The sequence below is a fragment of the Oncorhynchus gorbuscha genome, unplaced genomic scaffold, assembly GCF_021184085.1.
Source record: "Oncorhynchus gorbuscha isolate QuinsamMale2020 ecotype Even-year unplaced genomic scaffold, OgorEven_v1.0 Un_scaffold_639, whole genome shotgun sequence".
In the NCBI taxonomy this organism is placed as follows: domain Eukaryota; kingdom Metazoa; phylum Chordata; class Actinopteri; order Salmoniformes; family Salmonidae; genus Oncorhynchus; species Oncorhynchus gorbuscha.
Window position 1 is genome coordinate 287,290 of NW_025745748.1, and position 72,089 is coordinate 359,378.

Genomic DNA, 72,089 nt, shown 5'->3' on the forward strand with positions numbered 1-72,089 from the left:
GGATACCCCCCACCCTAGAGCTGGATACCCCCACCCTAGAGCTGGATACCCCACCCTAGAGCTGGAGCTGGACCCACCCTAGAGCTGGATACCCACCCTAGAGCTGGACTCTCCCCCCACTGTACCCTAGAGCTGGACTCCCCACCACTGTACCCTAGAGCTGGACTCCCCACCACTGTACCCTAGAGCTGGACTCCCCACCACTGTACCCTAGAGCTGGACTCCCCACCACTGTACCCTAGAGCTGGACTCCCCACCACTGTACCCTAGAGCTGGACTCCCCACCACTGTACCCTAGAGCTGACTCCCCACCACTGTACCCTAGACTCCCCACCACTGTACCCTAGAGCTGGACTCCCCACCACTGTACCCTAGAGCTGGACTCTAGAGCTGGACTCCCCACCACTGTACCCTAGAGCTGGACTCCCCACCACTGTACCCTAGAGCTGACTCCCACCACTGTACCCTAGAGCTGGACTGTACCCTAGAGCTGGACTCCCACCACTGTACCCTAGAGCTGGACTCCCCACCACTGTACCCTAGAGCTGGACTCCCCACCACTGTACCCTAGAGCTGGACTCCCCACCACTGTACCCTAGAGCTGGACTCCCACCACTGTACCCTAGAGCTGGACTCCCACCACTGTACCCTAGAGCTGGACTCCCCACCACTGTACCCTAGAGCTGGACTCCCCACCACTGTACCCTAGAGCTGGACTCCCCACCACTGTACCCTAGAGCTGGACTCCCCACCACTGTACCCTAGAGCTGGACTCCCCACCACTGTACCCTAGAGCTGGACTCCCCACCACTGTACCCTAGAGCTGGACTCCCCACCACTGTACCCTAGAGCTGGACTCCCCACCACTGTACCCTAGAGCTGGACTCCCCACCACTGTACCCTAGAGCTGGACTCCCCACCACTGTACCCTAGAGCTGGACTCCCCCCCCACCCTAGAGCTGACTCCCCACCCCCTAGAGCTGGACTCCCCACCACTGTACCCTAGAGCTGGACTCCCCACCACTGTACCCTAGAGCTGGACTCCCCACCACTGTACCCTAGAGCTGGACTCCCCACCACTGTACCCTAGAGCTGGACTCCCTAGAGCTGGACCACTGTACCCTAGAGCTGGACTCCCCACCACTGTACCCTAGAGCTGGACTCCCCACCACTGTACCCTAGAGCTGGACTCCCCCCACTGTTCCTAAACCAGTTAACCCACCGTTCCTAAACCAGTTAACCCACCGTTCCTAAACCAGTTAACCCACCGTTCCTAAACCAGTTAACCCACCGTTCCTAAACCAGTTAACCCACCGTTCCTAAACCAGTTAACCCTAAACCAGTTCCTAAACCAGTTAACCCACCGTTCCTAAACCAGTTAACCCACCGTTCCTAAACCAGTTAACCCACCGTTCCTAAACCAGTTAACCCACCGTTCCTAAACCAGTTAACACACCGTTGCTAAACCAGTTAACCCACCGTTCCTAAACCAGTTAACCCACCGTTCCCCAGGAGGCAGTCATTGTAAATAATAATTTGTTCTTAACTGACTTGCCTAGTTAAATAAAATAAAAGGTATAAAAATCAAATAGAACTCACTCACCTTTCTGAGACAGGTAGTTGACCTGGTGTCTCCTGGTGTGTTTCTCCTGTAGTTCCTGGAGAAAGCTGGATCCAGTATTACTGCGGCAGAACAGCTCAGAGCTGGACGCCTCGGTACTGCTATCCGGGCTGTCAACACTGAGCCGAGCGCTGCTGTAGGTGTCATAGATCTCCACCAACAGACAGTCCACTATGGAGGAGCGGGGGGCTCGGAGATCCTGACCCTGGAGCTCGCCAAGGGTCACACGATCACCGGCTCCAGACCCCAGGCCGTTCTGGGGATACAGACTCGGGGATGATGTTTCTCTCGGTCTCTTTGAGACAGAGTCTGTGTTGTTGTGGCCTGAAGAGGAACGAGAACTAGGTCCGGTCCACTGCTGAAACGCCGAGAAGCCGTCTAAGAATGACGCACCTGTACCTGAGTTGATGAACACTCCGCTCTCCCCTCCGAGCAGATGTCACCGTCACATATGTCTATTTCTAAAAGTTCCGCCACGTTCTCCGCCTGGGACGACATTACAACACGCTGTCCAGTTCGCTACTGTTATTCTTGTGCTTGTCAAGTTGCCATCGCTTCAAACATGAACGTTTCATGGGAACAGGTGCAACTACTTTCTTAATTCAACACTCGTCTTCAAGAGGAAGTGAGTTCCGGGTGCATTCCATTCCACTAGTCAGGAGGCAGGGCTGTGACCGGGAGCTACTAGTTTCCTTCCTGAAAGTTCGCAATCTGCCGCCCCTCCGGGGTGAATAGTCCAGCCCACTGGAAACTTCTTCTGTCCATGCTATCCGATATCTTTGGGACGTGCCTCCCATTGAATTTGATGGTTAAATTGTTAGGTAGAGGGGGTTAAGGTTAGGGACGTCCCAAGGGTTTCGCAAAGCACTTATCAACTTTATTCAGTCGCAACCGCCACAGTTCCCCAGTGCTGCGGCGCTCCTCCACATCAACACCCCCTGACCACTCAGAGAGGAGCCGAACTGACCGGTCATCTCAGCAGAGCGGTGGACGGTGACAATGTAGAATTACGGCGCAGATAATAACCGTCTATTGATGAGGATTTAGAGGATTCTTAAAGCCTAGTCCTCATGTTACAATGAAGTCATTAATATGGCAGTAAGACAATATCAAGCGGTTTTCTCCCTCGTTTGTAGCCCTGTGATATAGACATCTGTTTAAACGGTATATTTCCGTTACTATAGCCATGTTTTCATCCAATTGGAGATGGATTTTCATGTGAATATTCAACATTCTGGATTATGAAACGTTTTCCCTCCACCAGTGCGAGTAGGCTAGTCTACATGATGAGATTGTTATGGATAATAGCGAGAATATTTGTATTTGTCAATCGGCAGTGAAGCATTGATCATCATGTCACCAGAATGAGACCCAGTATATGTGTCGGAAAAGACCATCAAGCTCATCACCATGACTTTCACCACCCTGTGAAGTTGATCATATAATTCATTTCACCTGTAGCCTGATAAACCGCACCGTTTCCCGAGTCGTAGTGGGAGACAACATGTCATCGCGTCGCTCCAAGTTTACTTTGATACAGTATGACGGTTATTATATCAATATGTTAAACATAAAGTCGTTTCCACCGCCATTTCTCACATAATATATGTTACCATCACAAAACGATTCCACCATGTTGAACGAATAAATTATCTGTCAACATGTATACAATTGAACCGAAACTTCCTGTTTTCATCACAGCTGTCATTATGTTATTTTTTAATATGGTGTGACTTTACTCGCATAAAAAAGGTAGATGGAAACGTGGATTGTGACACAAAAATATTAAACTATACAGTCCAAATAAAGAACATTTTATAGAAATACCTCAATGTAGGTTATAAAATAGACCTATCAACAAGTTCCAATGAAACATTTATTTTTGCATTAACATGTTTTTTAAATGCAAAAAGTACATGGGGGAGCACAAGAGTATATATAAAGAATATAGAAAGGACATAGGCTAGGGGCTGGGGGCGGGGATGGGGGCGGGGCTTGGGGCGGGGCTAGTGGGTACAATATCACATTACACAAGGCCCTTAAGGGAAATAAACACATTTATCATCTAACAGAGTATTCCATCGTCTTAGACTATAGTTCAATTTATTTTTGTAAGGTAAGGTATGAAATTTTGCCAAAATAATTGATTAAATGAATTACATAAAATTGTTTCAAATGATTTCTATCATAGGTAAAGAGTCCAAGCACTACATCTCTCCATAATAGTGTAAAATCTTCATAAATGTGTTCAATTATAAATCTACTGATGTCTTGCCACAGAACCCTTACATGAACACAATGCAACACTGTATTGCACGCCCAATTTTTCAGTTTTACATTTGTTAAAAAAGTTTGAAATATCCAATAAATGTCGTTCCACTTCATGATTGTGTCCCACTTGTTGTTGATTCTTCACAAAAACAATACAGTTTTATATCTTTATGTTTAAAGCCTAAAATGTGGCAAAAGGTCGCAAAGTTCAAGGGGGCCGAATACTTTCGCAAGGGACTGTATAATCAACATCCTGTTGAAACAAGGTTCCTACAGTTCTATTGTTGTTGAATGGACCAACATGACATGAGGTATAGAATCAACATCCTGTTGAAACAAGGTTCCTATAGTTCTATTGTTGTTGAATGGACCAACATGAGGTATAGAATCAACATCCTGTTGAAACAAGGTTCCTATAGTTCTATTGTTGTTGAATGGACCAACATGAGGTATAGAATCAACATCCTGTTGAAACAAGGTTCCTATAGTTCTATTGTTGTTGAATGGACCAACATGAGGTATAGAATCAACATCCTGTTGAAACAAGGTTCCTATAGTTCTATTGTTGTTGAATGGACCAACATGACATGAGGTATAGAATCAACATCCTGTTGAAACAAGGTTCCTATAGTTCTATTGTTGTTGAATGGACCAACATGAGGTATAGAATCAACATCCTGTTGAAACAAGGTTCCTATAGTTCTATTGTTGTTGAATGGACCAACATGAGGTATAGAATCAACATCCTGTTGAAACAAGGCTCCTATAGTTCTATTGTTGTTGAATGGACCAACATGACATGAGGTATAGAATCAACATCCTGTTGAAACAAGGCTCCTATAGTTCTATTGTTGTTGAATGGACCAACATGACATGAGGTATAGAATCAACATCCTGTTGAAACAAGGTTCCTATAGTTCTATTGTTGTTGAATGGACCAACATGAGGTATAGAATCAACATCCTGTTGAAACAAGGTTCCTATAGTTCTATTGTTGTTGAATGGACCAACATGACATGAGGTATAGAATCAACATCCTGTTGAAACAAGGTTCCTATAGTTCTATTGTTGTTGAATGGACCAACATGACATGAGGTATAGAATCAACATCCTGTTGAAACAAGGTTCCTATAGTTCTATTGTTGTTGAATGGACCAACATGAGGTATAGAATCAACATCCTGTTGAAACAAGGTTCCTATAGTTCTATTGTTGTTGAATGGACCAACATGACATGAGGTATAGAATCAACATCCTGTTGAAACAAGGTTCCTATAGTTCTATTGTTGTTGAATGGACCAACATGACATGAGGTATAGAATCAACATCCTGTTGAAACAAGGTTCCTATAGTTCTATTGTTGTTGAATGGACCAACATGAGGTATAGAATCAACATCCTGTTGAAACAAGGTTCCTATAGTTCTATTGTTGTTGAATGGACCAACATGAGGTATAGAATCAACATCCTGTTGAAACAAGGTTCCTATAGTTCTATTGTTGTTGAATGGACCAACATGACATGAGGTATAGAATCAACATCCTGTTGAAACAAGGTTCCTATAGTTCTATTGTTGTTGAATGGACCAACATGAGGTATAGAATCAACATCCTGTTGAAACAAGGTTCCTATAGTTCTATTGTTGTTGAATGGACCAACATGAGGTATAGAATCAACATCCTGTTGAAACAAGGTTCCTATAGTTCTATTGTTGTTGAATGGACCAACATGACATGAGGTATAGAATCAACATCCTGTTGAAACAAGGTTCCTATAGTTCTATTGTTGTTGAATGGACCAACATGAGGTATAGAATCAACATCCTGTTGAAACAAGGTTCCTATAGTTCTATTGTTGTTGAATGGACCAACATGAGGTATAGAATCAACATCCTGTTGAAACAAGGTTCCTATAGTTCTATTGTTGTTGAATGGACAAACATGAGGTATAGAATCAACATCCTGTTGAAACAAGGTTCCTATAGCTCTATTGTTGTTGAATGGACCAACATGAGGTATAGAATCAACATCCTGTTGAAACAAGGTTCCTATAGCTCTATTGTTGTTGAATGGACCAACATGAGGTATAGAATCAACATCCTGTTGAAACAAGGTTCCTATAGTTCTATTGTTGTTGAATGGACCAACATGACATGAGGTATAGAATCAACATCCTGTTGAAACAAGGTTCCTATAGTTCTATTGTTGTTGAATGGACCAACATGAGGTATAGAATCAACATCCTGTTGAAACAAGGTTCCTATAGTTCTATTGTTGTTGAATGGACCAACATGACATGAGGTATAGATACAACATCCTGTTGAAACAAGGCTCCTATAGTTCTATTGTTGTTGAATGGACAAACATGACATGAGGTATAGATACAACATCCTGTTGAAACAAGGTTCCTATAGCTCTATTGTTGTTGAATGGACCAACATGAGGTATAGAATCAACATCCTGTTGAAACAAGGTTCCTATAGTTCTATTGTTGTTGAATGGACCAACATGAGGTATAGAATCAACATCCTGTTGAAACAAGGTTCCTATAGTTCTATTGTTGTTGAATGGACCAACATGAGGTATAGAATCAACATCCTGTTGAAACAAGGTTCCTATAGTTCTATTGTTGTTGAATGGACCAACATGAGGTATAGAATCAACATCCTGTTGAAACAAGGTTCCTATAGTTCTATTGTTGTTGAATGGACCAACATGAGGTATAGAATCAACATCCTGTTGAAACAAGGTTCCTATAGTTCTATTGTTGTTGAATGGACCAACATGAGGTATAGAATCAACATCCTGTTGAAACAAGGTTCCTATAGTTCTATTGTTGTTGAATGGACCAACATGACATGAGGTATAGAATCAACATCCTGTTGAAACAAGGTTCCTATAGTTCTATTGTTGTTGAATGGACCAACATGAGGTATAGAATCAACATCCTGTTGAAACAAGGTTCCTATAGTTCTATTGTTGTTGAATGGACCAACATGAGGTATAGAATCAACATCCTGTTGAAACAAGGTTCCTATAGTTCTATTGTTGTTGAATGGACCAACATGACATGAGGTATAGAATCAACATCCTGTTGAAACAAGGTTCCTATAGTTCTATTGTTGTTGAATGGACCAACATGAGGTATAGAATCAACATCCTGTTGAAACAAGGTTCCTATAGTTCTATTGTTGTTGAATGGACCAACATGAGGTATAGAATCAACATCCTGTTGAAACAAGGTTCCTATAGTTCTATTGTTGTTGAATGGACCAACATGACATGAGGTATAGAATCAACATCCTGTTGAAACAAGGTTCCTATAGTTCTATTGTTGTTGAATGGACCAACATGAGGTATAGAATCAACATCCTGTTGAAACAAGGTTCCTATAGTTCTATTGTTGTTGAATGGACCAACATGAGGTATAGAATCAACATCCTGTTGAAACAAGGTTCCTATAGTTCTATTGTTGTTGAATGGACCAACATGAGGTATAGAATCAACATCCTGTTGAAACAAGGCTCCTATAGTTCTATTGTTGTTGAATGGACCAACATGAGGTATAGAATCAACATCCTGTTGAAACAAGGTTCCTATAGTTCTATTGTTGTTGAATGGACCAACATGAGGTATAGAATCAACATCCTGTTGAAACAAGGTTCCTATAGTTCTATTGTTGTTGAATGGACCAACATGACATGAGGTATAGAATCAACATCCTGTTGAAACAAGGTTCCTATAGTTCTATTGTTGTTGAATGGACCAACATGACATGAGGTATAGAATCAACATCCTGTTGAAACAAGGTTCCTATAGTTCTATTGTTGTTGAATGGACCAACATGACATGAGGTATAGAATCAACATCCTGTTGAAACAAGGCTCCTATAGTTCTATTGTTGTTGAATGGACCAACATGAGGTATAGAATCAACATCCTGTTGAAACAAGGTTCCTATAGTTCTATTGTTGTTGAATGGACCAACATGAGGTATAGAATCAACATCCTGTTGAAACAAGGTTCCTATAGTTCTATTGTTGTTGAATGGACCAACATGAGGTATAGAATCAACATCCTGTTGAAACAAGGTTCCTATAGTTCTATTGTTGTTGAATGGACCAACATGAGGTATAGAATCAACATCCTGTTGAAACAAGGCTCCTATAGTTCTATTGTTGTTGAATGGACCAACATGACATGAGGTATAGAATCAACATCCTGTTGAAACAAGGTTCCTATAGTTCTATTGTTGTTGAATGGACCAACATGACATGAGGTATAGAATCAACATCCTGTTGAAACAAGGTTCCTATAGTTCTATTGTTGTTGAATGGACCAACATGACATGAGGTATAGAATCAACATCCTGTTGAAACAAGGTTCCTATAGTTCTATTGTTGTTGAATGGACCAACATGAGGTATAGAATCAACATCCTGTTGAAACAAGGTTCCTATAGTTCTATTGTTGTTGAATGGACCAACATGAGGTATAGAATCAACATCCTGTTGAAACAAGGTTCCTATAGTTCTATTGTTGTTGAATGGACCAACATGAGGTATAGATACAACATCCTGTTGAAACAAGGTTCCTATAGTTCTATTGTTGTTGAATGGACCAACATGAGGTATAGAATCAACATCCTGTTGAAACAAGGTTCCTATAGTTCTATTGTTGTTGAATGGACCAACATGACATGAGGTATAGAATCAACATCCTGTTGAAACAAGGTTCCTATAGTTCTATTGTTGTTGAATGGACCAACATGAGGTATAGAATCAACATCCTGTTGAAACAAGGTTCCTATAGTTCTATTGTTGTTGAATGGACCAACATGAGGTATAGAATCAACATCCTGTTGAAACAAGGTTCCTATAGTTCTATTGTTGTTGAATGGACCAACATGAGGTATAGAATCAACATCCTGTTGAAACAAGGTTCCTATAGTTCTATTGTTGTTGAATGGACCAACATGACATGAGGTATAGAATCAACATCCTGTTGAAACAAGGCTCCTATAGTTCTATTGTTGTTGAATGGACCAACATGACATGAGGTATAGAATCAACATCCTGTTGAAACAAGGTTCCTATAGTTCTATTGTTGTTGAATGGACCAACATGAGGTATAGAATCAACATCCTGTTGAAACAAGGTTCCTATAGTTCTATTGTTGTTGAATGGACCAACATGAGGTATAGAATCAACATCCTGTTGAAACAAGGTTCCTATAGTTCTATTGTTGTTGAATGGACCAACATGAGGTATAGAATCAACATCCTGTTGAAACAAGGTTCCTATAGTTCTATTGTTGTTGAATGGACCAACATGACATGAGGTATAGAATCAACATCCTGTTGAAACAAGGTTCCTATAGTTCTATTGTTGTTGAATGGACCAACATGACATGAGGTATAGAATCAACATCCTGTTGAAACAAGGTTCCTATAGTTCTATTGTTGTTGAATGGACCAACATGAGGTATAGATACAACATCCTGTTGAAACAAGGTTCCTATAGTTCTATTGTTGTTGAATGGACCAACATGACATGAGGTATAGAATCAACATCCTGTTGAAACAAGGTTCCTATAGTTCTATTGTTGTTGAATGGACCAACATGACATGAGGTATAGAATCAACATCCTGTTGAAACAAGGTTCCTATAGTTCTATTGTTGTTGAATGGACCGAAATAAAAACAAATATTTCCTACTGATGAGTCAACAGGGTCAATAGAAGGTAGGCTCTGAGGGTCAGGTCTTTCCTACTGATGAGTCAACAGGGTCAATAGAAGGTAGGCTCTGAGGGTCAGGTCTTTCCTACTGATGAGTCAACAGGGTCAATAGAAGGTAGGCTCTGAGGGTCAGGTCTTTCCTACTGATGAGTCAACAGGGTCAATAGAAGGTAGGCTCTGAGGGTCAGGTCTTTCCTACTGTTGAGTCAATAGAAGGTCAACATGAAGGTAGGCTCTGAGGGTCAGGTCTTTCCTACTGATTCAAAGGGTCAATAGAAGGTAGGCTCTGAGGGTCAGGTCTTTCCTACTGGTGAGTCAACAGGGTCAATAGAAGGTAGGCTCTGAGGGTCAGGTCTTTCCTACTGATGAGTCAACAGGGTCAACAGAAGGTCAACAGAAGGTCAATAGAAGGTAGGCTCTGAGGGTCAGGTCTTTCCTACTGATGAGTCAACAGGGTCAACAGAAGGTAGGCTCTGAGGGTCAGGTCTTTCCTACTGATGAGTCAACAGGGTCAATAGAAGGTAGGCTCTGAGGGTCAGGTCTTTCCTACTGATGAGTCAACAGGGTCAATAGAAGGTAGGCTCTGAGGGTCAGGTCTTTCCTACTGATGAGTCAACAGGGTCAATGGAAGGTAGGCTCTGAGGGTCAGGTCTTTCCTACTGATGAGTCAACAGGGTCAATAGAAGGTAGGCTCTGAGGGTCAGGTCTTTCCTACTGATGAGTCAACAGGGTCAACAGAAGGTAGGCTCTGAGGGTCAGGTCTTTCCTACTGATGAGTCAACAGGGTCAATAGAAGGTAGGCTCTGAGGGTCACGTTCCTGAATATTAAAGCAACCCCTGAGGGAATGGCGTCTAAAACAATGACAACATCTTTAGGTGTTATAGGGACCTTGTAAAGTGCTAATTCTTTATAACTGAGTAAAAGAGCCTCTGCATTTACCAGTTGGCACCAATAGGATATTATTTCAGAACCAATATTCTAAAAACAAAGAAGTATTTTTATACAGTATGTCCCGATTATTCCATATATAATATCTGTGTAGAGAAAAACGAAGGAACATGATAATGAAACCTGCCAACTATATTGACATGTTTTTAATTATTTATTTATTATATTGACATGTTTTTATTTATTTATTTATTATATTGACATGTTTTTATTTATTTATTTATTATATTGACATGTTTTTATTTATTTATTTATTATATTGACATGTTTTTATTTATTTATTTATTATATTGACATGTTTTTATTTATTTATTTATTTATTATATTGACATGTTTTTATTTATTTATTTATTATATTGACATGTTTTTATTTATTTATTTATTATATTGACATGTTTTTATTTATTTATTTATTATATTGACATGTTATTTATTTATTCATTTATTATATTGACATGTTATTTATTTATTTATTTATTATATTGACATGTTTTTATTTATTTATTTATTTATTTATTATATTGACATGTTTTTATTTATTTATTTATTTATTATATTGACATGTTATTTATTTATTTATTTATTATATTGACATGTTATTTATTTATTTATTTATTATATTGACATGTTTTTATTTATTTATTTATTTATTATATTGACATGTTATTTATTTATTTATTTTATATATTGACATGTTATTATTTATTTATTTTATATATTGACATGTTATTTATTTATTTATTTTATATATTGACATGTTATTTATTTATTTATTTTATATATTGACATGTTATTATTTATTTATTTTATATATTGACATGTTATTTATTTATTTATTTTATATATTGACATGTTTTTATTTATTTATTTAATATATTGACATGTTTTTATTTATTTATTTAATATATTGACATGTTTTTATTTATTTATTTTATATATTGACATGTTTTTATTTATTTATTTATTTATTATATTGACATGTTTTTATTTATTTATTTTATATATTGACATGTTTTTATTTATTTATTTTATATATTGACATGTTTTTATTTATTTATTTTATATATTGACATGTTCAAATGAACGTTTTCCTCATTTTGACGTCATACCCCAAGTCGTGCGGGTGCACATGGTAGATCAGCTGATCCGTTGTCAGGCAGCACATGACCACCGAGCAGCAAATGAACCATTATCCTTCAAAATAAAAGTCTCGAACTGACGATTGTAAAAAATAATACAAATGGTCGAAATGTGGTACATTTTATGAGGAAATGTTACCAGAGATTTTGTTAACCAATATAAAAAAGGAAAATAGATAACAGCCTTAATAAATAATATTATAGCATTTACCATATTGACAAGAGCATTGACAGTATTAACAATAGCATTGGCACTTCAGTCTCCGTTTCTACCTAATTTAACACCTGGTTTACTTAAAAGGCACATCTCATAAGGTGGTCCAGGTAAGTCCAGTCAAGCACAAGTGTCGGGAGGGAGGGGGAGGGAGGAGGGGGGGGGAGGGGGGGATTGAGGGGAGGGGGGGCCTTTAGTTCTCTGTTGCTCCTCTGTTGTTCGTCAAGTAACAGAGGAGCCCAATGACATCATGGACTCCCATCAGACCAACCAGTGGTGTAAAGTACTACTCCCATCAGACCAACCAGTGGTGTAAAGTACTACTCCCATCAGACCAACCAGTGGTGTAAAGTACTACTCCCATCAGACCAACCAGTGGTGTAAAGTACTACTCCCATCAGACCAACCAGTGGTGTAAAGTACTACTCCCATCAGACCAACCAGTGGTGTAAAGTACTACTCCCATCAGACCAACCAGTGGTGTAAAGTACTACTCCCATCAGACCAACCAGTGGTGTAAAGTACTACTCCCATCAGACCAACCAGTGGTTTAAAGTACTACTCCCATCAGACCAACCAGTGGTGTAAAGTACTACTCCCATCAGACCAACCAGTGGTGTAAAGTACTACTCCCATCAGACCAACCAGTGGTGTAAAGTACTACTCCCATCAGACCAACCAGTGGTCAGACCAACCAGTGGTGTTAGTACTCCCATCAAGTACTACTACCCATCAGACCAACCAGTGGTTTAAAGTACTACTTAAGTACTGTGCTTTACTATACTATTTACTTTACACTTATCAAGAGAACATCCCTGGTCGTCCCTACTGCCTCTGATCTGGAGGACTCACTAAACAGAGAACATACCTGGTCCTCCCTACTGCCTCTGATCTGGCGGACTCACTAAACAGAGAACATCCCTGGTCGTCCCTACTGCCTCTGATCTGGAGGACTCACTAAACAGAGAACATCCCTGGTCATCCCTACTGCCTCTGATCTGGAGGACTCACTAAACAGAGAACATCCCTGGTCATCCCTACTGCCTCTGATCTGGAGGACTCACTAAACAGAGAACATCCCTGGTCGTCCCTACTGCCTCTGATCTGGAGGACTCACTAAACAGAGAACATCCCTGGTCGTCCCTACTGCCTCTGATCTGGAGGACTCACGAAACAGAATATCCCCGGTCGTCCCTACTGCCTCTGATCTGGAGGACTCACAGAAACAGAATATCCCAGGTCATCCCTACTGCCTCTGATCTGGAGGACTCACTAAACAGAGAACATCCCTGGTCATCCCTACTGTCTCTGATCTGGAGGACTCACTAAACAGAGAACATCCCTGGTCATCCCTACTGCCTCTGATCTGGAGGACTCACTAAACAGAGAACATCCCTGGTCGCCCCTACTGCCTCTGATCTGGAGGACTCACTAAACAGAGAACATCCCTGGTCGTCCCTACTGCCTCTGATCTGGTGGACTCACTAAACAGAGAACATCCCTGGTCATCCCTACTGCCTCTGATCTGGAGGACTCACTAAACAGAGAACATCCCTGGTCCCTACTGCCCCTGGCTATCCTAGCATGCCCCTGGCTATCTGTAATGATGTCTGAGTTTTGGAGCATGCCCCTGGCTATCTGTAATGATGTCTGAGTGTTGGAGTGTGTCCCTGGCTATCTATCTGTAATGATGTCTGAGTGTTGGAGCATGCCCCTGGCTATCTGTAATGATGTCTGAGTGATGGAGTGTGTCCCTGGCTATCTATCTGTAATGATGTCTGAGTGATGGAGCGTGTCCCTGGCTATCTGTAATGATGTCTGAGTGTTGGAGCGTGTCCCTGGCTATCTGTAATGATGTCTGAGTGTTGGAGCGTGTCCCTGGCTATCTGTAATGATGTCTGAGTGATGGAGTGTGTCCCTGGCTATATATCTGTAATGATGTCTGAGTGTTCGGTTTTGGCCGGGTTAACCAGCGAGAAAAGTGATTTATTCTCAGGATGGACCATTTGTAAAATACCGGGAAAATATTCAACCCTGATTTAGACAGATATGATTGAAGCCTGGGCTGTAATAGTTTACAAAGTTAATTGCTGTTTGAAACCCCAGCATGCTGTTGGAAATGTTGATTTAAATGTGTAAAAGGCTTTTCTAACCATCAATATGATGATCTAGTTAATTAGAAGGGAAAGGGGAAGAGGATACCTAGTCAGTTGAACAACTGAATGAACTCAACCGAAAAGAGTTTTGCATTTAACCCTGCGACATCCGCAAGTCACCTTGTCAATATATAATAATAATATATGCCATTTGTCCTAGAGATTTACACTGTTATCAAAACAGACATTATTTTACATGTTTCTAAAATCTCTTATGGGAAAAATGAATGATGGAAAAATGACTGGAACTATTTCCTTGTTTGACCACTAGGTTTTATGGGTAATATGACTCATACTATGGTACTCCACTGCGTTGCATTCTGTCTGAAATGTGCTGTATAAATAAAGCTCGATTTGACTCTTATTCTGAAGGTCTATACAAATCCGTGACCCGAAAGCGCTTACTTATTCGTGCGTACTTTACAACGGAGTCATTCTAACCCCCCCGGTCACAGGAGCATTTTCCTAACTACGTTTCACGCTTTTATCAATTTAGGAGTCGCAGCGAGAAGACGCCGTCTTTAATTTCACGGTGAAAAATGACCTCGATTCGGTTAAATCTGCCAACGTTATTGAATCGTCTCTTAATCTGCGTCACCTTGCTGTTGAATAACCGCTGCTGTGTCGTTGCCGAGTGCTATCACAGACCCAACGTTGTTTTGATCCTCACCGATGACCTGGACGTCGTTATTGGGGGCATGGTAAATCCGTTTAAAACATTAGTTTAATATATTGGGGGCATGGTAAATCAGTTTAAAACAGTAGTTTAATATATTGGGGGCATGGTAAATCAGTTTAAAACAGTAGTTTAATATATTGGGGGCATGGTAAATCAGTTTAAAACAGTAGTTTAATATATTGGGGGCATGGTAAATCAGTTTAAAACAGTAGTTTAATATATTGGGGGCATGGTAAATCAGTTTAAAACAGTAGTTTAATATATTGGGGGCATGGTAAATCAGTTTAAAACAGTAGTTTAATATATTGGGGGCATGGTAAATCAGTTTAAAACAGTAGTTTAATATATTGGGGGCATGGTAAATCAGTTTAAAACAGTAGTTTAATATATTGGGGGCATGGTAAATCAGTTTAAAACAGTAGTTTAATATATTGGGGGCATGGTAAATCAGTTTAAAACAGTAGTTTAATATATTGGGGGCATGGTAAATCAGTTTAAAACAGTAGTTTAATATATTGGGGGCATGGTAAATCAGTTTAAAACAGTAGTTTAATATATTGGGGGCATGGTAAATCAGTTTAAAACAGTAGTTTAATATATTGGGGGCATGGTAAATCAGTTTAAAACAGTAGTTTAATATATTGGGGGCATGGTAAATCAGTTTAAAACAGTAGTTTAATATATTGGGGGCATGGTAAATCAGTTTAAAACAGTAGTTTAATATATTGGGGGCATGGTAAATCAGTTTAAAACAGTAGTTTAATATATTGGGGGCATGGTAAATCAGTTTAAAACAGTAGTTTAATATATTGGGGGCATGGTAAATCAGTTTAAAACAGTAGTTTAATATATTGGGGGCATGGTAAATCAGTTTAAAACAGTAGTTTAATATATTGGGGGCATGGTAAATCAGTTTAAAACAGTAGTTTAATATATTGGGGGCATGGTAAATCAGTTTAAAACAGTAGTTTAATATATTGGTGGTGTGTTTGAAAACAGTAGTTTAATATATTGGGGTTGTAAACAGTTTAAAACAGTAGTTTAATATATTGGGGGCATGGTAAATCAGTTTTAGTTTAATATATTAGGGGGCATGGTAAATCAGTTAGAAAAGTAGTTTAATATATTGGGGGCATGGTAAATCAGTTTATAGCCCAATATGTTGAGGGTATATTGTTGGGCATGGTAAATTTTAAAAAGTTAATATATTGGGGCATGGTAAATCAGTTCAAAACAGTAGTTTAATATATTGTCCCCGATCTAAATCAGTTTAAAACAGTAGTTTAATATATTGGGGGCATGGTCAAATCAGTTTAAAACAGTAGTTTAATATATTCTAGGTAAATCAGTTTAAACAGTAGTTTAATATATTGGGGGCATGGTAAATCAGTTTAAAACAGTAGTTTAATATACGTGGGGGGCATGGTAAATCAGTTTAAAACAGTAGTTTTATATTAATGGCATGGTAAATCAGTTTAAAACAGTAGTTTAATATATGGGGGGGGAACATGTAAATCCCTAATATATTGGGGGCATGGTAATCCAACAGTAGTTTAATATATGGGGCATGGTAAATCTTAAAACAGTAGTTTAATATATTGGGGGCATGGATGGGGAAATCAGTTTAAAACATAGTTCTTTAATATATTACATGGACGGGGGGGCATGGTAAATCAGTTTAGTAGTTTAATATATTAATGGAAATCAGTTTAAACATAGTTTAATATATTGGGGGAACATGATAAATCAGTGTTAAAACAGTAGTTTAATATATTGGGGGACATGGTAAATCAGTTTAAATGTTTGAATATATTGGTGGTGTGTTTGAAGAATAACGTTAGGTTGGAACTGGGGCTGGGACCAGGGTTGACCTTTTAGTTAAGGGTTATGGAGTTAGATAAATAAATAAATGGATAATATTAGCTATGTTGAGGGTATGTTGTTGTTTTGCAAAAGTTGATCATGACCTGCTAGGTTATCTATGCCTGCCTAATCATGTCCCGATCTCACCATACAGAACTATTATGTGTCATGGACATGGGGGGATCAGTTTAGATGTTCTTCCATAATGGATCCCTGATCTGATCAGTTTAGATGTTCTTCCATAATGGATAATATTACATGGACGGGGGGGAACCTGATCCCTGATCAGTTTATGTGTTCTTCCATAATGGATAATATTACATGGACAGGGGGGAACCTGATCCCTGATCAGTTTATGTGTTCTTCCATAATGGATAATATTACATGGACGGGGGGGACCTGATCCCTGATCAGTTTATGTGTTCTTCCATAATGGATAATATTACATGGACGGGGGGGACCTGATCCCTGATCAGTTTATGTGTTCTTCCATAATGGATAATATTACATGGACGGGGGAACCTGATCCCTGATCAGTTTTATGTGTTCTTCCATAATGGATAATATTACATGGACGGGGGGGGAACCTGATCCCTGATCAGTTTAGATGTTCTTCCATAATGGATAATATTACATGGACGGGGGGGAACCTGATCCCTGATCAGTTTGTGTTCTTCCATAATGGATAATATTACATGGACGGGGGGGGGACCTGATCCCTGATCAGTTTATGTTCTTCCATAATGGATAATATTACATGGACAGGGGGGAACCTGATCCCTGATCAGTTTAGATGTTCTTCCATAATGGATAATATTACATGGACCTGATCCCTGATCAGCAATCCTACTTCTGAGAGTCTTGATTACATACGACTACAGCAATAGCTAAAGCTGATGGACTGGGCCCTTCATAAACCCGTGATCAGTTCCTCCTCTCTAAACTAGCCTAAATCCCAAGGCAGACATGTTTTCAGTAGGTTCTATTCTCACCTTATTATTTAGCAGAACCCTGCTCTCACAGTCCAGGTAATTGGCAGCCAGTCTGAACTAGTTCAGTATGCTCAGTAGGTAAACTAGAAGTCTGGCCAGGAGAATCTTATGATGCTGTAATCCAGGTACATTTTTCAGATGTTATTATTGTAAAGTTTAGAACCGCCAGATGTTGATGACAGATCAGTGTGAAATAAGTTACCAGAACAGGTGTGTCTGTGAGCTGAGGTTGATGACAGATCAGTGTGAAATAAGGTACCAGAACAGGTGTGTCTGTGAGCTGAGGTTGATGACAGATCAGTGTGAAATAAGGTACCAGAACAGGTGTGTCTGTGAGCTGAGGTTGATGACAGATCAGTGTGAAATAAGGTACCAGAACAGGTGTGTCTGTGAGCTGAGGTTGATGACAGATCAGTGTGAAATAAGGTACCAGAACAGGTGTGTCTGTGAGCTGAGGTTGATGACAGATCAGTGTGAAATAAGGTACCAGAACAGGTGTGTCTGTGAGCTGAGGTTGATGACAGATCAGTGTGAAATAAGGTACCAGAACAGGTGTGTCTGTGAGCTGAGGTTGATGACAGATGGGACATCCATTCTAAAACCCGCATTGTGTTTCTTCAGACCCCACTGAGCAAGACCAAGAAACTGATTGGTGAAGCAGGGATCACCTTTACCAACGCTGTGAGTATCCTGGTCAGGGTTAGGGGTTAGGGGTTAGGGGTTGGTCTCCAACGCTGTGAGTATCCTGTTAGGGGTTAGGGGTTGGTCTCCAACGCTGTGAGTATCCTGTTAGGGGTTAGGGGTTGGTCTCCAACGCTGTGAGTATCCTGTTAGGGGTTAGGGGTTGGTCTCCACCGCTGTAAGTATCCTGTTAGGGGTTAGGGGTTAGGGGTTGGTCTCCAACGCTGTGAGTATCCTGTTAGGGGTTAGGGGTTGGTCTCCAACGCTGTGAGTATCCTGTTAGGGGTTAGGGGTTGGTCTCCAACGCTGTGAGTATCCTGTTAGGGGTTAGGGGTTGGTCTCCAACGCTGTGAGTATCCTGTTAGGGGTTAGGGGTTGGTCTCCAACGCTGTGACTATCCTGTTAGGGGTTAGGGGTTGGTCTCCAATGCTGTGAGTATCCTGTTAGGGGTTGGTCTCCAACGCTGTGAGTATCCTGTTAGGGGTTAGGGGTTGGTCTCCAACGCTGTGAGTATCCTGTTAGGGGTTAGGGGTTGGTCTCCAACGCTGTGAGTATCCTGTTAGGGGTTGGTTCTCCAATGCTGTGAGTATCCTGTTAGGGGGGGTTGGTCTCCAATGCTGTGAGTATCCTGTAGGGGTTGGTCTCCAACGCTGTGAGTATCCTGTTAGGGGTTAGGGGTTGGTCTCCAACGCTGTGAGTATCCTGTTAGGGGTTAGGGGTTGGTCTCCAACGCTGTGAGTATCCTGTTAGGGGTTAGGGGTTGGTCTCCAACGCTGTGAGTATCCTGTTAGGGGTTAGGGGTTGGTCTCCAACACTGTGAGTATCCTGTTAGGGGTTGGTCTCCAACGCTGTGAGTATCCTGTTAGGGGTTAGGGGTTGGTCTCCAATGCTGTGAGTATCCTGTTCAGGGTTAGGGGTTGGTCTCCAACGCTGTGAGTATCCTGTTAGGGTTAGGGGTTGGTCTCCAACGCTGTGAGTATCCTGTTAGGGGTTAGGGTTGGTCTCCAACGCTGTGAGTATCCTGTTAGGGGTTAGGGGTTGGTCTCCAATGCTGTGAGTATCCTGTTAGGGGTTGGTCTCCAACGCTGTGAGTATCCTGTTAGGGGTTAGTGTTGGTCTCCAACGCTGTGAGTATCCTGTTAGGGGTTAGGGGTTGGTCTCCAACGCTGTGAGTATCCTGTTAGGGGTTGGTCTCCAACGCTGTGAGTATCCTGTTAGGGGTTGGTCTCCAACGCTGTGAGTATCCTGTTAGGGGTTAGGGGTTGGTCTCCAATGCTGTGAGTATCCTGTTAGGGGGGTTGGTCTCCAACGCTGTGAGTATCCTGTTAGGGGTTAGTGTTGGTCTCCAACGCTGTGAGTATCCTGTTAGGGGTTAGTTGGTCTCCAATGCTGTGAGTATCCTGTTAGGGGTTAGGGGTTGGTCTCCAACGCTGTGAGTATCCTGTTAGGGGTTGGTCTCCAACGCTGTGAGTATCCTGTTAGGGGTTAGTGTTGGTCTCCAACGCTGTGAGTATCCTGTTAGGGGTTAGTGTTGGTCTCCAATGCTGTGAGTATCCTGTTAGGGGTTAGGGGTTGGTCTCCAACGCTGTGAGTATCCTGTTAGGGGTTGGTCTCCAACGCTGTGAGTATCCTGTTAGGGGTTAGGGGTTGGTCTCCAATGCTGTGAGTATCCTGTTCAGGGTTAGGGGTTGGTCTCCAACGCTGTGAGTATCCTGTTCAGGGTTAGGGTTGGTCTCCAACGCTGTGAGTATCCTGTTAGGGGTTGGTCTCCAACGCTGTGAGTATCCGGTTAGGTGTTGGTCTCCAACGCTGTGAGTATCCTGTTAGGGGTTAGGGGTTGGTCTCCAATGCTGTGAGTATCCTGTTAGGGGTTGGTCTCCAACGCTGTGAGTATCCTGTTAGGGGTTAGTGTTGGTCTCCAACGCTGTGAGTATCCTGTTAGGGGTTAGTGTTGGTCTCCAATGCTGTGAGTATCCTGTTAGGGGTTAGGGGTTGGTCTCCAACGCTGTGAGTATCCTGTTAGGGGTTGGTCTCCAACGCTGTGAGTATCCTGTTAGGGGTTAGGGGTTGGTCTCCAATGCTGTGAGTATCCTGTTCAGGGTTAGGGGTTGGTCTCCAACGCTGTGAGTATCCTGTTAGGGGTTGGTCTCCAACGCTGTGAGTATCCTGTTAGGGGTTAGGGGTTGGTCTCCAATGCTGTGAGTATCCTGTTAGGGGTTGGTCTCCAACGCTGTGAGTATCCTGTTAGGGGTTGGTCTCCAACGCTGTGAGTATCCTGTTAGGGGTTGGTCTCCAACGCTGTGAGTATCCTGTTCAGGGTTAGGGGTTAGGGGTTGGTCTCCAACGCTGTGAGTATCCTGGTTAGGGGTTAGGGTTGGTCTCCAACGCTGTAAGTATCCTGTTCAGGGTTAGGGGTTGGTCTACAACGCTGTGAGTATCCTGGTCAGGGTTAGGGGTTAGGGGTTGGTCTCCAACGCTGTGAGTATCCTGTTAGGTGTTAGTCTCCAACGCTGTGAGTATCCTGTTCAGGGTTAGGGGTTGGTCTACAACGCTGTGAGTATCCTGTTCAGGGTTAGGGGTTGGTCTCCAACGCTGTGAGTATCCTGTTAGGGGTTGGTCTCCAACGCTGTGAGTATCCTGTTAGGGGTTGGTCTCCAACGCTGTGAGTATCCTGTTAGGGGCTGGTCTCCAACGCTGTGAGTATCCTGTTCAGGGTTAGGGGTTAGGGGTTGGTCTCCAACGCTGTGAGTATCCTGGTTAGGGGTTAGGGTTGGTCTCCAACGCTGTGAGTATCCTGTTAGGGGTTAGGGGTTGGTCTCCAACGCTGTGAGTATCCTGTTAGGGGTTGGTCTCCAACGCTGTGAGTATCCTGGTTAGGGGTTAGGGTTGGTCTCCAACGCTGTGAGTATCCTGTTAGGGGTTAGGGGTTGGTCTCCAACGCTGTGAGTATCCTCAGGGTTAGGGGTTAGGGGTTGGTCTCCAACGCTGTAAGTATCCTGTTAGGGGTTGGTCTCCAACGCTGTGAGTATCCTGGTTCAGGATGGGAGGAATGCATGATGAGGGTTTCAGGGGCAGGATGGGAGATTAATGCATGATGAGGGTTTCAGGATGGGAGATGAATGCATGATGAGGGTTTCAGGATGGGAGATGAATGCATGATGAGGGTTTCAGGATGGGAGATGAATGCATGATGAGGGTTTCAGGATGGGAGATGAATGCATGATGAGGGTTTCAGGGTGGGAGATGAATGCATGATGAGGGTTTCAGGATGGGAGATGAATGCATGAGGGTTTCAGGGTGGGAGATGAATGCATGAGGGTTTCAGGGTGGGAGATGAATGCATGAGGGTTTCAGGGTGGGAGATGAATGCATGAGGGTTTCAGGGTGGGAGATGAATGCATGAGGGTTTCAGGATGGGAGATGAATGCATGATGAGGGTTTCAGGGTGGGAGATGAATGCATGATGAGGGTTTCAGGGGCAGGATGGGAGATGAATGCATGATGAGGGTTTCAGGGGCAGGATGGGAGATGAATGCATGATGAGGGTTTCAGGATGGGAGATGAATGCATGATGAGGGTTTCAGGATGGGAGATGAATGCATGATGAGGGTTTCAGGGGCAGGATGGGAGATGAATGCATGATGAGGGTTTCAGGATGGGAGATGAATGCATGATGAGGGTTTCAGGGGCAGGATGGGAGATGAATGCATGATGAGGGTTTCAGGGTGGGAGATGAATGCATGATGAGGGTTTCAGGATGGGAGATGAATGCATGATGAGGGTTTCAGGATGGGAGATGAATGCATGAGGGTTTCAGGGTGGGAGATGAATGCATGAGGGTTTCAGGGTGGGAGATGAATGCATGATGAGGGTTTCAGGGGCAGGATGGGAGATTAATGCATGATGAGGGTTTCAGGATGGGAGATGAATGCATGATGAGGGTTTTAGGATGGGAGATGAATGCATGATGAGGGTTTCAGGGGCAGGATGGGAGATGAATGAGTGTAGTTGCACTGCACCAGGAGACATGCTGATGGGAGTATGTTGTTGTGGTTACCCCAGTTTGTAGCCAGCCCGCTGTGCTGTCCCAGCAGAGCCAGCATCCTAACAGGAAAGTATCCTCATAACCACCATGTGATCAACAACACTCTGGTGGGGAACTGCAGCAGCACGGCCTGGCAGAAGACCCAGGAGCCCAAGACCTTCCCTGCTCTACTGCAGGCCTACGCTGGTTACCAGACCTTCTTCGCTGGGAAGTACCTCAACCAGGTAAATATACCTCACCAACTCTACCACTAACCCAACTCTACCACTAACCCAACTCTACCACTAACCCAACTCTACCACTAACCCAACTCTACCACTAACCCAACTCTACCACTAACCCAACTCTACCACTAACCCAACTCTACCACTAACCCAACTCTACCACTAACCCAACTCTACCACTAACCCAACTCTACCACTAACCCAACTCTACCACTAACCCAACTCTACCACTAACCCAACTCTACCACTAACCCAACTCTACCACTAACCCAACTCTACCACTAACCCAACTCTACCACTAACCCAACTCTACCACTAACCCAACTCTACCACTAACCCAACTCTACCACTAACCCAACTCTACCACTAACCCAACTCTACCACTAACCCAACTCTACCACTAACCCAACTCTACCACTAACCCAACTCTACCACTAACCCAACTCTACCACTAACCCAACTCTACCACTAACCCAACTCTACCACTAACCCAACTCTACCACTAACCCAACTCTACCACTAACCCAACTCTACCCCTAACTCTACCACCCAACTCTACCACTAACCCAACTCTACCACTAACCCAACTCTACCACTAACCCAACTCTACCACTAACCCAACTCTACCACTAACCCAACTCTACCACTAACCCAACTCTACCACTAACCCAACTCTACCACTAACCCAACTCTACCACTAACCCAACTCTACCACTAACCCAACTCTACCACTAACCCAACTCTACCACTAACCCAACTCTACCACTAACCCAACTCTACCACTAACCCAACTCTACCACTAACCCAACTCTACCACTAACCCAACTCTACCACTAACCCAACTCTACCACTAACCCAACTCTACCACTAACCCAACTCTACCACTAACCCAACTCTACCCCTAACCCAACTCTACCCCTAACCCAACTCTACCCACTAACCCAACTCTACCCCTAACCCAACTCTACCCCTAACCCAACTCTACCCCTAACCCAACTCTACCCCTAACCCAGACCTTCTACACTGGGAAGCACCTCAACCAGGTTGTTCAATTCAAAAACAACATTTACTTTGGACAAGTCTTAAGCAATATGACAGTATGCCACAACCATACCACACACAGCATCTTCACGTGTCCTGTCATGTATGTAGGTTATACTAGACAGCATCATGTCATGTATGTAGGTTACACTAGACAGCATCATGTCCTGTCATGTATGTAGGTTACACTAGACAGCATCATGCCCTGTCATGTATGTAGGTTACACTAGACAGCATCATGTCATGTATGTAGGTTACACTAGACAGCATCATGTCCTGTCATGTATGTAGGTTACACTAGAGAGCATCATGCCCTGTCATGTATGTAGGTTACACTAGACAGCATCATGTCATGTATGTAGGTTACACTAGACAGCATCATGTCCTGTCATGTATGTAGTTTATACTAGACAGCATCATGTCATGTATGTAGGTTACACTAGACAGCATCATGTCATGTATGTAGGTTACACTAGAGAGCATCATGTCCTGTCATGTATGTAGGTTACACTAGACAGCATCATGTCCTGTCATGTATGTAGGTTACACTAGACAGCATCATGTCCTGTCATGTATGTAGGTTACACTAGACAGCATCATGTCCTGTCATGTATGTAGGTTACACTAGACAGCATCATGTCATGTATGTAGGTTACACTAGACAGCATCATGTCATGTATGTAGGTTACACTAGACAGCATCATGTCATGTATGTAGGTTACACTAGACAGCATCATGTCATGTATGTAGGTTACACTAGACAGCATCATGTCATGTATGTAGGTTACACTAGACAGCATCATGTCATGTATGTAGGTTACACTAGACAGCATCATGTCATGTATGTAGGTTACACTAGACAGCATCATGTCCTGTCATGTATGTAGGTTACACTAGACAGCATCATGTCCTGTCATGTATGTAGGTTACACTAGACAGCATCATCATGTCCTGTCATGTATGTAGGTTACACTAGACAGCATCATCATGTCCTGTCATGTATGTAGGTTACACTAGACAGCATCATCATGTCCTGTCATGTATGTAGGTTACACTAGAGAGCATCATGTCCTGTATGTAGGTTACACTAGACAGCATCATGTCATGTATGTAGGTTATACTAGACAGCATCATGTCATGTATGTAGGTTACACTAGACAGCATCATCATGTCCTGTCATGTATGTAGGTTACACTAGACAGCATCATCATGTCCTGTCATGTATGTAGGTTACACTAGAGAGCATCATGTCCTGTCATGTATGTAGGTTACACTAGAGAGCATCATGTCATGTATGTAGGTTACACTAGACAGCATCATGTCCTGTCATGTATGTAGGTTACACTAAACAGCATCATGTCCTGTCCTGTATGTAGGTTACACTAGACAGCATAATCATGTCCTGTATGTAGGTTACACTAGACAGCATAATCATGTCATGTATGTAGGTTACACTAGACAGCATCATGTCCTGTCATGTATGTAGGTTATACTAGACAGCATCATGTCCTGTCATGTATGTAGGTTACACTAGACAGCATCATGTCCTGTCATGTATGTAGGTTACACTAGAGAGCATCATGTCCTGTCATGTATGTAGGTTACACTAGACAGCATCATGTCCTGTCATGTATGTAGGTTACACTAGACAGCATCATGTCATGTATGTAGGTTACACTAGACAGCATCATGTCATGTAGGTTACATGTAGGTTACACTAGACAGCATCATGTCATGTTCCTGTATGTAGGTTACACTAGACAGCATCATGTAGGTTACACTAGACAGCATCATGTATGTAGGTTACACTAGACAGCATCATGTATGTAGGTTACACTAGACAACATCATGTATGTAGGTTACACTAGACAGCATCATGTAGGTTACACTGTCATGTATGTAGGTTACACTAGACAGCATCATGTCATGTCATGTATGTAGGTTACACTAGACAGCATCATGTCATGTCATGTATGTAGGTTACACTAGACAGCATCATGTCATGTCATGTATGTAGGTTACACTAGACAGCATCATGTCATGTATGTAGGTTACACTGGACAGCATCATGTCATGTATGTAGGTTACACTAGACAGCATCATGTCCTGTCATGTATGTAGGTTACACTAGACAGCATCATGTCCTGTCATGTATGTAGGTTACACTAGACAGCATCATGTCCTGTCATGTATGTAGGTTACACTAGACAGCATGTCATGTATGTAGGTTACACTAGAGAGCATCATGTCATGTATGTAGGTTACACTAGACAGCATCATGTCCTGTCATGTATGTAGGTTACACTAAACAGCATCATGTCCTGTCCTGTATGTAGGTTACACTAGACAGCATAATCATGTCCTGTATGTAGGTTACACTAGACAGCATAATCATGTCATGTATGTAGGTTACACTAGACAGCATCATGTCCTGTCATGTATGTAGGTTATACTAGACAGCATCATGTCCTGTCATGTATGTAGGTTACACTAGACAGCATCATGTCCTGTCATGTATGTAGGTTACACTAGAGAGCATCATGCCCTGTCATGTATGTAGGTTACACTAGAGAGCATCATGTCCTGTCATGTATGTAGGTTACACTAGACAGCATCATGTCATGTATGTAGGTTACACTAGACAGCATCATGTCATGTATGTAGGTTACACTAGACAGCATCATGTCATGTATGTAGGTTACACTAGACAGCATCATGTCATGTATGTAGGTTACACTAGACAGCATCATGTCATGTAGGTTACACTAGACAGCATCATGTCATGTATGTAGGTTACACTAGACAGCATCATGTCATGTATGTAGGTTACACTAGACAGCATCATGTCATGTATGTAGGTTACACTAGACAGCATCATGTCCTGTCATGTATGTAGGTTACACTAGACAGCATCATCATGTCCTGTCATGTATGTAGGTTACACTAGACAGCAGCATCATGTCCTGTCATGTATGTAGGTTACACTAGACAGCATCATCATGTCATGTCATGTATGTAGGTTACACTAGAGAGCATCATGTCATGTATGTAGGTTACACTAGACAGCATCATGTCATGTATGTAGGTTATACTAGACAGCATCATGTCATGTATGTAGGTTACACTAGACAGCATCATGTCCTGTCATGTATGTAGGTTACACTAGACAGCATCATGTCCTGTCATGTATGTAGGTTACACTAGACAGCATCATGTCCTGTCATGTATGTAGGTTACACTAGAGAGCATCATGTCATGTATGTAGGTTACACTAGACAGCATCATGTCCTGTCATGTATGTAGGTTACACTAAACAGCATCATGTCCTGTCCTGTATGTAGGTTACACTAGACAGCATAATCATGTCCTGTATGTAGGTTACACTAGACAGCATAATCATGTCATGTATGTAGGTTACACTAGACAGCATCATGTCCTGTCATGTATGTAGGTTATACTAGACAGCATCATGTCCTGTCATGTATGTAGGTTACACTAGACAGCATCATGTCCTGTCATGTATGTAGGTTACACTAGAGAGCATCATGCCCTGTCATGTATGTAGGTTACACTAGAGAGCATCATGTCCTGTCATGTATGTAGGTTACACTAGACAGCATCATGTCATGTATGTAGGTTACACTAGACAGCATCATGTCATGTATGTAGGTTACACTAGACAGCATCATGTCATGTATGTAGGTTACACTAGACAGCATCTGTATGTAGGTTACACTAGACAGCATCATGTATGTAGGTTACACTAGACAGCATCATGTATGTAGGTTACACTAGACAGCATCATGTATGTAGGTTACACTAGACAGCATCATGTATGTAGGTTACACTAGACAGCATCATGTATGTAGGTTACACTAGACAGCATCATGTATGTAGGTTACACTAGACAGCATCATGTATGTAGGTTACACTAGACAGCATCATGTCATGTCATGTATGTAGGTTACACTAGACAGCATCATGTCATGTCATGTATGTAGGTTACACTAGACAGCATCATGTCATGTATGTAGGTTACACTAGACAGCATCATGTCCTGTCATGTATGTAGGTTACACTAGACAGCATCATGTCCTGTCATGTATGTAGGTTACACTAGACAGCATCATGTCCTGTCATATATGTAGGTTACACTAGACAGCATCATGTCCTGTCATGTATGTAGGTTACACTAGACAGCATGTCATGTATGTAGGTTACACTAGAGAGCATCATGTCATGTATGTAGGTTACACTAGACAGCATCATGTCCTGTCATGTATGTAGGTTACACTAAACAGCATCATGTCCTGTCCTGTATGTAGGTTACACTAGACAGCATAATCATGTCCTGTATGTAGGTTACACTAGCATAACAGCATAATCATGCATCATGTATGTAGGTTACACTAGACAGCATCATGTCCTGTCATGTATGTAGGTTATACTAGACAGCATCATGTCCTGTCATGTATGTAGGTTACACTAGACAGCATCATGTCCTGTCATGTATGTAGGTTACACTAGAGAGCATCATGCCCTGTCATGTATGTAGGTTACACTAGAGAGCATCATGTCCTGTCATGTATGTAGGTTACACTAGACAGCATCATGTCATGTATGTAGGTTACACTAGACAGCATCATGTCATGTATGTAGGTTACACTAGAGAGCGTCATGTCCTGTATGTAGGTTACACTAGACAGCATCATGTATGTAGGTTACACTAGACAGCATCATGTATGTAGGTTACACTAGACAGCATCATGTATGTAGGTTACACTAGACAGCATCATGTATGTAGGTTACACTAGACAGCATCATGTATGTAGGTTACACTAGACAGCATCATGTATGTAGGTTACACTAGACAGCATCATGTATGTAGGTTACACTAGACAGCACATGCATCATGTATGTAGGTTACACTAGACAGCATCATGTCATCATGTATGTAGGTTACACTAGACAGCATCATGTCATGTCATGTATGTAGGTTACACTAGACAGCATCATGTCATGTATGTAGGTAACACTGGACAGCATCATGTCATGTATGTAGGTTACACTAGACAGCATCATGTCCTGTCATATATGTAGGTTACACTAGACAGCATCATGCCCTGTCATGTATGTAGGTTACACTAGAGAGCATCATGTCCTGTATGTAGGTTACACTAGAGAGCATCATGTCCTGTATGTAGGTTACACTAGACAGCATCATGTATGTAGGTTACACTAGACAGCATCATGCCCTGTCATGTATGTAGGTTACACTAGACAGCATCATGTCCTGTCATGTATGTAGGTTATACTAGACAGCATCATGTCATGCATGTAGGTTACACTAGACAGCATCATGTCCTGTCATGTATGTAGGTTACGCTAGACAGCATCATGTCATGTATGTAGGTTACACCACTGAGTCAACCCTAACCCTAACCCTTACCACTGAGTCAACCCTAACCCTAACTCTGTCTGTTCCTAACCCTAACCACTGGGTCACACACAATGTGAACTAACCCTTACCATGGAGTCAACCCTAACCCTATACATGTGGTTTAGTATTGAAACTGGCTATACATGTGGTTTAGTATGGAAACTGGCTGGCTATACGTGTGGTTTAGTATGGAAACTGGCTATACATGTGGTTTAGTATTGAAACTGGCTATACATGTGGTTTAGTATGGAAACTGGCTATACATGTGGTTTAGTATGGAAACTGGCTGGCTATACATGTGGTTTAGTATGGAAACTGGCTATACATGTGGTTTAGTATGGAAACTGGCTGGCTATACATGTGGTTTAGTATGGAAACTGGCTGGCTATACATGTGGTTTAGTATGGAAACTGGCTGGCTATACATGTGGTTTAGTATGGAAACTGGCTGGCTATACATGTGGTTTAGTATGGAAACTGGCTGGCTATACATGTGGTTTAGTATGGAAACTGGCTGGCTATACATGTGGTTTAGTATGGAAACTGGCTGGCTATACATGTGGTTTAGTATGGAAACTGGCTGGCTATACGTGTGGTTTAGTATGGAAACTGGCTGGCTATACATGTGGTTTAGTATGGAAACTGGCTGGCTATACATGTGGTTTAGTATGGAAACTGGCTGGCTATACATGTGGTTTAGTATGGAAACTGGCTGGCTATACATGTGGTTTAGTATGGAAACTGGCTGGCTATACATGTGGTTTAGTATGGAAACTGGCTGGCTATACATGTGGTTTAGTATGGAAACTGGCTGGCTATACATGTGGTTTAGTATGGAAACTGGCTGGCTATACATGTGGTTTAGTATGGAAACTGGCTGGCTATACATGTGGTTTAGTATGGAAACTGGCTATACGTGTGGTTTAGTATGGAAACTGGCTGGCTATACATGTGGTTTAGTATGGAAACTGGCTGGCTATACGTGTGGTTTAGTATGGAAACTGGCTGGCTATACATGTGGTTTAGTATGGAAACTGGCTGGCTATACATGTGGTTTAGTATGGAAACTGGCTGGCTATACATGTGGTTTAGTATGGAAACTGGCTGGCTATACATGTGGTTTAGTATGGAAACTGGCTGGCTATACATGTGGTTTAGTATGGAAACTGGCTGGCTATACATGTGGTTTAGTATGGAAACTGGCTGGCTATACATGTGGTTTAGTATGGAAACTGGCTGGCTATACATGTGGTTTAGTATGGAAACTGGCTGGCTATACATGTGGTTTAGTATGGAAACTGGCTGGCTATACGTGTGGTTTAGTATGGAAACTGGCTGGCTATACGTGTGGTTTAGTATGGAAACTGGCTGGCTATACGTGTGGTTTAGTATGGAAACTGGCTGGCTATACGTGTGGTTTAGTATGGAAACTGGCTGGCTATACATGTGGTTTAGTATGGAAACTGGCTGGCTATACATGTGGTTTAGTATGGAAACTGGCTGGCTATACATGTGGTTTAGTATGGAAACTGGCTATACATGTGGTTTAGTATGGAAACTGGCTGGCTATACGTGTGGTTTAGTATGGAAACTGGCTGGCTATACGTGTGGTTTAGTATGGAAACTGGCTATACATGTGGTTTAGTATGGAAACTGGCTGGCTATACGTGTGGTTTAGTATGGAAACTGGCTGGCTATACATGTGGTTTAGTATGGAAACTGGCTGGCTATACGTGTGGTTTAGTATGGAAACTGGCTGGCTATACATGTGGTTTAGTATGGAAACTGGCTGGCTATACGTGTGGTTTAGTATGGAAACTGGCTGGCTATACATGTGGTTTAGTATGGAAACTGACTGGCTATACGTGTGGTTTAGTATGGAAACTGACTGGCTATACGTGTGGTTTAGTATGGAAACTGACTGGCTATACGTGTGGTTTAGTATGGAAACTGGCTGGCTATACGTGTGGTTTAGTATGGAAACTGGCTGGCTATACATGTGGTTTAGTATGGAAACTGGCTGGCTATACATGTGGTTTAGTATGGAAACTGGCTGGCTATACATGTGGTTTAGTATGGAAACTGGCTGGCTATACATGTGGTTTAGTATGGAAACTGGCTGGCTATACATGTGGTTTAGTATGGAAACTGGCTGGCTATACATGTGGTTTAGTATGGAAACTGGCTATACATGTGGTTTAGTATGGAAACTGGCTGGCTATACATGTGGTTTAGTATGGAAACTGGCTGGCTATACATGTGGTTTAGTATGGAAACTGGCTGGCTATACATGTGGTTTAGTATGGAAACTGGCTATACATGTGGTTTAGTATGGAAACTGGCTGGCTATACGTGTGGTTTAGTATGGAAACTGGCTGGCTATACGTGTGGTTTAGTATGGAAACTGGCTGGCTATACGTGTGGTTTAGTATGGAAACTGGCTGGCTATACGTGTGGTTTAGTATGGAAACTGGCTGGCTATACATGTGGTTTAGTATGGAAACTGGCTGGCTATACATGTGGTTTAGTATGGAAACTGGCTGGCTATACATGTGGTTTAGTATGGAAACTGGCTATACATGTGGTTTAGTATGGAAACTGGCTGGCTATACGTGTGGTTTAGTATGGAAACTGGCTGGCTATACGTGTGGTTTAGTATGGAAACTGGCTATACATGTGGTTTAGTATGGAAACTGGCTGGCTATACGTGTGGTTTAGTATGGAAACTGGCTGGCTATACATGTGGTTTAGTATGGAAACTGGCTGGCTATACGTGTGGTTTAGTATGGAAACTGGCTGGCTATACGTGTGGTTTAGTATGGAAACTGGCTATACATGTGGTTTAGTATGGAAACTGGCTATACATGTGGTTTAGTATGGAAACTGGCTATACATGTGGTTTAGTATGGAAACTGGCTATACATGTGGTTTAGTATGGAAACTGGCTATACATGTGGTTTAGTATGGAAACTGGCTATACATGTGGTTTAGTATGGAAACTGGCTATACATGTGGTTTAGTATGGAAACTGGCTATACATGTGGTTTAGTATGGAAACTGGCTGGCTATACATGTGGTTTAGTATGGAAACTGGCTGGCTATACATGTGGTTTAGTGTGGAAACTGGCTATACATGTGATTTAGTATGGAAACTGGCTGGCTATACATGTGATTTAGTATGGAAACTGGCTATTCCAGTGGTTTAGTATGGAAACTGGCTGGCTATACATGTGGCTTAGTATGGAAACTGGCTATTCCAGTGGTTTAGTATGGAAACTGGCTGGCTATACGTGTGGTTTAGTATGGAAACTGGCTGGCTATACGTGTGGTTTAGTATGGAAACTGGCTGGCTATACATGTGGTTTAGTATGGAAACTGGCTGGCTATACGTGTGGTTTAGTATGGAAACTGGCTGGCTATACGTGTGGTTTAGTATGGAAACTGGCTGGCTATACGTGTGGTTTAGTATGGAAACTGGCTGGCTATACGTGTGGTTTAGTATGGAAACTGGCTGGCTATACGTGTGGTTTAGTATGGAAACTGGCTGGCTATACGTGTGGTTTAGTATGGAAACTGGCTGGCTATACGTGTGGTTTAGTATGGAAACTGGCTGGCTATACGTGTGGTTTAGTATGGAAACTGGCTGGCTATACCTCTGTGGTTTAGTATGGAAACTGGCTGGCTATACGTGTGGTTTAGTATGGAAACTGGCTGGCTATACGTGTGGTTTAGTATGGAAACTGGCTGGCTATACGTGTGGTTTAGTATGGAAACTGGCTGGCTTACGTGTGGTTTGGTATGGAAACTGGCTGGCTATACGTGTGGTTTGGTATGGAAACTGGCTGGCTATACGTGTGGTTTAGTATGGAAACTGGCTGGCTATACGTGTGGTTTAGTATGGAAACTGGCTGGCTATACGTGTGGTTTAAGTATGGAAACTGGCTGGCTATACCTGTGGTTTAGTATGGAAACTGGCTGGCTATACGTGTGGTTTAGTATGGAAACTGGCTCTCTGTTTCAGTATGGAAACTGTCTCTCTGTTTCAGTATGGAAACTGTCTCTCGTTCTGTCTCTCTGACTCTGTTTCAGTATGGGAACTGACTCTAGTTCTGTCTCTGTTTCAGTATGGAAACTGACTCACTTCTGTCTCTCTGACTCTGTTTCAGTATGGGAACCCAGATGCAGGAGGAGTGGAGCACGTTCCTCTGGGATGGGACTACTGGGTCGGACTGGTGAGACTACATTTATACACCATATTACTAACGTCAACATCAGTCTAGACTCTGGTGAGAACAACACGTCACCTCAGCAGTCTAGTGAGTCTAATCTAATGGTCCACTTTGCCCTAGAGACTTATTCCTGACTCAATCATTAATCAACGGTGCTGCGTCTGCTGCTCGCTCTGGCCTGGTTCTTCCTCTGGGAAGGAAAATCACATCAATCAAAGATTGTAGACACATACCTTGTTTACTATATCTGCAAGGGTAACTGAGGTTAGAGGTCACTAAAGGTCAGGATCTGGGGGAAGTTGAGAATGTTCTGGCAGAAACACGACAGTCAACTTTATCTCCTCTGTGGTCTACTGAATCTAGAAACACGACAGTCAACTTCATCTCCTCTGTGGTCTACTGAATCTAGAAACACGACAGTCAACTTCATCTCCTCTGTGTCTACTGAATCTAGAAACACTACAGTCAACTTCATCTCCTCTGTGGTCTACTGAATCTAGAAACACGACAGTCAACTTTATCTCCTCTGTGGTCTACTGAATCTAGAAACACGACAGTCAACTTTATCTCCTCTGTGGTCTACTGAATCTAGAAATACGACAGTCAACTTTATCTCCTCTGTGGTCTACTGAATCTAGAAACACGACAGTCAACTTTATCTCCTTCACTTATTCATTTAATGTTTAAATACTGTAGTGACATAGATACACTGTCTGTGTTCTATTCAGGAGAGGAACTCTAGGACCTACACTGTCTGTGTTCTATTCAGGAGAGGAACTCTAGGACCTACACTGTCTGTGTTCTATTCAGGAGAGGAACTCTCAGTACTACACCGTCTGTGTTCTATTCAGGAGAGGAACTCTAGGACCTACACTGTCTGTTGTATTCAGGAGAGGAACTCTAGGTACTACACTGTCTGTGTTCTATTCAGGAGAGGAACTCTAGGACCTACACTATCTGTGTTGTATTCAGGAGAGGAACTCTCGGTACTACACTGTCTGTGTTCTATTCAGGAGAGGAACTCTAGATACTACACTGTCTGTGTTCTATTCAGGAGAGGAACTCTCGGTACTACAACTACACACTGTCTGTGAATGGGAAGCCTAAGAAGCATGGAGGGAACTACAGTGAAGACTACCTGACAGACGTACTGGTAAGAAGATCTGCTAGTAGTCCTACTGAAGGACACAGAGAATACCCTGTCTAACCACCTCTATCTCTGTCCACTAACTCCTGGTGTGATCACTACAGCATCAGTCTGGGATCAACACCAGTCTAACTACATCTGTCTCTGTCCTCTCTAGACTTCCTCCAGTCTAACCACCTCTGTCTCTGTCCTCTCTAGACTTCCTCCAGTCTAACTACCTCTCTCTGTCCTCTCCAGACCAACATGTCTCTAGACTTCCTCCAGTATAAGTCTAACTACCGTCCGTTTTTCATGATGGTTTCGACCCCCGCCCCCCACGCCCCTGGACCCCCGCCCCGCAGTACCAGGACCGCTTCAAGGACCTCAAGGCCCCTCGAGACCCCAACTTCAACGTCCATGGGAAGGTAGGCTCCAAACATGGAAACAACCACAACAACCACACCACAACAACCACACCACACCACACCAACCACACCAACCACACCACACCAACCACACCACACCAACCACACCACACCAACCACACCACACCATAACAACCATACCACACCATACACCAACCACACCATACCACACCACAACAACCACACCACACCATACACCAACCATACCACACCACACCAACCACACCACACCAACCAAACCACACCACACCAACTACACCACACCACAACAACCATACCACACCATACACCAACCACACCGACCACACCATCCACAACAACCACACCACAACAACCACAACAACCACACCACAACAACCACACCACAACAACCACACCACAACAACCACACCACAACAACCACACCACAACACCACACCACACCACAACACCACACCACACCACACCACAACCACACCACACCACACCACAACAACCACACCACACCACAACAACCACACCACACCACAACAACCACACCACACCACAACAACCACACCACACCACAACAACCACACCACACCACAACAACCACACCACACCACAACAACCACACCACACCACAACAACCACACCACACCACAACAACCACACCACACCACAACAACCACACCACACCACAACAACCACACCACACCACAACAACCACACCACACCACACCACACCACACCACACCACACCACACCACAACAACCACACCACACCACACCACACCACACCACAACAACCACACCACACCACACCACACCACACCACACCACAACAACCACACCACACCACACCACACCACAACAACCACACCACACCACACCACACCACAACAACCACACCACAACAACCACACCACACCACACCACACCACAACAACCATACCACACCACACCACAACAACCATACCACACCACACCACAACAACCATACCACACCACACCACAACAACCATACCACACCACACCAACCATACCACACCAACCATACCACACCACACCATACCACACCACACCACAACAACCATACCACACCACAACAACCATACCATACACCAACCATACCACACCACACCACAACAACCATACCATACACCAACCATACCAACCATACCACACCACACCAACCACACCACACCACACCACACCAACCACACCATACCATACCATACCACACCAACCACACCACACCACACCAACCATACCATACCATACCACACCAACCATACCACACCAACCATACCACACCAACCATACCACACGACACCATACCACACCACACCGCAGCACCCATACACCACACCACCCATACCACCGCAGCACCCATACCGCCATACCACCACAGCACCCATACCACCCATACCGCCATACCACCACAGCACCCATACCACCCATACCACCATTGGGGGGCCAGAGCAGCGAACAGTTTTGACTGGGCTGAGCGGGAGCTGTACTTCCTCAGTGGTAGGGAGGCGAGCAGGCCAGAGGTAGATGAACGCAGTGCCCTTGTTTGGGTGTAGGGCCTGATCAGAGCCTGGAGGTACTGAGGTGCCGTTCCCCTCACAGCTCCGTAGGCAAGCACCATGGTCTTGTAGCGGATGCGAGCTTCAACTGGAAGCCAGTGGAGAGAACGGAGGAGCGGGGTGACGTGAGAGAACTTGGGAAGGTTGAACACCAGACGGGCTGCGGCGTTCTGGATGAGTTGAAGGGGTTTAATGGCACAGGCAGGGAGCCCAGCCAACAGCGAGTTGCAGTAATCCAGACGGGAGATGACAAGTGCCTGGATTAGGACCTGCGCCGCTTCCTGTGTGAGGCAGGGTCGTACTCTGCGGATGTTGTAGAGCATGAACCTACAGGAACGGGCCACCGCCTTGATGTTGGTTGAGAACGACAGGGTGTTGTCCATACCACCACAGCACCCATACCACCCATACCGCTATACCGCCACAGCACCCATACCACCCATACCGCCACAGCACCCATACCACCACAGCACCCATACCACCCATACCGCCACAGCACCCATACCACCCATACCGCCACAGCACCCATACCACCCATACCGCCACAGCACCCATACCACCCATACCGCCACAGCACCCAGCACCCATACCGCCACAGCACCCATACCACCCATACCGCCGCAGCACCCATACCACCCATACCTCCACACCACCCATACCGCCACAGCACCCATACCACCCATACCGCCACAGCACCCATACCGCCATACCGCCACAGCACCCATACCACCCATACCGCCACACCACCCATACCACCCATACCACCAAAGCAACCATACCACACCACCCATACCGCCACAGCACCCATACCACCCATACCACCACACCACCCATACCGCCACAGCACCCATACCACCCATACCGCCACAGCACCCATACCACCCATACCACCACACCACCCATACCGCCACAGCAACAATACTACCCCAACACCGTGCAAGTCTTCAATGCCTGCATCTCTTCGTCCTCTCTACCGTTTTAGGGGGGAACGTCTCTTCGTCCTCTCTACCGTTTTAGGGGGGAACGTCTCTTCGTCCTCTCTCTACCGTTTTAGGGGGGAACGTCTCTTCGTCCTCTCTCTACCGTTTTAGGGGGGAACGTCTCTTCGTCCTCTCTCTACCGTTTTAGGGGGGAACGTCTCTTCGTCCTCTTTCTACCGTTTTAGGGGGGAACGTCTCTTCGTCCTCTCTCTACCGTTTTAGGGGGGAACGTCTCTTCGTCCTCTCTCTACCGTTTTAGGGGGGAACGTCTCTTCGTCCTCTCTCTACCGTTTTAGGGGGGAACGTCTCTTCGTCCTCTCTACCGTTTTAGGGGTGACGTGTAGCCTAACGTAGGGCCAGTAACCGAAAGGTTTCTGGTTCGAACCCCCGAGACGTTCTTCTCTTGAGCAAGGCAGTTACCCCTAACAATAATGCTTTACGGGAGCTGATGTCGTTGACGTGGATTTAGGCAGTCCTCCGCACCTCAGGGGTTGGGTTAAATGCTGAAGACACATTTCAGTGCTTTCAGACTAGGTATCCCCTCTCCTTTCCCACTGTCTGGTGGCCACGTCTGACCTCTCAACACACCAGACACCTACCAGTTACTTAGTGCTCTGTCTGTACCATAATGACCTCAACACACCACAGACACCTACCAGTTAATTAGTGCTCTGTCTGTCCCATAATGACCTCTCAACACACCAGACACCTACCAGTTAATTAGTGCTCTCTCTGTCCCATAATGACCTTCTCCAGGACAAGCACTGGCTGATCAGACAGGCCAAAACTCCCATGACGAACTCCTCTATCGAGTTGCTGGACGAGGCCTACAGGAAACGGTTAGTAGAACCTCTTCTCTCTCCTCCCATCTTCTCTCACAACACCACACTATCCTTTATGAGTTATAATGTATTCTTTATGAGTTATAATGTATCCTATATGAGTTATAATGTATCCCCCCTATCCTTTATGAGTTATAATTATAATGTATCCTTTATGAGTTATAATGTATCCTATATGAGTTATAATGTATCCTTTATGAGTTATAATGTATCCCCCCTATCCTTTATGAGTTATAATGTATCCTATATGAGTTATAATGTATCCTATATGAGTTATAATGTATCCTTTATGAGTTATAATGTATCCTATATGAGTTATAATGTATCCTTTATGAGTTATAATGTATCCTTTATGAGTTATAATGTATCCTTTATGAGTTATAATGTATCCTTTATGAGTTATAATGTATCCCCCCCTATCCTTTATGAGTTATAATGTATCCTTTATGAGTTATAATGTATCCTTTATGAGTTATAATGTATCCTATGAGTTATAATGTATCCCCCCTATCCTATATGAGTTATAATGTATCCCCCCTATCCTATATGAGTTATAATGTATCCCCCCTATCCTATATGAGTTATAATGTATCCCCCCTATCCTATATGAGTTATAATGTATCCTATATGAGTTATAATGTATCCTTTATGAGTTATAATGTATCCTTTATGAGTTATAATGTATCCTTTATGAGTTATAATGTATCCTTTATGAGTTATAATGTATCCTTTATGAGTTATAATGTATCCTTTATGAGTTATAATGTATCCTTTATGAGTTATAATGTATCCCCCTATATGAGTTTATGAGTTATAATGTATCCTTATATGAGTTATAATGTATCCTTTATGAGTTATAATGTATCCCCCCTATCCTTTATGAGTTATAATGTATCCTATATGAGTTATAATGTATCCTTTATGAGTTATAATGTATCCCCCCCTATCCTTTATGAGTTATAATGTATCCCCCCCTATCCTTTATGAGTTATAATGTATCCTTTATGAGTTATAATGTATATAATGTATCCTTTATGAGTTATATCCTTTATGAGTTATAATGTATCCTTTATGAGTTATAATGTATCCTTTATGAGTTATAATGTATCCTTTATGAGTTATAATGTATCCTTTATGAGTTATAATGTATCCTTTATGAGTTATAATGTATCCTTTATGAGTTATAATGTATCCTTTATGAGTTATAATGTATCCTTTATGAGTTATAATGTATCCTTTATGAGTTATAATGTATCCTTTATGAGTTATAATGTATCCTTTATGAGTTATAATGTATCCCCCCCTATCCTTTATGAGTTATAATGTATCCTTTATGAGTTATAATGTATCCTTTATGAGTTATAATGTATCCTATATGAGTTATAATGTATCCTTTATGAGTTATAATGTATCCCCCCCTATCCTATATGAGTTATAATGTATCCTTTATGAGTTATAATGTATCCTATATGAGTTATAATGTATCCTTTATGAGTTATAATGTATCCTTTATGAGTTATAATGTATCCTATATGAGTTATAATGTATCCTTTATGAGTTATAATGTATCCTTTATGAGTTATAATGTATCCTATATGAGTTATAATGTATCCCCCCTATCCTTTATGAGTTATAATGTATCCTTTATGAGTTATAATGTATCCTTTATGAGTTATAATGTATCCTTTATGAGTTATAATGTATCCTTTATGAGTTATAATGTATCCTATATGAGTTATAATGTATCCTTTATGAGTTATAATGTATCCCCCCTATCCTTTATGAGTTATAATGTATCCTTTATCAAATCAAATCAAATCAAATTTATTTATATAGCCCTTTATGACATCAGCTGATATCTCAAAGTCCTTTATGAGTTAAACCCAGCCTAAAACCCCAAACAGCAAACAATGCAGTTAAAACGGTGGCTAGGTTAAAAATCCTTTAGAAAGGCCAAAACCTAGGAAGAATCCTTTATGAGTTATAATGTGGGGTGGCCAGTCCTCTATCTGGCTGTGCCGGGTAGAGATTATAACAGAAAATGACCAAGATGTTAAATGTTATAAATGTACCCATGGTTATAATGTATCCTTTATGAGTTATAAGGCAGAACAGTTGAAACTGGAGTTATAATGTATCAGGTACTGGGGACAGCAAGGAGCCATCATGTCAGGTAGTCCTGGGGCACGGTCCTAGGGCTAAGGTCCTCCTTTATGAGTTATAATGAGAGAATGAGTTTAGATCCAGAGCATATGTGGGGTCAGTCCTTTATGGTTATAATGTATCCTTTATGAGTGGAGATTATAACAGAACGTGTATCCTTTAGATGTTCAAATAAATGACCAGCATGGTTGAATTATAAGGCAGAACAGTTATAATGAATCCTGGAGCAGGAGCATGGCCAGGTGGACTGGTTATACATCCTTTATGAGTTATAATGTATCCTCATTATGAGTTATAATGTATCCTGGGACATGGTTAGGGCCCAGGCCAGTTATAATGGAGCAGCAGCATGGCCAGAGTTATAATGACTCCTTTATGAGTTATAATGTATCCAAGGAGTTATAATGTCAGGTAGTCCTGGGGCATGGTTCTAGGGCTCAGGTCCTATGAGTTATAAGTATCCTTTAGAGTTATAAGGAGAGAATTAGAGAATCCCCCTATCCTTTATGAGTTATTTATCCATAGGACATCCTTTAGGACAGGTTATAATGTATCCTTTGAGTTAAACAAACTGACCCTATCCTTTACTGAGTTATAATGTATCCTTTGGAGGCTGAGACAGGATCAGGAGTTATAATGTATGGTCCCATCCTTTATGAGTTATAACCCCCGAGACAGGGCCAAACTCATATCCTTTATGAGTTATAATGTATCCCCCCCTATCCTATATGAGTTATAATGTATCCTTTATGAGTTATAATGTATCCTTTATGAGTTATAATGTATCCTATGAGTTATAATGTATCCTTTATGAGTTATAATGTATCCTTTATGAGTTATAATGTATCCTATATGAGTTATAATGTATCCTTTATGAGTTATAATGTATCCTTTATGAGTTATAATGTATCCCCCCCTATCCTTTATGAGTTATAATGTATCCTTTATGAGTTATAATGTATCCTATATGAGTTATAATGTATCCTTTATGAGTTATAATGTATCCTTTATGAGTTATAATGTATCCTTTATGAGTTATAATGTATCCTTTATGAGTTATAATGTATCCTATATGAGTTATAATGTATCCTTTATGAGTTATAATGTATCCTTTATGAGTTATAATGTATCCTTTATGAGTTATAATGTATCCCCCCTATCCTTTATGAGTTATAATGTATCCTTTATGAGTTATAATGTATCCTTTATGAGTTATAATGTATCCCCCCTATCCTTTATGAGTTATAATGTATCCCCCCTATCCTTTATGAGTTATAATGTATCCTTTATGAGTTATAATGTATCCTTTATGAGTTATAATGTATCCCCCCCTATCCTTTATGAGTTATAATGTATCCTTTATGAGTTATAATGTATCCTTTATGAGTTATAATGTATCCTTTATGAGTTATAATGTATCCCCCCCTATCCTTTATGAGTTATAATGTATCCTTATGAGTTATAATGTATCCTTTATGAGTTATAATGTATCCTTTATGAGTTATAATGTATCCTTTATGAGTTATAATGTATCCCCCCTATCCTTTATGAGTTATAATGTATCCCCCCCCTATCCTTTATGAGTTATAATGTATCCTTTATGAGTTATAATGTATCCTTTATGAGTTATAATGTATCCTTTATGAGTTATAATGTATCCTTTATGAGTTATAATGTATCCTTTATGAGTTATAATGTATCCTATATGAGTTATAATGTATCCTATATGAGTTATAATGTATCCTTTATGAGTTATAATGTATCCTTTATGAGTTATAATGTATCCCCCCTATCCTTTATGAGTTATAATGTATCCTTTATGAGTTATAATGTATCCCCCCCTATCCTTTATGAGTTATAATGTATCCTTTATGAGTTATAATGTATCCTTTATGAGTTATAATGTATCCTTTATGAGTTATAATGTATCCCCCCTATCCTTTATGAGTTATAATGTATCCTTTATGAGTTATAATGTATCCTTTATGAGTTATAATGTATCCCCCCTATCCTTTATGAGTTATAATGTATCCTTTATGAGTTATAATGTATCCTTTATGAGTTATAATGTATCCTTTATGAGTTATAATGTATCCCCCCCTATCCTTTATGAGTTATAATGTATCCTTTATGAGTTATAATGTATCCTTTATGAGTTATAATGTATCCTTTATGAGTTATAATGTATCCTTTATGAGTTATAATGTATCCCCCCCTATCCTTTATGAGTTATAATGTATCCCCCCTATCCTTTATGAGTTATAATGTATCTTTATGAGTTATTTATGAGTTATAATGTATCCTTTATGAGTTATAATGTATCCTTTATGAGTTATAATGTATCCTTTATGAGTTATAATGTATCCTTTATGAGTTATAATGTATCCTTTATGAGTTATAATGTATCCTATCCTTTATGAGTTATAATGTATCCCCCCCTATCCTTTATGAGTTATAATGTATCCTTTATGAGTTATAATGTATCCTTTATGAGTTATAATGTATCCTTTATGAGTTATAATGTATCCTTTATGAGTTATAATGTATCCTTTATGAGTTATAATGTATCCCCCCCTATCCTTTATGAGTTATAATGTATCCTTTATGAGTTATAATGTATCCTTTATGAGTTATAATGTATCCTATATGAGTATCCTTTATGAGTTATAATGTATCCTTTATGAGTTATAATGTATCCTTTATGAGTTATAATGTATCCTTTATGAGTTATAATGTATCCTTTATGAGTTATAATGTATCCTTTATGAGTTATAATGTATCCTTTATGAGTTATAATGTATCCCCCCTATCCTTTATGAGTTATAATGTATCCTTTATGAGTTATAATGTATCCCCCCCTATCCTTTATGAGTTATAATGTATCCCCCCCTATCCTTTATGAGTTATAATGTATCCTTTATGAGTTATAATGTATCCTTTATGAGTTATAATGTATCCTTTATGAGTTATAATGTATCCTTTATGAGTTATAATGTATCCCCCCCTATCCTTTATGAGTTATAATGTATCCTTTATGAGTTATAATGTATCCTTTATGAGTTATAATGTATCCTTTATGAGTTATAATGTATCCTTTATGAGTTATAATGTATCCTTTATGAGTTATAATGTATCCTTTATGAGTTATAATGTATCCCCCTATCCTTTATGAGTTATAATGTATCCTTTATGAGTTATAATGTATCCTTTATGAGTTATAATGTATCCTTTATGAGTTATAATGTATCCTTTATGAGTTATAATGTATCCTTTATGAGTTATAATGTATCCTTTATGAGTTATAATGTATCCCCCCCTATCCTTTATGAGTTATAATGTATCCTTTATGAGTTATAATGTATCCTTTATGAGTTATAATGTATCCTTTATGAGTTATAATGTATCCTTTATGAGTTATAATGTATCCTTTATGAGTTATAATGTATCCTTTATGAGTTATAATGTATCCCCCCTATCCTTTATGAGTTATAATGTATCCTTTATGAGTTATAATGTATCCTTTATGAGTTATAATGTATCCCCCCCTATCCTTTATGAGTTATAATGTATCCTTTATGAGTTATAATGTATCCTTTATGAGTTATAATGTATCCCCCCCTATCCTTTATGAGTTATAATGTATCCTTTATGAGTTATAATGTATAATGTATCCTTTATGAGTTATAATGTATCCTTTATGAGTTATTTATGAGTTATAATGTATCCCCCCCTATCCTTTATGAGTTATAATGTATCCTTTATGAGTTATAATGTATCCTTTATGAGTTATAATGTATCCTTTATGAGTTATAATGTATCCCCCCTATCCTTTATGAGTTATAATGTATCCTTTATGAGTTATAATGTATCCTTTATGAGTTATAATGTATCCTATGAGTTATAATGTATCCCCCCCTATCCTTTATGAGTTATAATGTATCCTTTATGAGTTATAATGTATCCTTTATGAGTTATAATGTATCCCCCCTATCCTTTATGAGTTATAATGTATCCCCCCTATCCTTTATGAGTTATAATGTATCCTTTATGAGTTATAATGTATCCTTTATGAGTTATAATGTATCCCCCCTATCCTTTATGAGTTATAATGTATCCTTTATGAGTTATAATGTATCCCCCCCTATCCTTTATGAGTTATAATGTATCCTTTATGAGTTATAATGTATCCTTTATGAGTTATAATGTATCCCCCCCTATCCTTTATGAGTTATAATGTATCCTTTATGAGTTATAATGTATCCTTTATGAGTTATAATGTATCCCCCTATCCTTTATGAGTTATAATGTATCCTTTATGAGTTATAATGTATGTATCCTTTATGAGTTATAATGTATCCCCCTATCCTTTATGAGTTATAATGTATCCTTTATGAGTTATAATGTATCCTTTATGAGTTATAATGTATCCCCCCCTATCCTTTATGAGTTATAATGTATCCTTTATGAGTTATAATGTATCCTTTATGAGTTATAATGTATCCTTTATGAGTTATAATGTATCCTTTATGAGTTATAATGTATCCTTTATGAGTTATAATGTATCCTTTATGAGTTATAATGTATCCTTTATGAGTTATAATGTATCCTTTATGAGTTATAATGTATCCCCCTATGAGTTTATGAGTTATAATGTATCCTTTATGAGTTATAATGTATCCTTTATGAGTTATAATGTATCCTTTATGAGTTATAATGTATCCTTTATGAGTTATAATGTATCCTTTATGAGTTATAATGTATCCCCCCTATCCTTTATGAGTTATAATGTATCCTATATGAGTTATAATGTATCCTTTATGAGTGATAATGTATCCTATATGAGTTATAATGTATCCTTTATGAGTGATAATGTATCCTTTATGAGTGATAATGTATCCTTTATGAGTGATAATGTATCCTTTATGAGTGATAATGTATCCTTTATGAGTTATAATGTATCCTTTATGAGTTATAATGTATCCTATATGAGTTATAATGTATCCTTTATGAGTGATAATGTATCCTTTATGAGTTATAATGTATCCTTTATGAGTGATAATGTATCCTTTATGAGTGATAATGTATCCTTTATGAGTTATAATGTATCCTTTATGAGTTATAATGTATCCTATATGAGTTATAATGTATCCTTTATGAGTTATAATGTATCCTTTATGAGTTATAATGTATCCTATATGAGTTATAATGTATCCTTTATGAGTTATAATGTATCCTTTATGAGTTATAATGTGTACCCCCCCTATCCTTTGAGTAAAGTTTGCCCCCCCCGCCACTAGGTGGCGTACTCTGCTGTCAGTGGATGACTTGGTGGAGAAGGTGGTGAAGAGGTTAGAGGTCAGAGGGGAACTGGACAACACTTACATCATCTTTACCTCAGACAACGGATACCACACAGGTACACAACACACCTGACACAGGTACACAAACACACACACATACACCGCCTTAAGAAAATAAAGCTCCACCCCCCCCCTCCTTCCTCCCACCCCCCAGGTTATAATGTCTCCCCCTGGATACCACTGCTGATTCCCCCTCTCCTCCTCCCACCCCCCAGGTTATTCTATCCCCTGGATAAGAGGCAGCTGTATGAGTCTGATATAAGAGTTCCTCTGCTGATCCGAGGGCCCAACATCAAGCCTAACCAGACCACCGGGCTGGCGGTCCAGAACGTTGACCTGGGTCCTACCATCCTGGACATGGCCGGTTACAACGTCAGCAAGACTGCCATGGACGGAATGTCCTTCCTGTCTGTACTGGTGAGAACCCACTATACTATATATAACACCTAGTACAACGTCATGTCCTTCCTGTCTGTACTGGTGAGAACCCACTATACTATATATAACACCTAGTACAACGTCATGTCCTTCCTGTCTGTACTGGTGAGAACCCACTATACTATATATAACACCTAGTACAACATCATGTCCTTCCTGTCTGTACTGGTGAGAACCCACTATACTATATATAACACCTAGTAGCCTAGCACAACGCAGCCTAGCACAACGCAGCCTAGCACAACGCAGCCTAGCACAACGCAGCCTAGCGCAACGCAGCCTAGCACAACGCAGCCTAGCACAAAGCAGCCTAGCGCAACGCAGCCTAGAAGCCTAGCGCAACGCAGCCTAGAAGCCTAGCGCAACGCAGCCTAGAAGCCTAGCGCAACGCAGCCTAGAAGCCTAGCGCAACGCAGCCTAGAAGCCTAGCGCAACGCAGCCTAGAAGCCTAGCGCAACGCAGCCTAGTTATAATGTATCCTAGCCAACGCAGCCTGAAGTTAGCGCAACGCAGCCTAGTATCCTAGCGCAACGCAGCTTTATGGTTATAATGCAGCGTTATAATGCCTAGCGCATGAGCGCATAGCGTAACGCCCCTAGCCAGCGCAGGGCAGCGGCCTAGCGCAGGGCAGCGGCCTAGCGCAGGGCAGCGGCCTAGCCAACGCAGGGCAGAGTTATAATGCTATCCTTTATGCGTTAACGCATGCAGCGGCCTAGCGCAGCGCAGTTAGCGCAACGCATGTAGCGCAACGCAGCGCAGCGGCCTAGCGCAACGCAGCGCAGCGGCCTAGCGCTACGCAGCGCAGAGCCTAGCGCAACGCAGCGCATCCTTAGCGCAACGCAGCGTAGCGGCCTAGCGCAAGCAGCGCAATGCCTATCCGCAGCGCAGTTAGCGCAACGCATCCTTTACGCAGCGGTTAGCGCAACGCAGCGCAGCGGCCTAGCGCAACGCAGCGCAGCGGCCTAGCGCAACGCAGCGCAGCGGCCTAGCGCAACGCAGCGCAGCGGCCTAGCGCAACGCAGCGCAGCGGCCTAGCGCAACGCAGCGGCCTAGCGCAACGCAGCCCAGCGGCCTAGCGCAACGCAGCCCAGCGGCCTAGCGCAACGCAGCCCAGCGGCCTAGCGCAACGCGGCCCAGACATGGTGGCAGGTGTGTGTATTCTCTGTGTCAGGAGGGATCTGTGTTTTAACTGGTGTGTGTATTCTCTGTGTTTTAACTGGTGTGTGTATTCTCAGGAGGGATCAGTGTTTAACTGGTGTGTGTGTTCTCAGGAGGGATCAGTGTTTAACTGGTGTGTGTGTTCTCAGGAGGGATCAGTGTTTAACTGGTGTGTGTGTTCTCTGTGTTTAACTGGTGTGTGTATTCTGTGTTTAACTGGTGTGTGTATTCTGTGTTTAACTGGTGTGTGTATTCTCTGTGTCAGGAGGGATCTGTGTTTAACTGGTGTGTGTATTCTCTGTGTCAGGAGGGATCTGTGAACAGCACTACGTGGAGAACAGACTTCCTGGTGGAGTATGAAGGGGAGGGGTCTAATGTGTCTGATCCCGCCTGCCCCCTGCTGGGTCCTGGGGTCTCCGTATGTTTCCCTGACTGTGTGTGTGAGGACTCCTTCAACAACACTTACGCCTGCGTTCGTACCGTCGCCTCCTCTGTCAACCTCCAGTACTGCGAGTTTGATGACAATGAGGTAAAAGGGAGAGAACTGTTTAGTCACTAGGGATGTGTAGACATCTCACCAGCTAATATCTCTGTGTTCCCCAGGTGTTTAACATTACAGTAGACCCCTACCAGGTCATTAGTAATAACTAACTCTCTCTCTGTGTTCCCCAGGTGTTTGTAGAGGTATATAACATGACAGTAGACCCCTACCAGGTCATTAGTAATAACTAACTCTCTCTCTGTGTTCCCCAGGTGTTTGTAGAGGTATATAACATGACAGTTGACCCCTACCAGCTCATTAACCTGGCTAAGACCATCGACCAGGAAGTCCTGGAGAAGATGAACCACAGACTGATGATGCTCCAGTCCTGTTCTGGACAGTCCTGTAGGACCCCTGGGGTCTACGATACACGGTACGCACGGTACACTGACCAACCACCCAGCTCTACCCCAGTCCTGTAGGACCCCTGGGGTCTACGATACACGGTACGCACGGTACACTGACCAACCACCCAGCTCTACCCCAGTCCTGTAGGACCCCTGGGGTCTACGATACACTGTACGCACGGTACACTGACCAACCACCCAGCTCTACCCCAGTCCTGTAGGACCCCTGGGGTCTACGATACACGGTACGCACGGTACACTGACCAACCACCCAGCTCTACCCCAGTCCTGTAGGACCCCTGGGGTCTACGATACAGTTATAATGTACGCACGGTACACTGACCAACCACCCAGCTCTACCCCAATCCTGTAGGACCCCTGGGGTCTACGATACACGGTACGCACGGTACACTGACCAACCACCCAGCTCTACCCCAGTCCTGTAGGACCCCTGGGGTCTACGATACACGGTACGCACGGTACACTGACCAACCACCCAGCTCTACCCCAGTCCTGTAGGACCCCTGGGGTCTACGATACACGGTACGCACGGTACACTGACCAACCACCCAGCTCTACCCCAGTCCTGTAGGACCCCTGGGGTCTACGTTATACACGGTACACACGGTACACTGACCAACCACCCAGCTCTACCCCAGTCCTGTAGGACCCCTGGGGTCTACGATACACGGTACGCACGGTACACTGACCAACCACCCAGCTCTACCCCAGTCCTGTAGGACCCTGGGGTCTACGATACACGGTACGCACAGTACACTGACCAACCACCCAGCTCTACCCCAGTCCTGTAGGACCCCTGGGGTCTACGATACACGGTATGCACGGTACACTGACCAACCACCCAGCTCTACCCCAGTCCTGTAGGACCCCTGGGGTCTACGATACACGGTATGCACGGTACACTGACCAACCACCCAGCACTACCCCAGTCCTGTAGGACCCCTGGGGTCTACGATACACGGTATGCACGGTACACTGACCAACCACCCAGCTCTACCCCAGTCCTGTAGGACCCCTGGGGTCTACGATACACGGTATGCACGGTACACTGACCAACCACCCAGCACTACCCCAGTCCTGTAGGACCCCTGGGGTCTACGATACACGGTATGCATGGTACACTGACCAACCACCCAGCTCTACCCATCTCCTCTCTACAGACCACCCAGCTCTACCCCAGTCCTGTAGGACCCCTGGGGTCTACGATACACGGTATGCACGGTACACTGACCAACCACCCAGCACTACCCATCTCCTCTCTACAGACCACCCAGCTCTACCCCCCCCCCTCTCCTCTCCTCTCTACAGACCACCCAGCTCTACCCCCCCACCCCTCTCCTCTCTATAGACCACCCAGCTCTAACCCCCCCTCTACAGACCACCCAGCTCTAACCCTCCTCTCTACAGACCACCCAGCTCTAACCCTCTCCTCTCTACAGACCACCCAGCTCTACCCCCCTCTCCTTCTACAGACCACCCAGCTCTACTCCCCCCCCATCTCCTCTCTACAGACCACCCAGCTCTACCCCTCCCACCCCTCTCCTCTCTACAGACCACCCAGCTCTTCCCCCCACCCCTCTCCTCTCTACAGACCACCCAGCTCTTCCCCCCACCCCTCTCCTCTCCCCAGACCACCCAGCTCTACCCCCCACTCCTCTCCTCTCTACAGACCACCCAGCTCTACCCCCTCTCTACAGACCACCCAGCTCTACCCCCCACTCCTCTCCTCTCTACAGACCACCCAGCTCTAACCCTCTCCTCTCCCCAGACCACCCAGCTCTACCCCCCACTCCTCTCCTCTCTACAGACCACCCAGCTCTAACCCTCTCCCCAGACCACCCAGCTCTACCCCCCACTCCTCTCCTCTCCCCAGACCACCCAGCTCTAACCCCCCTCTCCTCTCTACAGACCACCCAGCTCTACCCCCCTCTCTACAGACCACCCAGCTCTACCACCCCCTCTCTCCTCTCCCCAGACCACCCAGCTCTAACCATCTCCTCTCCCCAGACCACCCAGAACTAACCCTCTCCTCTCCCCAGACCACCCAGCTCTACCCCACCCTCTCCTCTCCACGGACCACCCAGAACTAACCACCCCTCTCCTCTCCCCAGACCACCCAGAACTAACCACCACACTCCTCTCCCCAGACCACCCAGAACTAACCACCACACTCCTCTCCCCAGACCACCCAGAACTAACCACCACACTCCTCTCCCCAGACCACCCAGAACTAACCACCACACTCCTCTCCCCAGACCACCCAGAACTAATCCCCCTCTCCTCTCTACAGACCACCCAGCTCTACCCCAGTCCTGTAGGACCCCTGGGGTCTACGATACACGGTACGCACGGTACACTGACCAACCACCCAGCTCTACCCCAATCCTGTAGGACCCCTGGGGTCTACGATACACGGTACGCACGGTACACTGACCAACCACCCAGCTCTACCCCAGTCCTGTAGGACCCCTGGGGTCTACGATACACGGTACGCACGGTACACTGACCAACCACCCAGCTCTACCCCAGTCCTGTAGGACCCCTGGGGTCTACGATACACGGTACGCACGGTACACTGACCAACCACCCAGCTCTACCCCAGTCCTGTAGGACCCCTGGGGTCTACGATACACGGTACACACGGTACACTGACCAACCACCCAGCTCTACCCCAGTCCTGTAGGACCCCTGGGGTCTACGATACACGGTACGCACGGTACACTGACCAACCACCCAGCTCTACCCCAGTCCTGTAGGACCCCTGGGGTCTACGATACACGGTATGCACGGTACACTGACCAACCACCCAGCACTACCCCAGTCCTGTAGGACCCCTGGGGTCTACGATACACGGTATGCACGGTACACTGACCAACCACCCAGCTCTACCCCAGTCCTGTAGGACCCCTGGGGTCTACGATACACGGTATGCACGGTACACTGACCAACCACCCAGCACTACCCCAGTCCTGTAGGACCCTGGGGTCTACGATACACGGTATGCATGGTACACTGACCAACCACCCAGCTCTACCCATCTCCTCTCTACAGACCACCCAGCTCTACCCCAGTCCTGTAGGACCCTGGGGTCTACGATACACGGTATGCACGGTACACTGACCAACCACCCAGCACTACCCATCTCCTCTCTACAGACCACCCAGCTCTACCCCCCCTCTCCTCTCCTCTCTACAGACCACCCAGCTCTACCCCCCCACCCCTCTCCTCTCTATAGACCACCCAGCTCTAACCCTCCTCTCTACAGACCACCCAGCTCTAACCCTCCCTCTCTACAGACCACCCAGCTCTAACCCTCTCCTCTCTACAGACCACCCAGCTCTACCCCCCTCTCCTCTCTACAGACCACCCAGCTCTACTAGACCCCCCCCCATCTCCTCTCTACAGACCACCCAGCTCTACCCCTCCCACCCCTCTCCTCTCTACAGACCACCCAGCTCTTCCCCCCACCCCTCTCCTCTCTACAGACCACCCAGCTCTTCCCCCACCCCTCTCCTCTCCCCAGACCACCCAGCTCTACCCCCCACTCCTCTCCTCTCTACAGACCACCCAGCTCTACCCCCCTCTCTACAGACCACCCAGCTCTACCCCCCACTCCTCTCCTCTCTACAGACCACCCAGCTCTAACCCTCTCCTCTCCCCAGACCACCCAGCTCTACCCCCCACTCCTCTCCTCTCTACAGACCACCCAGCTCTAACCCTCTCCCCAGACCACCCAGCTCTACCCCCCACTCCTCTCCTCTCCCCAGACCACCCAGCTCTAACCCCTTCTCCTCTCTACAGACCACCCAGCTCTACCCCCCCTCTCTACAGACCACCCAGCTCTACCACCCCCTCTCTCCTCTCCCCAGACCACCCAGCTCTAACCATCTCCTCTCCCCAGACCACCCAGAACTAACCCTCTCCTCTCCCCAGACCACCCAGCTCTACCCCACCCCTCTCCTCTCCACGGACCACCCAGAACTAACCACCCCTCTCCTCTCCCCAGACCACCCAGAACTAACCACCACACTCCTCTCCCCAGACCACCCAGAACTAACCACCACACTCCTCTCCCCAGACCACCCAGAACTAACCACCACACTCCTCTCCCCAGACCACCCAGAACTAACCACCCACTCCTCTCCCCAGACCACCCAGAACTAATCCCCTCTCCTCTCTACAGACCACCCAGCTCTAACCACCACACTCCTCTCTACAGACCACCCAGCTCTAACCCCTCTCCTCTCTACAGACCACCCAGCTCTAACCCCCTCTCCTCTCCCCAGACCACCCAGCTCTAACCACCCCTCTCCTCTCCCCAGACCACCCAGCTCTAACCCCCTCTCCTCTCTACAGACCACCCAGCTCTAACCCTCTCCCCAGACCACCCAGAACTAACCCTCCCTCTCTACAGACCACCCAGCTCTACCCCACCCCTCTCCTCTCCACGGACCACCCAGAACTAACCCCCCTCTCCTCTCTACAGACCACCCTGCTCTAACCACCCACTCCTCTCCCCAGACCACCCAGCTCTAACCCTCTCTCCCCAGACCACCCAGCTCTAACCCCCTCTCCTCTCTACAGACCACCCAGCTCTAACCCCCCTCTCCTCTCCCCAGACCACCCAGCTCTAACCACCCCTCTCCTCTCCCCAAACCACCCAGCTCTAACCACCCCTCTGTTCTTCTCTCTGCAGACCACCCAGCTCTAACCCCCCTCTCTTCTCTCTGCAGACCACCCAGCTCTAACCACCCCTCTGTTCTTCTCTCTGCAGACCACCCAGCTCTAACCCTCTCCTCTCCCCAGACCACCCAGCTCTAACCCTCTCCTCTCCCCAGACCACCCAGCTCTAACCCCCCTCTGTTCTTCTCTCTGCAGACCACCCAGCTCTAACCACCCCTCTGTTCTCTCTCTGCAGACCACCCAGCTCTAACCACCCCTCTGTTCTTCTCTCTGCAGACCACCCAGCTCCAACCACCCCTCTGTTCTTCTCTCTGCAGACCACCCAGCTCTAACCACCCCCTCTGTTCTTCTCTCTGCAGACCACCCAGCTCTAACCCCCTCTCCTCTCTACAGACCACCCAGCTCTAACCCCCTCTCCTCTCCCCAGACCACCCAGCTCTAACCCCCCTCTCCTCTCCCCAGATCACCCAGCTCTAACCCCCTCTCCTCTCTACAGACCACCCAGCTCTAACCCTCTCCTCTCCCCAGACCACCCAGCTCTAACCACCCTCTCCTCTCCCCAGACCACCCAGCTCTAACCACCCCTCTGTTCTTCTCTCTACAGACCACCCAGCTCTACCACCCCCCTCTCTCCTCTCCCCAGACCACCCAGAACTAACCCTCTCCTCTCTACAGACCACCCAGCTCTACCCCACCCCTCTCCTCTCCACGGACCACCCAGAACTAACCACCCCTCTCTCTCTACAGACCACCCAGCTCTAACCACCACACTCCTCTCCCCAGACCACCCAGCTCTAACACCCCCTCTCCTCTCCTCTCCCCAGACCACCCAGCTCTAACCCTCCTCTCCTCTCTACAGACCACCCAGCTCTAACCCCCTTTCCTCTCCCCAGACCACCCAGCTCTACCCCCCACTCCTCCCCAGACCACCCAGCTCTAACCCCCCTCTCCTCTCCCCAGACCACCCAGCTCTAACCACCCCTCTCCTCTCCCCAGACCACCCAGCTCTAACCCTCTCCTCTCTACAGACCACCCAGCTCTAACCACCCCTCTCCTCTCCCCAGCCCACCCAGCTCTAACCACCCCTCTCCTCTCCCCAGACCACCCAGCTCTAACCACCCCTCTCTCTCCCCAGACCACCCCTCTCCTCTCCCCAGACCACTCAGCTCTAACCACCCCTCTCCTCTCCCCAGACCACCCAGCTCTAACCACCCCTCTCATCTCCACAGACCACCCAGCTCTAACCACCCCTCTCCTCTCCCCAGACCACCCAGCTCTAACCACCCCTCTGTTCTTCTCTCTGCAGACCACCCAGCTCTAACCCTCTCCTCTCCCCAGACCACCCAGCTCTAACCCTCTCCTCTCCCCAGACCACCCAGCTCTAACCCCCCCTCTGTTCTTCTCTCTGCAGACCACCCAGCTCTAACCACCCCTCTGTTCTTCTCTCTGCAGACCACCCAGCTCTAACCAACCCTCTGTTCTTCTCTCTGCAGACCACCCAGCTCTAACCACCCCTCTGTTCTTCTCTCTGCAGACCACCCAGCTCCAACCACCCCTCTGTTCTTCTCTCTGCAGACCACCCAGCTCTAACCACCCCTCTGTTCTTCTCTCTGCAGACCACCCAGCTCTAACCACCCCTCTGTTCTTCTCTCTGCAGACCACCCAGCTCTAACCACCCCTCTGTTCTTCTCTCTGCAGACCACCCAGCTCTAACCACCCCTCTGTTCTTCTCTCTGCAGACCACCCAGCTCTAACCACCCCTCTGTTCTTCTCTCTGCAGACCACCCAGCTCTAACCACCCCTCTGTTCTTCTCTCTGCAGACCACCCAGCTCTAACCACCCTTCTGTTCTCCTCTCTGCAGACCACCCAGCTCTAACCACCCCTCTGTTCTCCTCTCTGCAGACCACCCAGCTTTAACCACCCCTCTGTTCTTCTCTCTGCAGACCACCCAGCTCTACCCCCCCCTCTCCTCTCCTCAGACCACCCAGCTCTAACCCTCTCCTCTCCCCAGACCACCCAGCTTTAACCACCCTTCTGTTCTTCTCTCTGCAGACCACCCAGCTCTACCCCCCCCCTCTCCTCTCCCCAGACCACCCAGCTCTAACCCTCTCCTCTCCCCAGACCACCCAGCTCTAACCACCCCTCTCCCCAGACCACCCAGCTCTAACCACCCCTCTCCCCAGACCACCCAGCTCTAACCACCCTTCTGTTCTTCTCTCTGCAGACCACCCCGCTCTAACCACCCCTCTGTTCTCCTCTCCCCAGACCACCCAGCTCTAACCACCCCTCTGTTCTTCTCTCCCCAGACCACCCAGCTCTAACACCCCTCTGTTCTTCTCTCCCAGACCACCCAGCTCTAACACCCCTCTGTTCTTCTCTCCCAGACCACCCAGCTCTAACCACCCCTCTGTTCTTCTCTCCCCAGACCACCCAGCTCTAACCACCCCTCTGTTCTTCTCTCCCCAGACCACCCAGCTCTAACCACCCCTCTGTTCTTCTCTCTGCAGACCACCCAGCTCTAACCACCCCTCTGTTCTTCTCTCCCCAGACCACCCAGCTCTAACCACCCCTCTGTTCTTCTCTCCCCAGACCACCCAGCTCTAACCACCCCTCTGTTCTTCTCTCTGCAGACCACCCAGCTCTAACCACCCCTCTGTTCTTCTCTCTGCAGACCACCCAGCTCTAACCACCCCTCTGTTCTTCTCTCTGCAGACTACCCAGCTCTAACCACCCCTCTGTTCTTCTCTCCCCAGACCACCCAGCTCTAACCACCCCTCTGTTCTTCTCTCCCCAGACCACCCAGCTCTAACCACCCCTCTGTTCTTCTCTCCCCAGACCACCCAGCTCTAACCACCCCTCTGTTCTTCTCTCCCCAGACCACCCAGCTCTAACCACCCCTCTGTTCTTCTCCCCAGACCACCCAGCTCTAACCACCCCTCTGTTCTTCTCTCTGCAGACTACCCAGCTCTAACCACCCCTCTGTTCTTCTCTCTGCAGACCACCCAGCTCTAACCACCCCTCTGTTCTTCTCTCTGCAGACTACCCAGCTCTAACCACCCCTCTGTTCTTCTCTCTGCAGACCACCCAGCTCTAACCACCCCTCTGTTCTTCTCTCTGCAGACTACCCAGCTCTAACCACCCCTCTGTTCTTCTCTCTGCAGACCACCCAGCTCTAACCACCCCTCTGTTCTTCTCTCCCCAGACCACCCAGCTCTAACCACCCCTCTGTTCTTCTCTCTGCAGACCACCCAGCTCTAACCACCCCTCTGTTCTTCTCTCTGCAGACCACCCAGCTCTAACCACCCCTCTGTTCTTCTCTCTGCAGACTACCCAGCTCTAACCACCCCTCTGTTCTTTCTCCCCAGACCACCCAGCTCTAACCACCCCTCTGTTCTTCTCTCTGCAGACCACCCAGCTCTAACCACCCCTCTGTTCTTCTCTCTGCAGACCACCCAGCTCTAACCACCCCTCTGTTCTTCTCTCCCCAGACCACCCAGCTCTAACCACCCCTCTGTTCTTCTCTCTGCAGACCACCCAGCTCTAACCACTCCTCTGTTCTTCTCTCTGCAGACCACCCAGCTCTAACCACCCTCTGTTCTTCTCTCTGCAGACCACCCAGCTCTAACCACCCCTCTGTTCTTCTCTCTGCAGACTACCCAGCTCTAACCACCCCTCTGTTCTTCTCTCTGCAGACCACCCAGCTCTAACCACCCCTCTGTTCTTCTCTCTGCAGACCACCCAGCTCTAACCACCCCTCTGTTCTTCTCTCTGCAGACCACCCAGCTCTAACCACCCCTCTGTTCTTCTCTCTGCAGACCACCCAGCTCTAACCACCCCTCTGTTCTTCTCTCTGCAGACCACCCAGCTCTAACCACCCCTCTGTTCTTCTCTCTGCAGATATACGTTTGACCCTCACCTGATGTTCAGTAACAGGATCCACCGGCGCAACAGGCTGAGACGGGCCTGAAGAGCAGGAGGAGAGGAGGGCTGTCTGAGCCCGTGCTGCTGTTCCCTAGTGTCTGAGACCTCAGCCCTGTAGGGGTTGGAGAGGGACCTTCTGTAAACTCCACACTACAGCACTTTTAACAGTCTGGACACAACACGTCTACCCTGTGTTTGGACACCCCCTGTCTACCCTGTGTTTGGACACCCCCTGTCTACCCTGTGTTTGGACACCCCCCGTCTACCCTGTGTTTGGACACCCCCCGTCTACCCTGTGTTTGGACACCCCCCGTCTACCCTGTGTCTGGACACCCCCCGTCTACCCTGTGTCTGGACACAGTATCACCCATTGATTGGTTATTTTAAGACATTGTTTGACTGATTTTAATTTTACATGTTTGTTAATTACGTGAGGAAAATCAATGACCTCAAATCAGCTGTTTTTCAAATAATTAACAAGTCTTGACCTGCTACAGTAGGACTAGAAACCATTCTGGTTATTCCTCTTTCTCCCAGTAGGACTAGAAACCATTCCTATTGTTCCTCTTTCTCTCAGTAGCACTAGAAACCATACCTGTTGTTCCTCTTTCTCCCAGTAGGACTAGAAACCATACCTGTTGTTCCTCTTTCTCCCAGTAGCACTAGAAACCATACCTGTTGTTCCTCTTTCTCCCAGTAGGACTAGAAACCATACCTGTTGTTCCTCTTTCTCCCAGTAGGACTAGAAACCATACCTGTTGTTCCTCTTTCTCCCAGTAGGACTAGAAACCATACCTATTGTTCCTCTTTCTCCCAGTAGGACTAGAAACCATTCCTATTGTTCCTCTTTCTCCCAGTAGGACTAGAAACCATACCTGTTGTTCCTCTTTCTCCCAGTAGCACTAGAAACCATACCTGTTGTTCCTCTTTCTCCCAGTAGGACTAGAAACCATACCTGTTGTTCCTCTTTCTCCCAGTAGGACTAGAAACCATACCTGTTGTTCCTCTTTCTCCCAGTAGGACTAGAAACCATACCTATTGTTCCTCTTTCTCCCAGTAGGACTAGAAACCATTCCTATTGTTCCTCTTTCTCCCAGTAGGACTAGAAACCATACCTGTTGTTCCTCTTTCTCCCAGTAGGACTAGAAACCATACCTGTTGTTCCTCTTTCTCCCAGTAGGACTAGAAACCATACCTGTTGTTCCTCTTTCTCTCAGTAGGACTAGAAACCATTCCGGTTGTTCCTCTTTCTCCCAGTAGGACCAGAAACCATTCCGGTTATTCCTCTTTCTCCCAGTAGGACTAGAAACCATTCCGGTTGTTCCTCTTTCTCCCAGTAGGACCAGAAACAGGTCATTTTGGAGTCACTTTTATTGTATATAAGAATAGAATATATTTCTGAATGCTTCTACATTAATGTGGATGCTACCATGGTTACGGATAATCCTGAATTAATCCACTTTTAATGTAGAAGTGTTCAGAAACATGTTATATTCTTACTTAAAAAGGTGGAGAAACAGTGGAGGGGGAGGAGTCTAGTGGTACGGACAGAAACAGTGGAGGGGGAGGAGTCTAGTGGTACGGGCAGAAACAGTGGAGGGGGAGGAGTCTAGTGGTACGGGCAGAAACAGTGGGGAGGGAGGAGTCTAGTGGTACGGGCAGAAACAGTGGGGGGAGGAGTCTAGTGGTACGGGCAGAAACAGTGGGGGGGAGGAGTCTAGTGGTACGGGCAGAAACAGTGGAGGGGGAGGAGTCTAGTGGTACGGACAGAAACAGTGGAGGGGGAGGAGTCTAGTGGTGTGGAGGGGGAGGAGTCTAGTGGTGTGGAGGGGGAGGAGTCTAGTGGTACGGACAGAAACAGTGGAGGGGTCAGGGAGACTGAGGGCCTTTAACTGAACATCTTCTGATGTGTTGCCATGGCAGCACATCAACCAGCATCAACTGTGTGTGTTTGTAATTCCAGAGGGTTTCTTGTTGATTATACCTGATTTTATAGATCTCTATCTACAGGGTGCATTTAGTTACGTTACAGAAATAAATGTCCACTTTAATTTCCGTTAACCCGTTTGGATTGTCTCTACACAGTCAGACTAATCACACACGGCTAACCTGCCAATCATATAATTCAACCGTATCCATTGGCCAGCCTCTGATCCCGTTGGCCAGCCTCTGATCCCGTTGGCCAGCCTCTGATCCCGTTGGCCAGCCTCTGATCCCGTTGGCCAGCCTCTGATCCCGTTGGCCAGCCTCTGATCCCGTTGGCCAGCCTCTGATCCCGTTGGCCAGCCTCTGATCCCGTTGGCCAGCCTCTGATCCCGTTGGCCAGCCGTCTGTCAAAACGTTTCCATGGTTTTGCACATTTATTTTCTTCTCTAGTTGTTCTGCGGTTGTTCCATTTCTGGGTGTTTTATCCAATAAACTAACTGTATTCTGAAATCACTTCCTGGTTCGTGGTGTTTCAAATGTCCTGTTGGAAAACAGAGACCACAGTCGTAGTACAAGATGTTACCCCAGTGGTCACTAACCCTGGTCCTAGAGAAGGGGTGCAGGGGTTTGTTCCAGCCCAGCACTAACGTATTACCCCAGTGGTCACTAACCCTGGTCCTAGAGAAGGGGTGCAGGGGCAACAGATATCATTAATTAGAAGGAGCTAGAAGTGTTTTATATGGTGAACTACCGAGTGGCTGGGACAGGCAAGACCCATACTATTGTGGAGGACTTCCTGTTGAGTCTTCCTGTTCGCTGGGACAATACTGGGGAAAAAGGCCCAAAAACTATACAGACAATGTCTCCATCAAACATCACTGTTTCCCGACGCATCAGTGACATGGCAGGAGATGTTTTGAAACAATTACTGCTCTGCAAACAAGCCAGTGAATTATATGCATTACAGCTGGATGAGTCAACAGGCCTGGCACAGCTCCTGGTATATGTCTGTTACAGCTGGATGAGTCAACAGACCTGGCTCAGCTCCTGGTATATGTCTGTTACAGCTGGATGAGTCAACAGACCTGGCTCAGCTCCTGGTATATGTCTGTTACAGCTGGATGAGTCAACAGACCTGGCTCAGCTCCTGGTATATGTCTGTTACAGCTGTATGAGTCAACAGGCCTGGCTCAGCTCCTGGTATATGTCTGTTACAGCTGGATGAGTCAACAGGCCTGGCACAGCTCCTGGTATATGTCTGTTACAGCTGGATGAGTCAACAGGCCTGGCTCAGCTCCTGGTATATGTCTGTTACAGCTGGATGAGTCAACAGGGCCTGGCACAGCTCCTGGTATATGTCTGTTACAGCTGGATGAGTCAACAGACCTGGCTCAGCTCCTGGTATATGTCTGTTACAGCTGGATGAGTCAACAGGGCTGGCACAGCTCCTGGTATATGTCTGTTACAGCTGGATGAGTCAACAGACCTGGCTCAGCTCCTGGTATATGTCTGTTACAGCTGGATGAGTCAACAGACCTGGCTCAGCTCCTGGTATATGTCTGTTACAGCTGGATGAGTCAACAGGCCTGGCTCAGCTCCTGGTATATGTCTGTTACAGCTGGATGAGTCAACAGGCCTGGCACAGCTCCTGGTATATGTCTGTTACAGCTGGATGAGTCAACAGGCCTGGCTCAGCTCCTGGTATATGTCTGTTACAGCTGGATGAGTCAACAGGCCTGGCTCAGCTCCTGGTATATGTCTGTTACAGCTGGATGAGTCAACAGACCTGGCACAGCTCCTGGTATATGTCTGTTACATTTATGGGGGGTCAATTAAGGAAGACATTCTTCTGCAAACCACTGGTAACCAGGACAACAGGAGAGGATATTTTTAAAGTATTGGACAGCTTTGTGACATCAAGTGATCTTTGGTGGTCAACATGTGTTGGTATCTGTACTGATGGCGCAAAAGCCATGACAGGGAGACATAGTGGAGTGGTAACGCGCGTGCAAGCAGTTGCTCCCGACACCACTTGGGTACACTGCATCATCCACCTAGAGGCTCTTGGGTACACTGCAGCATCCACCTAGAGGCTCTTGGGTACACTGCAGTATCCACCTAGAGGCTCTTGGGTAGACTGCAGCATCCACCTAGAGGCTCTTGGGTACACTGCAGCATCCACCTAGATGTTGCTCTTGGGTCAGACTGCAGCATCCACCTAGAGGCTCTTGGGTAAACACTGCAGCATCCACCTAGAGGCTCTTGGGTACACTACAGCATCCACCTAGAGGCTCTTGGGTACACTGCAGCATCCACCTAGAGGCTCTTGGGTAGACTGCAGCATCCACCTAGAGGCTCTTGGGTACACTGCAGCATCCACCTAGAGGCTCTTGGGTACACTACAGCATCCACCTAGAGGCTCTTGGGTACACTACAGCATCCACCTAGAGGCTCTTGGGTCCACTGCATCATCCACCTAGAGGCTCTTGGGTCCACTGCAGCATCCACCGAGAGGCTCTTGGGTACACTGCAGCATCCACCTAGAGGCTCTTGGGTCCACTGCATCATCCACCTAGAGGCTCTTGGGTCCACTTCAGCATCCACCTAGAGGCTCTTGGGTCCACTGCATCATCCACCTAGAGGCTCTTGGGTCCACTGCAGCATCCACCTAGAGGCTCTTGGGTCCACTGCAGCATCCACTGAGAGGCTCTTGCTGCCAAGGGAATGCCTGACAGCTTGAAAGATGTTTTGGCACTACAGCGAAAATTGTTAACTTTGTTAAATCAATGCCCCTAAACTCTTGTGTGTATTTTCTGCACTATGCAATGATATGGGCAGCGACCATGTCACGCTTTTACAACATACAGAGGTGCTCTGGTTATCAAGGGGCAAAATATGGACACGTTTTCTGGAATTGAGAGACAAGTTGAAAGTTTTCTTTACTGACTATAATTTTCACTTGTCTGACCAGGATGCCGGGTTTCTCACACGACTGGCCTGTCTGGGTGATGTTTTTCTCACTTGAATGATCTGACTCTAGGTTTACAGGGACTCAACTATATTCAATGTGCGGGACAAAATTGAGGCTATGATTAATTAAGAAGTTGGAGCTCTTCTCTGTCTGTATTAACAAGGACAACACACAGGTCTTTCCATCATTGTATGATTTTTTGTGTGCAAATGAACTCAAGCTTACGTACAATGTCAAATGAGATATAGTGAAGCACCTGAGTGAGTTGGGTGCTCAATTACCCAGGTAATTTCTTGAAACAGATGACAAACACAACTGGACATGTTATCCCTTTTCATGCCCTGCCTCCAGTCCACTTACCGATATCTGAACAAGAGAGCCTCATCGAAATTGCAACAAGCGGTTCTTTGAAAATGGTATTTAATCAGAAGCCACTGCCAGATTTCTGGATAGGGCTGCGCTCAGAGTATCCTGTCTTGGCAAATCCTGCTGTTAAAACACTGATGCCCTTTATATTATTTGTGCACATACAGTGGGGCAAAAAAAGTACTTAGTCAGCCACCAATTGTGCAAGTTCTCCCACTTAAAAAGATGAGAGGCCTGTAATTTTCATCATAGGTACACTTCAACTATGACAGACAAAATGAGAAGGGGAGAAAAAAAATCCAGAAAATCACATTGTAGGATTTTTAATGAATTTATTTGCAAATTATGGTGGAAAATAAGTATTTGGTCGCCTACAAACAAGCAAGATTTCTGGCTCTCACAGACCTGTAACTTCTTCTTTAAGAGGCTCCTCTGTCCTCCACTCATTACCTGTATTATTTTTTTTGCCCCACTGTACCTATGTGAGAGTGGATTCTCGGCCCTCATTAGCATGAAAACTAAATACAGGCACAGACTGTGTGTGGAAAATGATTTAAGACTGAGAATCTCTCCAATACAACCCAACATTAATATGTAGTGAGCTATTCACCATTTTATTGAACAAATAGGGTTTTATATGTTTTATATGTAAGATGGTTAAATAAAGAGCAAAATTGATTATTATTATTTGTGCCCTGGTCTGATAAGAGCTCTTTCTCACTTCCCACGGGTTGTGACAAATTCAGGTTTAATAGAGGGGGTAGGAGCAAATAGAGGGGTAGGCAGCTGGAGGTTGAATAGAGGGGGTAGGCAGCTGGAGGTTGAATGAATGGAGGTTGAATAGAGGGGGTAGGCAGCTGGAGGTTGAATAGAGGGGGTAGGCAGCTGGAGGTTGAATAGAGGGGGTTAGGCAGCTGGAGGTTGAATAGAGGGGTTACGCAGCTGGAGGTTGAATAGAGAGGGTAGGCAGCTGGAGGTTGAATAGAGGGGTTACGCAGCTGGAGGTTGAATAGAGGGGGTAGGCAGCTGGAGGTTGAATAGAGGGGGTAGACATCTGGAGGTTGAATAGAGGGGGTTGAATAGTGTTCTGTGTCTCTACTGGTCCTAGTGGAGAACCTGTCAGAGCAGGGTTGGAGGAGAGGACCACTGCTGTTCTGTGTCTCTGCTGCCCTCTACTGGGCGGCAGTGTAGTCTAGTAGTTAGAGCGTTGGACTAGTAATCGGAAGGTTGCAAGTTCAAACCCCCGAGCTGACAAGGTACAAATCTGTCGTTCTGCCCCTGAACAGGCAGTTAACACACTGTTCCTAGGCCGTCATTGAAAATAAGAATTTGTTCTTAACTGACTTGCCTAGTTAAATAAAGGTAAAATAAATAAATAAATACTGGTCCTAGTGGAGAACCTGTCAGAGCAGGGTTGGAGGAGGGGACCACTGCTGTTCTGTGTCTCTACTGGTCCTAGTGGAGAACCTGTCAAGGCAGGGTTGGAGGAGGGGACCACTGCTGTTCTGTGTCTCTACTGGTCCTAGTGGAGAACCTGTCAGAGCAGGAAATCATGAGGAAGAGCTCCTAGCCCCGTTTATACCTGGTTCTAACTTGCGTCCTTTGTCCTGATGTTGTTCACATTTTTAGACCCGGTGAAGACAATCAATCAGATCATCCTGCCCCCCTCTGAAGGTCGTCTTTAGACAGATCAGATCATCCTGACCCCTCTGGAGGTCGTCTTTAGACAGATCAGATCATCCTGACCCCCTCTGGAGGTCATCTTTAGACAGATCAGATCATCCTGACCCCCTCTGGAGGTCGTCAGATGCATCTTTAGACAGATCAGATCATCCTGCCCCCGTCTGGAGGTCATCTTTAGACAGATCAGATCATCCTGACCCCCTCTGGAGTCAGATCTTTAGACAGATCAGATCATCCTGACCCCCTCTGGAGGTCGTCTTTAGACAGATCAGATCATCCTGACCCCCTCTGGAGGTCATCTTTAGACAGATCAGATCATCCTGCCCCCCTCTGGAGGTCGTCTTTAGACAGATCAGATCATCCTGACCCCCTCTGGAGGTCATCTCTAGACAGATCAGATCATCCTGACCCCCTCTGGAGGTCATCTTTAGACAGATCAGATCATCCTGACCCCCTCTGGAGGTCGTCAGATGCATCTTTAGACAGATCAGATCATCCTGACCCCCTCTGGAGGTCATCTTTAGACAGATCAGATCATCCTGACCCCCTCTGGAGGTCATCTTTAGACAGATCAGATCATCCTGACCCCCTCTGGAGGTCGTCTTTAGACAGATCAGATCATCCTGACCCCCTCTGGAGGTCGTCTTTAGACAGATCAGTTCATCCTGACCCCCTCTGGAGGTCGTCTCTAGACAGATCAGTTTATCCTGACCCCCTCTGGAGGTCGTCTCTAGACAGATCAGTTTATCCTGACCCCCGCTGGAGGTCGTCTTTAGACAGATCAGATCATCCTGACGCCTCTGGACAGAGAAACCATTCAGAACATTATCCAGCTCTCTAAACTCATCTTTAGACAGATCTGGACAGAGAAACCATTCAGAACATTATCCAGCTCTCTAAAATCATCTTTAGACAGATCTGGACAGAGAAACCATTCAGAACATTATCCAGCTCTCTAAAATCATCTTTAGACAGATCTGGACAGAGAAACCATTCAGAACATTATCCAGCTCTCTAAAATCAGTGACAGGTGACACCATTGACTGTCTTCAGATCAGCGGAGTCCGATATCAGAACAATATTACAGACTATTACAGAGATGCTTAATGAGTCCACAGAACAGTATTACAGAGATGCTTAATGAGTCCACAGCACAGTATTACAGAGATGCTTAATGAGTCCACAGCACAGTATTACAGAGATGCTTAATGAGTCCACAGAACAGTATTACAGAGATGCTTAATGAGTCCACAGCACAGTATTACAGAGATGCTTAATGAGTCCACAGCACAGTATTACAGAGATGCTTAATGAGTCCACAGAACAGTATTACAGAGATGATTTATGAGTCCACAGAACAGTATTAGACTATTACAGAGATGATTTGAGTCCACAGAACAGTATTACAGAGATGATTTGAGTCCACAGAACAGTATTACAGAGATGATTTATGAGTCCACAGAACAGTATTACAGAGATGATTTATGAGTCCACAGAACAGTATTACAGAGATGATTTATGAGTCCACAGAACAGTATTACAGAGATGCTTAATGAGTCCACAGAACAGTATTACAGAGATGATTTATGAGTCCACAGAACAATATTACAGACTATTACAGAGATGCTTAATGAGTCCACAGCACAATATTACAGACTATTACAGAGATGCTTTGAGTCCACAGAACAGTATTACAGAGATCACAGAACAGTATTACAGAGATGATTTATGAGTCCACAGAACAGTATTATAGAGATGATTTATGAGTCCACAGAACAGTATTACAGACTATGGGTCTGAGGAGACACTGACCACTACTAACTACAGCTGGGTTAGACAGACCCCTACAACAGCATCTGGCCCCTACAACAGCATCTGGCCCCTGTATGGGTCTGAGGAGACACTGACCACTACTAACTACAGCTGGGTTAGACAGACCCCTACAACAGCATCTGGCCCCTGTATGGGTCTGAGGAGACACTGACCACTACTAACTACAGCTGGGTTAGACAGACCCCTACAACAGCACCTGGCCCCTGTATGGGTCTGAGGAGACACTGACCACTAACTACAGCTGGGTTAGACAGACCCCTACAACAGCATCTGGCCCCTGTATGGGTCTGAGGAGACACTGTGGAACCACATATGAACGAACTGAGGACATATTCAGTTTAACAGTCTCTGTGGAACCACATGATCTGTATTAAAAATGTCCCAGATCAACAGGAATCTGTCCGTATGGAGTGAAAAGGACACCTGGTTGTGATTGGCAGTAGAGCCAGGACCAAGTGTCTGAGTATCTCTGCTGCAGTCTCTGGACACGTCATAGTTAACTTCACCCCTCCCCCCCAGGCCTAGTATGAGAGGCCTGCTGCAGTCTGGACACGTCAGTCAGTTAACTTTACCCCCAACCCCCCCCCCAGGCCTGGTATGAGAGGCCTGCAGCAGAAGTTAGTGGTTAGCTCCAGTCCTCCAGGACAGGAAGGAAGGGCAGGTCGGTGCTACCCAGGTAGAGTCTCCCCTGGTGGGAGAACACGTCGCTGACGGCCCAGGTCAGGCTGCCTGTAGGGTCATGGAGACTCCCCAGCACCTCCCCTTCCCCGTCCAACTCCAACACTAGGCCGTATCTAGGCAACAGCATGTTGTACCAGCTCAGAGGAACCACCTGGAAGAAAACAGAACACAAGCTCCGGGCTTTAATATGTCATTGTATCATAGAAATACACTGGACGAAACATTAAGAACACCTTCCTAATATATAATTGTATCATAGAAATACACTGGACGAAACATTAAGAACACCTTCCTAATATATCATTTTATCATAGAAATACACTGGACGAAACATTAAGAACACCTTCCTAATATATAATTGTATCATAGAAATACACTGGACGAAACATTAAGAACACCTTCCTAATATTGAGTTGCTCCTCCCCTTTGCCCTCAGAACAGCCTCAATTCATTGGGTCGTGGACTCCACAAGGTGTTGAAAGCGCTCCACAGGGATGCTGGCCCATGTCGACTCCAAGGTTTCCCACTGTTGTCAAGTCGGCTGGATGTCCTCTGGGTGGTGGACCATTCTTGATACACAAAGGAAACTGTTGAGTGTGAAAAACCCAGCAGCGTTGCAGTTCTTGACATAAACCGGTGTTCCTGGCACCTACTACCATACCCTGTTCAAAGGAACTTATATCTCTTGCCTCTGCCATTCACCCTCTGAATGGCACACAGACACAATCCATGTCTCCATTGTCTCAAGGATTAAAAATCCTTCTTCAACCCATCTCCTCCCCTTCATCTACATGTCTCCTCCCCCTCATCCACATGTCTCCTCCCCCTCATCTACATGTCTCCTCCTCCTCATCTACATGTCTCATCCCCCTCATCTACATGTCTCCTCCCCTTCATCTACATGTCTCCTCCCCCTCGTCTACATGTCTCCTCCCCCTCGTCTACATGTCTCCTCCCCCTCGTCTACATGTCTCCTCCCCCTCATCTACATGTCTCCTCCCAGTCATCTACATGTCTCCTCCCCTTCATCTACATGTCTCCTCCCCTTCATCTACACTGATTGAAGTGGATTTAACAGGTGATATCAATAAGGGATCATAGACTGACCAGGTGAATCCATGTCATGGAAAGAGCAGGTGTTCTTAATGTTTTGTCCACTAAGTGTATATTACTGGAAACATCCACCAGAACAAAGGGTACAAACTTTACTATTAGTATTATACCACTGTACTATAATATTACTATAGCATCATACATTCCAGAACAGTACTGTTTACATACATTATCTCCTCTAGAACGCCATGTTGCTGTCTGATTTATCTCCTCTAGAACACCATGTTGCTGTCTGATTTATCTCCTCTAGAACACCATGTTGCTGTCTGAATTATCTCTTGTATTTATCTCCTCTAGAACACCATGTTGCTGTCTGAATTATCTCCTCTAGAACACCATGTTGCTGTCTGATTTATCTCCTCTAGAACACCATGTTGCTGTCTGAATTATCTCTTGTATTTATCTCCTCTAGAACACCATGTTGCTGTCTGATTTATCTCCTCTAGAACACCATGTTGCTGTCTGAATTATCTCTTGTATTTATCTCCTCTAGAACACCATGTTGCTGTCTGATTTATCTCCTCTAGAACACCATGTTGCTGTCTGAATTATCTCTTGTATTTATCTCCTCTAGAACACCATGTTGCTGTCTGATTTATCTCCTCTAGAACACCATGTTGCTGTCTGATTTATCTCCTCTAGAACACCATGTTGCTGTCTGAATTATCTCTTGTATTTATCTCCTCTAGAACACCATGTTGCTGTCTGATTTATCTCCTCTAGAACACCATGTTGCTGTCTGATTTATCTCCTCTAGAACACCATGTTGCTGTCTGAATTATCTCTTGTATTTATCTCCTCTAGAACACCATGTTGCTGTCTGATTTATCTCCTCTAGAACACCATGTTGCTGTCTGAATTATCTCTTGTATTTATCTCCTCTAGAACACCATGTTGCTGTCTGATTTATCTCTTGTATTTATCTCCTCTAGAACACCATGTTGCTGTCTGAATTATCTCCTCTAGAACACCATGTTGCTGTCTGAATTATCTCCTCTAGAACACCATGTTGCTGTCTGAATTATCTCCTCTAGAACACCATGTTGCTGTCTGAATTATCTCCTCTAGAACACCATGTTGCTGTCTGATTTATCTCCTCTAGAACACCATGTTGCTGTCTGAATTATCTCTTGTATTTATCTCCTCTAGAACACCATGTTGCTGTCTGATTTATCTCCTCTAGAACACCATGTTGCTGTCTGAATTATCTCTTGTATTTATCTCCTCTAGAACACCATGTTGCTGTCTGATTTATCTCCTCTAGAACACCATGTTGCTGTCTGAATTATCTCTTGTATTTATCTCCTCTAGAACACCATGTTGCTGTCTGATTTATCTCCTCTAGAACACCATGTTGCTGTCTGATTTATCTCTTGTATTTATCTCCTCTAGAACACCATGTTGCTGTCTGAATTATCTCTTGTATTTATCTCCTCTAGAACACCATGTTGCTGTCTGATTTATCTCCTCTAGAACACCATGTTGCTGTCTGAATTATCTCCTCTAGAACACCATGTTGCTGTCTGATTTATCTCCTCTAGAACACCATGTTGCTGTCTAGAACACCATTTGCTCTCTGATTTATCTCCTCTAGAACACCATGTTGCTGTCTGATTTATCTCCTCTAGAACACCATGTTGCTGTCTGATTTATCTCCCCTAGAACACCATGTTGCTGTCTGATTTATCTCCTCTAGAACACCATGTTGCTGTCTGATTTATCTCCTCTAGAACACCATGTTGCTGTCTGATTTATCTCCCCTAGAACACCATGTTGCCATCTGAATTATCTCTTGTATTTATCTCCTCTAGAACACCATGTTGCTGTCTGATTTATCTCCTCTAGAACACCATGTTGCTGTCTGATTTATCTCCTCTAGAACACCATGTTGCTGTCTGAATTATCTCTTGTATTTATCTCCTCTAGAACACCATGTTGCTGTCTGATTTATCTCCTCTAGAACACCATGTTGCTGTCTGATTTATCTCCTCTAGAACACCATGTTGCTGTCTGAATTATCTCTTGTATTTATCTCCTCTAGAACACCATGTTGCTGCTGAATTATCTCTTGTATTTATCTCCTCTAGAACACCATGTTGCTGTCTGATTTATCTCCTCTAGAACACCATGTTGCTGTCTGAATTATCTCTTGTATTTATCTCCTCTAGAACACCATGTTGCTGTCTGATTTATCTCTCTAGAACACCATGTTGCTGTCTGAATTATCTCTTGTATTTATCTCCTCTAGAACACCATGTTGCTGTCTGATTTATCTCCTCTAGAACACCATGTTGCTGTCTGAATTATCTCTTGTATTTATCTCCTCTAGAACACCATGTTGCTGTCTGATTTATCTCCTCTAGAACACCATGTTGCTGTCTGAATTATCTCTTGTATTTATCTCCTCTAGAACACCATGTTGCTGTCTGAATTATCTCTTGTATTTATCTCCTCTAGAACACCATGTTGCTGTCTGATTTATCTCCTCTAGAACACCATGTTGCTGTCTGAATTATCTCTTGTATTTATCTCCTCTAGAACACCATGTTGCTGTCTGAATTATCTCTAGTATTTATCTCCTCTAGAACACCATGTTGCTGTCTGATTTATCTCCTCTAGAACACCATGTTGCTGTCTGATTTATCTCCTCTAGAACACCATGTTGCTGTCTGATTTATCTCCTCTAGAACACCATGTTGCTGTCTGAATTATCTCTTGTATTTATCTCCTCTAGAACACCATGTTGCTGTCTGATTTATCTCCTCTAGAACACCATGTTGCTGTCTGATTTATCTCCTCTAGAACACCATGTTGCTGTCTGATTTATCTCCTCTAGAACACCATGTTGCTGTCTGAATTATCTCTTGTATTTATCTCCTCTAGAACACCATGTTGCTGTCTGATTTATCTCCTCTAGAACACCATGTTGCTGTCTGAATTATCTCTTGTATTTATCTCCTCTAGAACACCATGTTGCTGTCTGATTTATCTCCCCTAGAACACCATGTTGCCATCTGAATTATCTCTTGTATTTATCTCCTCTAGAACACCATGTTGCTGTCTGATTTATCTCCTCTAGAACACCATGTTGCTGTCTGATTTATCTCCTCTAGAACACCATGTTGCTGTCTGATTTATCTCCTCTAGAACACCATGTTGCTGTCTGATTTATCTCCTCTAGAACACCATGTTGCTGTCTGATTTATCTCTTGTATTTATCTCCTCTAGAACACCATGTTGCTGTCTGATTTATCTCCTCTAGAACACCATGTTGCTGTCTGATTTATCTCCTCTAGAACACCATGTTGCTGTCTGAATTATCTCTTGTATTTATCTCCTCTAGAACACCATGTTGCTGTCTGAATTATCTCTTGTATTTATCTCCTCTAGAACACCATGTTGCTGTCTGAATTATCTCTTGTATTTATCTCCTCTAGAACACCATGTTGCTGTCTGATTTATCTCCTCTAGAACACCATGTTGCTGTCTGAATTATCTCTTGTATTTATCTCCTCTAGAACACCATGTTGCTGTCTGATTTATCTCCTCTAGAACACCATGTTGCTGTCTGAATTATCTCTTGTATTTATCTCCTCTAGAACACCATGTTGCTGTCTGATTTATCTCCTCTAGAACACCATGTTGCTGTCTGAATTATCTCTTGTATTTATCTCCTCTAGAACACCATGTTGCTGTCTGATTTATCTCCTCTAGAACACCATGTTGCTGTCTGAATTATCTCTTGTATTTATCTCCTCTAGAACACCATGTTGCTGTCTGATTTATCTCCTCTAGAACACCATGTTGCTGTCTGAATTATCTCTTGTATTTATCTCCTCTAGAACACCATGTTGCTGTCTGATTTATCTCCTCTAGAACACCATGTTGCTGTCTGAATTATCTCCTCTAGAACACCATGTTGCTGTCTGATTTATCTCCCCTAGAACACCATGTTGCTGTCTGATTTATCTCCCCTAGAACACCATGTTGCTGTCTGATTTATCTCCTCTAGAACACCATGTTGCTGTCTGATTTATCTCCTCTAGAACACCATGTTGCTGTCTGATTTATCTCCTCTAGAACACCATGTTGCTGTCTGATTTATCTCCTCTAGAACACCATGTTGCTGTCTGATTTATCTCCTCTAGAACACCATGTTGCTGTCTGATTTATCTCTTGTATTTATCTCCTCTAGAACACCATGTTGCTGTCTGATTTATCTCCTCTAGAACACCATGTTGCTGTCTGAATTACTCTCTTGTATTTATCTCCTCTAGAACACCATGTTGCTGTCTGATTTATCTCCTCTAGAACACCATGTTGCTGTCTGAATTATCTCTTGTATTTATCTCCTCTAGAACACCATGTTGCTGTCTGATTTATCTCTTGTATTTATCTCCTCTAGAACACCATGTTGCTGTCTGATTTATCTCCTCTAGAACACCATGTTGCTGTCTGAATTATCTCTTGTATTTATCTCCTCTAGAACACCATGTTGCTGTCTGATTTATCTCCTCTAGAACACCATGTTGCTGTCTGAATTATCTCCTCTAGAACACCATGTTGCTGTCTGAATTATCTCTTGTATTTATCTCCTCTAGAACACCATGTTGCTGTCTGATTTATCTCCTCTAGAACACCATGTTGCTGCTGTCTGAATTATCTCTTGTATTTATCTCCTCTAG

The 72,089-nt window shown here is 44.5% G+C and overlaps 1 protein-coding gene and 1 pseudogene across 1 annotated transcript in view; one reads left to right on the forward strand and one right to left on the reverse strand.

Annotated features, from left to right (window-relative positions):
- Positions 1 to 14,472: 14,472 nt before the first annotated feature.
- LOC124019613 lies at positions 14,473 to 56,957 on the forward strand (annotated as a pseudogene).
- Positions 56,958 to 66,202: 9,245 nt separating this feature from the next.
- LOC124019610 (adipocyte plasma membrane-associated protein-like) overlaps positions 66,203 to 72,089 on the reverse strand; it is a 42,565-nt gene continuing 36,678 nt past the window's right edge. The window contains exon 10 of the mRNA XM_046334997.1: positions 66,203 to 66,442. Coding sequence (XP_046190953.1) covers positions 66,236 to 66,442 — 207 coding nt within the window. The 3' untranslated portion in view covers positions 66,203 to 66,235. The remainder of the gene's footprint in view (positions 66,443 to 72,089) is intronic.